Source organism: Melanerpes formicivorus, unplaced genomic scaffold (assembly GCF_026170545.1).
Source record: "Melanerpes formicivorus ecotype bairdi unplaced genomic scaffold, bMelFor1.0.p_v2 SCAF_19, whole genome shotgun sequence".
NCBI classification, from domain to species: Eukaryota; Metazoa; Chordata; class Aves; order Piciformes; family Picidae; genus Melanerpes; species Melanerpes formicivorus.
In genome coordinates, this window is record NW_027142371.1 from 7,737,431 (window position 1) to 7,809,519 (window position 72,089).

The following is a 72,089-nucleotide window of genomic DNA, read 5'->3' on the forward strand; positions in this document are numbered from 1 at the left end:
ACTCATGCTTCCTTGCCACTGCTAAAGCAAATCAGTATCTGATGGCCTGCTGGTTTGGTTTCAGTGGTTTTCTTTATTTGATGAGTGCTCCAGAAGACCTTTAGTCCTGGCAGTGACTAACTCAGAGCAGATGAGTAGTCTAGCAAAAAGAATGGAAACAAGTTATTTTGTATCAATTAAAGAAACCAGTAGTATTACTATGGGTGGTGATGGCACATTCTGAAATACAATCAAATATAATAACATATTGCTCATGCTTTGCACAGCCAATATGACTCTTGGCATCACTTAAACAGCATTTCTGGCATTAAGCAGTGCCAGGAGGTTATGGATGGTTAAATACCTTTCATGAGCAGAGCAATCTTCTATGATAATGACAATAACGAACTGATTTCAATGTAGAACACATTCAATAACACTGATTGAATACACTTTGCCAGACTGGTTTCTGGTCTACAACAGGACAATGCTTTAGCAGTGCCAAATGTGTTTGCTGTGGGGTTTTGGGGTTTGGTTTGGGTTTTGTTTTGTTTTTCCCTGCTAGAAAATGATATGAAATCTGCTACTAATTTTGTTAAGAAGGAAGGTGCTCCAAATAATTTTTAAAAAGTGTGGTTTTCCTCAGGATGTTTTTTTTCTGCCTTGTAACCCTAGGGAAGTATTTTCATGAAGTGGAAAATATATTGGTAGCTCATGGTCAAAAACTCTCCTGTTCTTTGCTTGGATGGTTTTGGTTTTGTCTTGGGGAGAAGAAACAATGAAAACTAAAACCAATACTTTGGTTTTATGAGTAAACTATGATGGTGAGATTTATAGTGTACACAAACCTATCACAGTATATGGGACTGTTCTGTTATAAAAGACAGATGTGAAGACAGAAAGACAGGGATGCAAGGAATTATATTCCAGTACATAATTACAAGGTTTAGCCCAGACAACCTGCCCAGGTTCTGCAGATCCTTCTGTTTGTGTGTTCAGGATTGTTTGACTTGGGTTTAATTTGGATCAAAAAATATTTTTCCTGCAATAGTTCTTAGTCTCCTCTTGGCTTCCCCTTTCCATCTTCATAGCACCCTTTAATCTCACATGAATAAATAAGATAATGCATGTATTAACTGAAATTACAGAATCAACAAGGTTGGAAGAGACCTCAAGGATCATCAAGTCCAACGTGCCACCCAAGACCTCATGACTAAACCATGGCCCAAGTGCCACATCCAATCCCCTCTTGAACACCTCCAGAGACAGTGACTTCACCACCTTCCTGGGAAGCACAATCCAATGGCTAACAACTCTGTGAAGAACTTTCTCCTCACCTTGAGCCTAAACTTCCCCTGGTGCAGCTTGAGACTGTGTCCTCTTGTTCTGGTGCTGGTTGCCTGGGAGAAGAGACCAACCCCCTCCTAGCTACAACTACCCTTCAGGTAGTTGTAGACAGCGATAAGGTCTCCCCTGAGCCTCCTCTTCTCCAGGCTAAACAATGCCAGCTCCCTCAGCCTCTCCTCACAGGGCTTGTGCTCGAGGCCTTTCCCCAGCCTCATTGCCCTTCTCTGGACACGTTCAAGTGTCTCAATGTCTTTCTTAAACTGAGGGTCCTAGAACTGGACACAGTACAATCATTGTACATCTATGAATTTGTCTTTATCAACATGATGCCATGCAATAAAGGATTATACTAAAGCCAAGTGCAGGTTCATAAGATTCAGGAGTTATATTTTCAGCAAACAGAATCAAAATTTTCAGCCAACCATTCCCTTACTACAAGACTAGGCTGAAGGACCTTGGGTGCACAGGCCTCAACTTGTATGCAAGCTTTGCTCATCTTGTGATTTGAATGAGAAATTTCATCTTCATTTAATGCCATTGGCATCAGTGAAATTTAATTAAATTTTTCTTCACTAGATTTTTATTAAGGAGAAGTTTTGCTCCTGAGTTTCAGTGAAAAACTAGACAATATCAGAAAGGTTTCAAAGACCATGATAAACAGACAGACTAAAGAGAAAACCAAATTTTGAAGAGTTCAATAAAATGATCAGATAGAGAATAACAGTCAGGAAGGCAATTAACAATGATTACAACATTATTTAATTATCAGGTTTTTTTATCATTAAATGCCATCATCCACCTCATATCTTTAATTAAAACTTAATTTTGCTTTTCTTTTTTACACTCTCACACAAGATTAACCAGCCTAAGAAAAACAGTATGATTTGTTTTATCTCATTAGGATGTTGCTTTAGTTTCTATTTGAATATTTAAGCAGTATCTTTTCAAGAGCTGGGACTTGTTAAATACTTATTTCCTCTCTTTCCCCTCTCACCATAGGCCGTTCTTTATAAGCAAGTTGCAGAAGTTTTGTAGAAGCAAACAATACCATGAGAAGTTAGCTGTGGGTGCATCTGTTATTTCACCCAAGTAAAGGCAAGTTTTTCTTGGTCTGTTTATTCTGTTCTACAGTTAATACACAAATTCCTCACCCTTTTCTCAAGGCTTTGATGAAAGAAAGGAGGGAACAGTGTCACAATGAAAACACTTTTGAAGTGAAACTGTAATTCATTGTTCCCGAAGTCTTCAGGGTGTTTATCATTTCAGAAAAGAGACATTTCAGAAGACTAGTGATTCCCGTGCTAAAATGACATTTCATTGTTAAAAGGAACAATAGAAAAGCTTGTTCTGGGAAGATCTTACAATCTCTTTGATATAATGGAGGAGTTTTCTTTTGCTACCGAAATATGCAACGAGAAACATCTTCAGAGTAATACAGTCACCAATATTCTTAGGAGATCATAGGATAGTGCTGTGTTGTGTTTTGTTTTGTTTACATTTTGGGTTGGTTTGTTTTCTAACAATGAGTCTGCATCTTCAGAAAAGTCTTGCTAAGATAGGTAAGGAAAAACTTCATATATGCTACTTCTTTTTTCTCCCTGTGAGAGGGAAGGAAGCCCAATTTCTTTGATTAATCCATGCAGTTGGTGTAACCACAGCTGTCAGATCAGATAACAGCCCATGGTTGGTTTTCATATGTTGTTGGTTGTTTAATTTGTCTTTGCAGAATCTGAATCCATACAACAAAGTCTGGCAAAATCTGGCCCAATACTTAACGCAGTCACCTCCCTGGGGTTTTGTCATCAGGAGGTGGCAGCACAGAGACATTACCAGGTGGTGATGTGATGGGGAAACCCATTTATCTTCTGGTGCAGATTATGGGTAGGGACGGCACAGACCGTCCTGTGCTCTTGATATGACACGATAAGCATCATGTATAAGCTTCTGTAGAACAGAAACCCTAATCAGTCACATGAGAAACATGAGACTGAGCGCAGCCTGCTCAGGAGCTCAGGGCAGGGCATGTACACTGAAAGCGGGTAGATCTTAATGTGGGGCATTGGTGAGAATGACTGGGAAGGAAAAATATAAAGCTAAAAATAAACTTCCCCACTTTGTCCAGAGATTGCAGTAAGTATTGTATGTGATGTTAAGCACTTCATCAAAGCTTAAATCTTTGTGCCAGGACTCACAGATCTAAGTGGTCTGAGGAAATAACACGATTTCCTCAAGTATGCGGAGGTGTTTGCACTCGGTGGAAGAAAACCAAGGCAATCATCTGTTAGTACTAAATTAATCTAGGGAAGAGAGGAAAGAAACTGGTGTTTTGAAAATGCTTTCCATCCATCCCTCTTTTCTTAATTTCAAAAACATTTTCTGAATTTATGCAGAAGTTAGACTCTGGTTTGCATACTTGTTTCCAAGGGATGTTCTCCCAATGTTAATGTCAGTTAGGCTTGCAGCAGCAAAATTAAAGCCAGTGAAACTATTCAGGCACTTAGATTTAGACAGCTGTCAAAGTATTTGCAGGACAGGATTTTAAGGTGTCTTAATGGGTTATGACCATGTAAACATATCCACTTTTTCTTTATTGCTAGCATAAAGCAGTATTGCATTGCCTTACACATTTTCTTCTGCCAGCACAAAAGAGCAATGTGTGAAACTAGGCTGTTATTTTAAAGAGGTTAAATAACAGAGAGCAAAATATAAGCCAAATAAAAATTTCAGTCAGGCAATAAAGAGACTGCTGTTCTTCCCCCCCTGTCCTTTTAAAAGTTGATATTTGAGGGTTTGGTAGCAAAACTAATGCTAGTTTTCAGGTTTTGTTATTTAGGTTTGGTTTTTCATGACTCTCCTTTACACCCTTGCCTGCCATGGGGAGGCAAAAGGGGGTAGGGGGGTGGGGTTATTCTTTACATATTTTTGTGATGTTCAGACAACTGTCAAAGGGGAAATTCAATGCACATGCAACTTGGGCAAGCACACAGGAATGCAAAGTCTGTGCATCACAACAAAGGTCGAAATGTCTTTGTTTGTGGGGCTGGGAAGAGAAGAAACACAAATAAGCTCCTGGTAGGAGGAAGGTGAGTGAAGATCACAAATGGACTAAAATATTCTTCTCTTTTTTCTTTCCTTCCCTCCCCCTCCCCCCCAATACTTTTTTTTTTTTTTTTTTTTTATTTCAGTGTAAACTTTGCACATGATGGAGTCCTGACTTATGAAATCTGCAGTAGCCTCATTTGGGAAGCAGATTTTAATGCCATGAGTATAAGGAATTGGCAACATATGTCAGGCTGAACTCTGACAGAAAGAGTATTCTTATTACAGTCTTGGGTTAGAAACTGTCTAAGAACTGTCCTCAAAATGAACTATGCTGCTTAGCTAGTGGGCTGTGTATATATGCATACATGTGTCTCCAGATATAACTGAAGAGCTGGTAGTCAGCTAAAGAACCCCTTCAGCTTTTTTACTGCTGCCTTCTAGTGATGGAAAGCAGTGAAACTGTGAGGGAAGTTGTCAGTTTCCTTGCAGCTCTGAGAGTTTCTGGGCACATTACCTTGGCCTCCCTTTCAGAAATCTGCCATGGAAACCTCAGCTGGTGCAGCAGCAGCAGAGAAAAGACTGTGGTACCTGTGGTGCCCACCTTGGAGGGAAGATGGTGCTGAATAAAGGAAACTCAGGACAGTAAAATCCCTTGCAGTTCCACCCTACTCCCAGCTGTACATGCTGCTACGAGAACAAATTGCACAGAGGAGGTAAGCTCTGGGAGCTTCTAGCCCCAGCCATAACTGATTGCAATCACTTAAATGGAGTAACAAGAGGAGATAACACAGTGCAGCTCTGTTATACTCTTAATTTATTTTTTTTTCCCCCATCTTGCATGCTCAGAGGTTACACAGATTAGTGTAGTGTCACTTACAAGACCCAGAGGACAGGCAGCTGATAGGAATGAAGCCCATCAGTTCGATTTACCTGTCTGGAAGCACCACACACTTGTGCTGCAATTGCCTCCCATGCAGCACCATTTACCCTCTTGCACTTGGCTGTTCAGATAGGCTCTGAAGATGGTGCTTTGAGGAGTCAAAGTGATGGATGTCTGTGCCTTATCAAATAATCCTGATTTGGTTATTTCTCTAATGAAAGATCATAGGGGGGAATAAAATCTAGGCTCTCAGATATAATGGCATAGTTGAATTACAAATCACTTCTGAGGATTAATAGTTTTGAATTAAAGGCAAGCAAGTAAACCTCAAAGTAAAGCTAAAGCTCTCCAGAGGCGATCTCACTGTGTTCAGCAACAAAGGTACACATCTGTACCCAGTAAATACTGTTGCTTTGTTGTTTGCACAGGGCTCATTTAGACTGTGGCATTTCGGTTGTTACAAGGACTGAAGAACAGACACTTGCTTAGAAAAGAGAGAGGGTATGTTTTCAGAGATAAAGATGAGGTAACTGCTTCTGTGATGTGCTTGCTGCTTAACTGAAACTTTGGGGTGGTTCTGTTTTCAGAGTAGGGGTTCAGCCTGGATCATCACAGACTTAGATGTGGATTGTCTGAACTGACAAACTGGCTGTTGCAAACTTTTCAGAAACTGTGTTCTGGCATGTCTGGCAGGTTGATTCAAAAGAGCTTTATATTTTGGATTATCACAGTCACAAGATTTAAGCCTGAATTTGGAAGGTTGTAGAGTTTGGGGTTTTGTTTTGTTTGTTTGTTTTCCTGGTGAATAGTCCATGTGAAATTTTATTCAGATGAAAGTTAAGTTACATAAATGAATAAGTACTACTGAGAAGAATGGGGGGATCTGAGATCTGTCTCGTACCCACTTCACCTTGGAATTCCTGGCCTTGGTTAATTCAATGGCAAAACATTCCCTGAATTCACTGAAATCAGGATTTTGCAGGCTTCCCCAGCACAGAAGGAAACTTTTCATCTGCTAATGCTTTGGGGGAAAATCTTAGCCCAAGGACCCACTGAAAATGATGTTAGAGAAGTTCCTGCAACAGCTCATGCGTGAAACAGCTACTAAAAAGAGCCCCTGCATTCATCCTAATTATTTCTGCTTTTTCACCACTTGTTCTGTATAAACATCTCTAATGAAGATGAAAGAAAACAAACAAATTCATGCAAGAGCTTCTGGATCCAACCAAGAGCTTTCTGTGGCAAAGCAGCCAGAAAACTGGCAGAATGAGTTCCATGAGGATTTCATGCAAATTCTGGCAATCTATGGCTGCTGAATTTCTCCCCTCTTGGAGGTGCTATTTAAAGCAGCTTGGGAGCAGAGGGCTACTTCCAGCCTTCTGGTTCTTTGCCAGACACAGTTCAGCTGGATTGCTGGTTCTGGCACACTGTTAAAATGATTGTAAGGAAATTAGCTGGAGTGTTTTAGTGGGAAGTGTTCACCTTCTTAGTAGAGGAAGGGAACCCAGCATTCTGTGGCATTGAGGGAGTTTCTCCTCCATGTTTCACTTCATCCCACACCCATGGCTTCAGTGCTGTTCTCTAAATTCCTCTCTATTAACATGCAGCCAAAAATGGAAAGGGAAGCCAAGAAGAAAATCAGAGCCAAAAGAACTTAGTTGAGTTATTGAAGGCATAAGGGTGTTCCTCAGAACTATTAAAAACACAGACAAATTATATTATTTTAACTTTCTCTGTGATAATGTGACATGTGCTTTCATCACCATCCTTTAAATATAATGTTATTAGCAGACTGAGGTACTATTTTAAATATATACAACAGAGAGACTGCCTGAATATGTTGCATTTGTGAATAAAGGGCTCTCTCTGACATGGATTAATGTTCATGTAAATATTGTATATTGGGTGGGTTCGTGAGTATTTCCTTGCCCATTCTACATGCTGGTTTTATGTAATTTTTAATGGAACCATCAAAAATGTTTACAAATCTGCTTCTGAAATGGCAATTTTTGAAGTCTTAATTTTCCCATGAAGTATGTCTGGCCTTCATTAGAATTCAGAATTTTAAGACTCTTGGATGTAATCCCTCTACGATTTACACGGAGCTTAAAGCTAATAAACAAAATCTTTACTATATGGTCTCTCTGACAACACTGAGTTTTGTCTTCCCCCCCCTCTTAAATCTGATTGCTGCTTCACAGTGCAGGAGATGTGCTGTGCTAGAACTGCATAATGAAAAGTCAATTTGATTATGTACTGCAGATGTGCAGAACAGTTTGAAAGAAGTTGTGGAAGAAACAATAAAGATTTCATAGACTGATAGAGCCTGGAGCTAAAAGGTTTACTTCCGTTCATGGAGGTGCTTTGCTTTCAGAATAGTGATCACTGAAAGGTTACCAAATAGAAGGGAGGGAGGCTTGCCCTTGTGGCTTAGCAGCTGAAGTGAGTCAAAACCTACAGGGGTTAGTACTTGCCACCTGAAGAGATAGGGTTTGATGTATAGGGATTAGTTATTTTTGGACAAGGCTTTCACAAAAATAAACAACTAAACCAAAAACCCCAACAAACTATCCAAGTACTACCGGTGCTGGCACCTGTGTCACCTTCATTCTCTTATAAAGGTGAATGGAAGTCTTCAGTCCTTGAGTCACCTTTACAACCATTCAGTCTAACAAAAGGAAAAAAAGCCTCCCTTCTGTGAATTACTCTGCTAAATAAAATTTTGGTTAGCAAAGTGTTAATGATATCAGTTATACAGGGACTTGGTTCAGAAAATTGTTAATAACTTTGGTGGAGCGCTGAGTACCTCAGGTTATAATTACTTCATTAGTAGTTTGGAGTGTCAGGCACTTTGAGAAGATTAAAGCCAAGCTGGGTTATCTCCTTGTTTTAAGCATGAAGCATGAAAAATACCTCACTTAAGCTCTTGGTGTACCCAGCCTTTCAAGCTACTAAGGATTTTTACCTAGATAACTTTCATTAATACGGGAACAGGAGGTTTTGTTATAAAGTGTCTGCTTGCTGAACTAGAGGTGTAACAAGCATGTTAGGGATCATGATCCTCCCCAAGGGACTATAAAGATAGGGTGACCCAGAAATTCAAAGACCACAATGGACTAGTGAACCATCCCTCTTTACCTTACCTTACCTCTAGTATCAGTTGACAAATTTGATAGAGTGCTATTTTAAAGCGAGATTGTAATTGCACATTTCATGTTCACAGAATCAGAGACCCACCAAGGTTGGAAGAGACCTCAAAGATCATCAAGTCCAACCTGTCACCATAGACCTCATGACTAAACCATGGCACCAAGTGCCACATCCAATCCCCTCTTGAACACCTCCAGGGATGGTGACTCCACCACCTCCCTGGGCAGCACATTCCAATGCCTAACAACTCGCTCAGTGAAGAACTTTCTTAGCTGTTTGGGTGGGTTGGATTGGTTGATGGGTTGGATGTGATGATCTTGAAGGTCTCTTCCAACCTGGTTTGGTTTATTCTAAATAAAGGTTTATTCTAAACTTCCCCTGGCACAGCTTGAGACTGTGTCTTCTTGTTCTGGTGCTGGTTGCCTGGGAGAAGAGACCAACTCCCTCCTGTCTACAACCGTCCTTCAGGTAGTTGTAGACAGCAATAAGGTCTCCCCTGAGCCTCCTCTTCTCCAGGCTAAACAACTCCACATCCCTCAGCCTCTCCTTGTAGGGCTTGTTCTCGAGGCCTCTCCCCAGCCTTGTTGCCCTTCTCTGGACAAGTTCAAGAGTCTCAATATCCTTCTTAAACTGAGGGGCCCAGAACTGGACACAGTACTCAAGGTGTGGCCTAACCAGTGCGGAGTCCAGGGTCACAATGACTTCCCTGCTCCTGCTGGCCACACTATTCTTGATGCATGCCAAGATGCCATTGGCTGCCTTGGCCACCTGGGCACACTGCTGGCTCATGTTCAGATGGCTGTCAATCAACACCCCCAGGTCCCTTTGTGTTTGGCATGTTCTTGGGCATGTGAGCAGGCCACACAATGTGGCTAACTAAAGGGTGATTGGGGGGGGGGGTCAATTGATTTTATGCTGACTTGATTATTTATTAATTGTTTTTTTACTTCTGAAAAAATAACACAGAAAAGGTTCCTGTTTCAGCTGAAAGGTTTGGGTTTTTTTCCCAAAGTGAAATGTTTGTTATTGTGTTACTTCTCTGAAAAGCTGATTAATTCAAAGAAAAACACCTGCACTTTTGAAATGAAAAGTAGAAACCTTTCAGTTGGAAGCAGTCAAAATGAAACATCCCTCTGAAGATTCATTTTCCTGTCAAAATGATTTGCTGCATTCAGATGACTGATTTTGATTGCTCTAAGCTTCTGTTTTCTAAATATTTATTATTACTCTTCATGTAATTTTCAGTGATTAGTCAGCCCATCATTTCCTCCAAAAAATACTTCAGAATTCAGAGTTGTCTCCAAGGATACTTTTAAAAAATGCCTCTCTGGGTTAAATTTGTCTTTGCTCTTCATAGAGCTACTTAAATCTTTGTCAGCAAAGCTATAAAAACTTCACTTTCAAATTTATTCCCATGAGTTCCCAGCAAGTGCAGGGTCCTGCATCTGGGTCGAGGCAATCCCAAGCACAAATACAGGCTGGGCAGTGACTGGCTGGAAAGTAGCCCTGAGGAGAGAGACTTGGGGGTGCTGGTGGACAAAAAGCTCAACATGAGCTCTCAGTGTGCACTTGCAGCCCGCAAAGCCAATCAGATCCTGGGCTGCATCAGGAGAAGTGTGGCTAGCAGGTCGAGGGAGGTGATCCTCCCCCTCTACTCAGCCCTGGTGAGACCCCACCTGGAGTACTGTGTCCAGTTCTGGAGCCCCTATTACAAGAGGGATGTGGAGGTGCTGGAACGTGTCCAGAGAAGGGCCACGAGGATGATCAGAGGGCTGGAGCACCTCTCCTATGAGGACAGACTGAAGGAGTTGGGGCTGTACAGTCTGCAGAAGAGAAGGCTCCGAGGTGACCTAATTGTCGCCTTCCAGTATCTGAAGGGGGCCTACAGGAAGGCTGGGGAAGGACTTCTCAGGATCTCAGGTAGTGATAGGACTAGGGGGAATGGAATGAAGCTGGAGGTGGGGAGATTCAGGCTGGATGTGAGGAGGAGGTTCTTCACCATGAGAGTGGTGAAACCCTGGAATGGGTTGTCCAGGGAGGTGGTCGAGGCCCCGTCCCTGGGGGTGTTTAAGAGCAGGCTGGATGAGGCTCTGTCCAGCCTGATCTAGTGTGGGATGTCCCTGCCCATGGCAGGGGGGTTGGAACTAGATGATCCTTGTGGTCCCTTCCAACCCTGAATGAAACTATGAAACTATGAGTTAGTGCATGTCAGTGATCATGTCATGCCTTGTCTTTTGCCTAAGTTCAGCTTCTTTCAGTCAATCTAACACTAGTAGAACAGAGCTTTGATTTGCTAAACCATGAAGGAGGTTTAGCTACTGTTCCGTTCTAACATCACAGTGCCTACTTGTGTGGGATTAATGAATGGGTCTGCTGGCAGAACAAGTAGTATCAATTCCCCCAAAGTTCTGATTTCTAGTATAAAGCCATGGCTACTTTTATGGCATTGCATCACTGTGGTTACAGTTCTCCTGTTGAAGTGGGACCAGGTGCTCTGCTGCTAACAGCCAGCTCCTGGAAGTATTGACTGATATTATTTTAGAGAGAAAGATTTAGAAATGTACCAAACTTAAAGAGATGTCAAATGAAATGCAAGATCTAACATCCATGAACTTCAGCTTTTACACTTTGTAGGCACCAGGAATGGAAAGTACTTTGACTCCAAGGAGCATGCAGTATCCCATCTCTTCTCTTGATTTTGTTTAAGTCAACAAAGCTTTCTCCAGAGTGCTTGTGTGTCTGAGTTCCTCTATTCTGAATGAAGGTGAGAGAAGGTTTAGTCTAGATCTCTTTCCAGCACACTCAACAACCTATGCAGTAAAGCCACATGATATTTCCTGGGGGCCTCCATCAAACTTCTGCAGAAGGTAAGCTTACTCTTATAAAGCACTGTCTTAGAGGAAGAAATGTCTGCTGTTATAACCTGACATTTTCCATAAGGGAATTGTTTCTTTCATCTGCTCTGTATAAATAAACATTGAAGGAAGAGTTTTGGGGGCAGGATTCTATTCCCACAGGAGCCTTGTGGCTGGGCTCTCTTTGAGAAGTGGGAGCTGTAAATGTAATATCAAAAACAAACAGTGATTGAACCTGCACCATTAATTGAGTGCCAGCTCTTCATAACAGAACAGCCAGGATACAGAGAGTGACTTAAGGTTCAGAGCACAGATTACAGTATCTTTTCCACTGGGAAGTTTAAATTTCTTGTCCTGATAATTTAGTACATGTATTAAGCAAATTGGTTAAGGAGACAAAACAGTTAGAAGGACATGCTTTATCTTAGCCTGTCTTAAAGACCTCTGTGATGTACTGCAAAGCGTGTTGATATGAGACAAGTTGAGATAGGATGAAACCAATGAGCATCAGGTGTTTTATGTCTTCACACAGATGCAACGTGAGCTGAAGCAGGGTGTGCAGCATCCCCCAAAGCTTTACCCATAACAGTAGGAAGGTAAGTACTGGGAGAGTTGCAGGTGTGTGCCCTGGTGTTGCCAGGGGTGGATCTGCCCTGTGGGCACAAGAAGCTTCCCTGACCCCCACTAAAAAAAGATGAAGAAGAAGTCCCAGACCAGTACCATAAGAAGTGAACAGCTGCAGGCAGTATTCTGATAGAGTTTTTCATATTGATGAGTACAAGACAAAAGTAGCCCTTTGGGTTTTCATGGGCCTGTGCAGAGAATAACATATTTCTTTTCCAACCTTATTGATTCTATGATTCTAAAATCAAGGCAAGGAAATACATTTAGTTTTCTTCTCTTTCCTCTGCCAGCACTAATTTTGGTGGAAGCTAAATGTTAATTATTTTATGTATCTTTTTATTGTTGTATTATACAGACAAGTAAGCAAAGAGATGAGATATTTCAGCAGGAAAAAGAACATTTTAAAATTAGGTTTTATACCTTGAGTATGAAAGATAACTTATAGCTGACCAGAGCTGTTTGGGGTGAAGGGAAAATGGGGATGGAAGTTAATGTATGAATTCCAGAAACCCTAGAGAAAATGCCAGTCCTCACAGATGCAGGGTATGTAGTCTGTCATATAAGGGAAATAATGTTCATCTTCCTTTATTTCTCTGATGGCTAATTGGTGACTCAAACACACAACAAAATGTCATGTTCAGATTGTTTGTATGACATGATGGTTTCAGTCGTTCATCTGACTTCTGCACTTGAAGGGAGTTGGAATCATTTTATCTGCTTAGTGACAAGACAGGGGATATGCTCTTCCTCTCTGACCTAAGAAACTAATGGCAGTGAGCTTATCACTCTGGGGTCATTTAAGAACATGCCTAACCAACACTCACTGTGGTTGTCAGTGGTGGCAGATACAAGATCTTATCAGACAAGCAAGTTATGCGCATATAGATGTGACAAAACCCTGCAAATTAGCTGGCACTTCTCACCACTCCTTGAAAAGAGATAATATTTTTTGGGGGAAAAGACAAAACCCAACAAAATAACCCCAAAGAAACTCATTCCACCCCAAACCAAAACATAAAAAAATAATCAAAGGATAGCATTAGGGAGATTTTCCTTGTTACTAAAGCTTTTTCACAATGGACCTCTTGTATTTCTCTCTGCTATTTCTTCCAGTTCTGCCAGGGGCCTGAAAAGCTGTCACCCTTGCAAGTCCCACATAGCACCCTGGAGGTGTTCAAGAGGGGATTGGACGTGGCACTTGGTGTCATGGTTTAGTCATGAGGTCTATGGTGACAGGTTGGACTTGATGATCTTTGAGGTCTCTTCCAACCTTGGTGATTCTGTGAAATTATTTTACATATTCTGGCTGCAAGTTCAGGACCATGTTTTTATCAGCTGTTTCCCCACAATACTATTCAGTTTTGCCTTAAAGTGGGTGAATAGCAGATGTGTCACATCATGTGCTACACAACATGCCTGAGCCTGAGTGTCTTGCCTATTTAGCTACTGGAGGCTTTTATTCTTTTATATACTGATTCCACTTTAAATTGCACACCAAAATGATTTTGTAGGGGGAGAAAGAGGAAGAAAATTACTTTTTTAGTGGTGAATTGGAAAGCTGACACTATGTGTAATTTATCTCTCTCTTTCAAATAAACTAAACATATTTCAAGATATAAAAGCTTTACTGATGGCTCTTGTTAAAAGCTGAAAATAATTTCAATTCATCACTCCTCATCTGCCTGAAGATGAGTTTTCAGTTGCATTAATGGTAGCCAAAAAGGGTTTTCTGACAGTGGGGGGGATGGAGGAGGGATATAATTCAGCTTGCCCTGCTCTGGCAGAATGTATGCTCAAGTTGACTAATAGAAAACATCATTTAGCAGCAGCAACTATAAAAGAATGTGCAATACACTTTTCAGCTTTTATGATGGGCTTAATGCTGGTAATGGGACTTTCACACTAATGCTGCCCTTCTTATTCAGGCTGGTCCAATTGCATCTATAGTTTGCTCTACAATAACAATACAACATAAGACCAAATTTTGTGCTTTTACTTTTGGTTCTACTTTTTAACAAATGATAGAAGAACAAAAGCAATAATCAATACTAGGGCAGACTTTGCTCCATCATTGGAGGTGTTTAGAAGGAGACTTGATGGGGTGCTTGTTGCCATGGTTTAGTTGATTTGATGGTGTTGGAGGATGGGTTGGACGAGATGATCTTGAAGGTCTCTTCCAATCTTGTATATTCCTATTCTATTCCTATTCCATTCCTATTCCTATTCTATCACAGTAGGTGTGTCTCATATATATATATAATCAAACTAGAATAACACTTTGCATTCATCTTCCTCCTGAAAGATAGATTTAAATTCATTTCCCACTATTCCTTTACTTCTTTATGAACTTTATTCAACTTCTTTTGAGCTCAGGTTGCAAGCTTTATTTTTCATTTGAAAAAGGAACCACAGCAAGGAAGGAGCCCATTTAGAAATGTGGGAACCTGAGGTTTTTCTGGTTTTGCAGAAATGTAAAGCTCCTGGGGCAGAAAATCTACTAAAAGCAAGCAAGACAAAACAAACAAACACAAAAAAGAAAATAAAAGATTGTGAACTGCTAGAAACTGAGTGGAAAAATCAATTAATTTCTTTTTTATGAGACTTGTTTTGGACATTTTTTCATTTGAACATAGACTCTGCAATTATTCCAGCCTGGAAACAGAGTTAGCACAAAATAGACTTAAATAAGGGATAGCTGTGCATATTTTATCTAAACTCTAGTGTATACTTTTATTTATTTATTTAAAGCAAACACAGAAAACTATCAGGAAGTCACTAATTGTTATTTTATTGGTGGTAATTTTATTATCATCAACGTGCCCTTCAACAAAATCCTTCCTTGCACATCTCAATGATCTCAGTAGGCTCCTGTACATGCCAGGAAAGCTGCCTGTCAAGATCATCTGTGCAGTTTTAAGAACATTTTGCCCTCAGGCTCTTAAGAGTGCATTGATTATACAGAAGCAGCTTTCCTTGGCAACCCTGTACATGCTTTGTTTCATGCTGTAATTAGGAAATACTTGCCTTTTACCAACCATGTAGAAACTGAGGTATCACCTCTCCTCTACCCACCCCAGGCTGCAAAGGAAAGCTGTAGCTCTCTGAGTGCTTGGAGTTAAGGAAGTTTAGTTTCCTGTGGGTTTGTGCTTCACAGTTCAACTCTCTGAGATGTAATGAGCTGAGCTCTGGTGGAAACCTTTCTGTGGTAGTACTGGGAGAAGAACTCATTTACCAATCTGCTCATTGGAACCAGTGTGGCCATAATAACTTTGAAGATGCATAGTGATAATTATAACTAATTAACTGAACAAATCAATGTGGTCAAATTTGATTGCAATTAGCCAGGAGATTATAATAGGAAGGGGAAAGAAAGATGTAGGCATGGAGTTCATACTTACTGGTTATGTGTAGGTGCCTGAGCTAAATGTAGAACATGAATCTTTCTCTGATTACATTAGCTTTGCACACTGCATTGTGGGGTTAATTAACTATATAGATTCAGCACAAAAAATCATAAGGCAAGAAAGGAGTCTGAGAACATGCTTAAAGTTAAATGGCTGCTTAAAATAATTCTCTGAACCAAGGATTTCACAGTATCACAGTATCACTTAGATTGGAAAGGACCTCGAGGATCATCGAGTCCAACCTATCAACACAGACCCCAGGACTAGAGCATGGCACCAAGTGCCACGTCCAATCTCCCCTTGAACGCCTCCAGGGTCGATGACTCAACCACCTCCCTGGGCAACCCGTTCCAATGACGAATGACTCGCTCAGTGAAGAACTTCCTCCTCACCTCAAGTCTAAACCTCCCCTGGCACAGCTTGAGACTGTGTCCTCTTGTTCTGGTGCTGGTTGCCTGGGAGAAGAGGCCAACCCCTTCCTGGCTACAACCACCTTTCAGGTAGTTGTAGAGGGCAATGAGGTCTGCCCTGAGCCTCCTCTTCTCCAGGCTAAACAATCCCAGTGATGATGAATGAGGAATCACTTAAAAGTTATGCATGAGCTGATTTTTTAGATTTGTTTCTATTATATTTTACACTAACTTTGTTTAGACTGAGATTTGTTTCTTGGGTTTTCTGGTCATTTTGAAGACCTAGAATTCCATTTTGAATAAAACAGTGGTTCTCTGAATAAACCCCTTTAGCAGCCATCGTTTTATGTATGTACAAATATATATAGAGGGGAAAAAATCATTCTAATAGGATTAATTTTTCATTCATGTTAAAGCTCTAATACTGTCATCATAAAGTCTACAGATCAGGTGTATTTCTTCTTTATTGAACAGTTTAAGGAGAAATGCATTAATATTATTCAGAAAGCAATCATAAGCTTTATAGCTCTTTTATACTAGCATCAAATGAATTCCTTGACAAGTGAAACATGGTAGCCTTTAATCATGGGAAACTGCCATGCACTTCAGCTGCATAAATTAGGAACAATTAACTAAACCCCAAAATGAGTTACACACATGCAGCTCATTATTTTTAATTTGAAATTTTATTTCTGCCGGAGTCAGTTTGCTATCTGATACACCAGATGCCAGTTGGGAAAAACAAAACAAAACAAAAAAAAATGGCTCTGAAGTCAGGGTAGTGTTCTGCAGACAAGCAGGATTGGAGTAGGTGTCTCTTTTGATACTGACATCAAAGCTGAGAAATGCCATTTTTCCTTAAGTGCTTTGTCCCCAGCATCTTGATGAAGCATGCAGTCACAAGCCAACGTGTGATGCTTTTGGTATGCACGAAAAGTGTCATAAACCCAGTTTCTCTTCCACATCTCCTCTCACATTGTGATCATCTGTTCTGATGGCTCCTCCATACCCTCAAGTATTTCTGGCTAGAAACTCTCTGGAGTCATCTTTCACTCAGGCAAGGAAACCATAAGGATACTTCTAGTTTACCAAGTCTGACTATCATTTGCTCTGAAATATTGCTCGGCTTGAGTGTGGTGGCTTAAAGGAAAATTAAGAATGGCTTAAACCTGTTTAGATTGTTTTTCTTTGTACAATCTACAATTACCTGAAGGGTGGCTGTAGTCAGGAGGGGTTGGTCTCTTCTCCCAGGCAACCAGCACCAGAACGGGAGGACACAGTCTCAAGCTGTGCCAGGGGAAGTTTAGGCTCAAGGTGAGGAGAAAGTTCTTCACAGAGAGAGTTATTAGCCATTGGAATGGGCTGCCCAGGGAGGTGGTGGAGTCGCCATCCCTGGAGGTGTTCAAGAGGGGATTGGATGTGGCATTTGGTGCCATGGTTTAGTAGTCATGAGGTCTGTGGTGACAGGTTGGACTTGATGATCTTTGAGGTCTTTTCCAAGCTTATTGATTCTATGATTCTATTTAGAATTGACTCATTTGCATCTGAAAAAAACCACCATAATTCTATCTCTCCTTTCAACTCTCATCCAGATAATTTATTAAAGTAACCACACCCTTCCTCTCTGAAGGGCTTTACTGAGGACAGCAATTTGCAAGAACAAGAGGATTTTATCCCACAAGTATTATTTATTTAATTTTATCAGTTCCTGTATATTCTTGGAAGTGTCTTTTTGTGTTAACATTTGCAGCAATTATATGTAGCACTGTAGAGAATTGTTTTGTTATTACCTAAGAATTTTCTCAGGAAAAGAACAAGAAACATCAGTCAGGGGAGGAGAGAGGGGAGGGGGAAAAATCAAGACTATCTGTGCAAAGTTCAGAATGAATTCAGTGCATTGTATTTTAGTTTTTCCCCTTTTTAAACCTACTTTTACAAATACTTTGAAATCTATTTGACTAGAATCATATTAGTTTCAGTTTGACAATATTGAAAGGTGGAAGATTTGTCAAAACTGTCATAGTTTTATGAAGAGTTTCAATTTTCACACACTGTCATGTTTGCTAAAAATAGTTAATTGAAAAATTTTCAGCTGTCTGTAATTTTGATGTTGTTTTCATCAGCTCCAAAACTGGATAGAGAAATCATGGCTCAGACAGGCTGTCCCAGCCCCCTTGTGAAGTGCAAGGTTACCATCTCCTGGCTTTCAACCTAGAGACTCCCAAATATGCAGTAAATCAGTTTGGGGTTTAAAATGTTTTTCAATATGCGTTACAAATCCACTGTTGGCTGAACTCTTTTCAGGGAATGTTTCCTGACCACACGTCAGGAATGAGTTCAGATGCTGCCTATGAGGAAAACTTCAATAAAATTAAAGGCACTTATTTCCCCAAAATACCTTTCTATTCCCTATCTTGAAGATCAAGAAATCCTCCAGCAGATTTGTCTTTCCTATGTGTTGCAGGATGCAAAACTGAAAGTGAGCTGTCATGAATTATTCAGAGCGCCAGAAGCAGCAGCTGTTATTTGTCTCTGATTTTAAAGGGTGGAGTATTGGAGGACTTCATTGACAACAGAGGGGAAGAGGAGGAGACAGTGGGAATCAATTGCTGCCTGACATCTCAGATGTTCAACATCTGCAAGGCGCTGTTTAATTTGGTAATCTAGACTATGGTCCTTTCTGTTAGCAACAAGGGCAACAAATTATTTGTGTGAAAGTTTGCTTCTTCTGACAAGTAGAGAAATAGCCTATTTCAAATGACAGAACAAATTCTGGCTTAAAAAATGATCAAAGCCAGGCAGAGAGAATATCTTTATATCCATGAAACAGCTCTGGGACAGAGATAGAATTTAGAGATGTATGCAGAGAGCAAATACTGTATTATGAAAAAATACTCAGTTTCTTCTTTTCTTTTGTAATTTATCCTGATGTGAAAATGTCTTGTGGTGGGATGAATGGACAACTGTGTTATTTTTATGTATATTCTGTTCATAAAGAGTCTGGATTCTGCACATCTGCCTTTTTTCCATCTATGAATGTCAAGTAACTCAATTAAAATCAATGTGTAAGAGAGATGTTAGAGAGGCAATAGGAGTTTCCATGGTTTTATTTCCTTCAGAAAAGAAACAAAACTAATGAAAGATGACTGCAGGTGTCCATGGGTATATAGTAGGTAGATTGTGATATGTTGTGGGCCAAGTTCTCCAGTAGGGTATTGGATTGCTGCTCCAGTACAGCACAATGGAGCAGGAAAACTCCTTTATCACTGTTGCAGGGATAACTGTATGCTTGGTAAAAACTCTGCTTGTGTATTTCCTCTAGAGAATTATTTAAGCAACTATTCACTCTATGCAGAGCAGAAAAATTTCTTTGGGCACAAAGAAATCAATATCAGTAAACAAAATGTTAAAGAGTTCAGCACTTACTCTGAAGCTTAAGCAGTATTTTCTCTCCTGGGATAAACCCATGGTCCTTCGTGCGGGCAAGCTCTCTTTGATACCAATGGTGTTTGCTTGAATGAAGAGATAATGAAGCTCAAGATCTGGGTTATGAGATTCAGGATTACACAAGCACAGAATTCACACAAAGACACCATTTTGCTAAAATCAGTTGAAGATAGAGAAATCACTTGTTTATGTGTTTTTACCCTGGAGGGCAAGAATATGGAAAAAATGCCAACTTAAGATAAATTAACTTTACATAAATTCCAGACTATAATTTGATGTGCAGCCGGGCAAACATCAATAGAAGACAGATATAGCTTTGTATGAGAAGAGAGATCTTTTAAGATGCTGTTTGTTTGCACTGTAATACCAGGCACCTGCATGGGATGTGAAAGCAAATAACCACAGAGGTGTTGGCTCTTTTGGAGAAAGAGTGATTGGTCAACCCCAAATCCAGGATGGAAGATTCTGTAATGTTATAAAAAAGAAGAGAGAATAAACAAAAAACTAATTATCTGTGTCTATTCTACTGTTTGGAAGGTGGAAATGAGCTGAGTTTTGAAGGTTTAGCTGATTTTGGCACAGAAAGAAAGGAGCCATCCTTCGTTTTGTGGCAGTGTGAACAGGAAACCACTGAAATGCAGCTACACAGGTGGGTCGTTGTTGTCATTTGGGGTTTGTAGCATGAATTAGTTTAATGTAACTCATCACCCATCCTACTTTAAAGGTCTGTGAGGAAGCTTCTCCAACACTGCAAGACCCCAGGGCTCCTGCTGTTGCTGGAGCTGAGGCACTGCCCTGACTTTGCAGGAGCAGAGCAGATCTTTCGCATTCCCACAAGAAATTTGCTGTCCCTCACTGCAAACTGATTTCCATTAAATATAGTCTGGAGATCTTCCACAAAGACTCACATATTAAGGTCTAGTTTCCCTTGTCTTGCTTCCCTGGTTTTTAAGCCACCTCCAATTTGCAGTGAAATACTGGAGAATCCTTGCACCATTATATAAATGATATTGACTTTCTCCCCTGGTTTTTTTCTTGGAGAAAGTATTTTTTTGATCCATATTATACCATGATGTCCCAGTGCATCTCTAAGTCCTTGCCCACCTTATCATCCAGATCACAAAGCTGTAAAGAAAATTGAGATCTTTACCTGTAGGATGAAGAAGGGATCAGATGACTGAAGGGGAAGCCGTCAGAGAGCATACATGCAGGAGTTTGTCCTATCAGTGTCTAACACCAACCAAAGTGAGCAAAGGAAATGGAAGTGAGCTATGAAGACAAATGATAAAATGTTTCTCAGCTTATTTTAAACAGCCTGTTTCCAGGCTAGGTTAGATTCATTGTTCAGTGTCCCTCAGTCAATATTCTATTTATCATTCAGCAACCAGAGTGGCTATAATCCTTCATCCTTGATAAAAGAGCAGAAACTATTGATTTAATTGGGTTCAGGAATAAGAACATGGTTCACTACCTTCCTGTTAACTCTGTTGCTTACTGTAAATTACTTGAGAAAAGTCCATTTGCTGTATTGCTTGTACCCATTTAGCTCTGCTTTCAATGCTGCTCAAAACTGCTTTCTCCTCAAAAGACACAGAGCATCATCATGGAATTCACAGATTAGATCTCCTTCAGCTGAAATCAGTCTATGCAATTCTGGTTATTTTTTTCAGAACAGATTTGTGTATATGTCTGGGTAGTTTGAGAAGTACATTGTTGGTTACTAAAGCAATCAAGCCCAGACAGTGATTTTGTGATTCACTTCAGTGCCATGATATAAATACCGTATCCGAGCTTTTCAGTTTCATTTATAACTCTGAACACCCACTCAGCTGCCTTGCTGAGATTTCTTCCATTGCCTCCCATTATATGTTTATCAGCTCTTTAAAATGAAGGAAAGGAGAAAAAAAAAAATAAATAAATACCCCAACCAACAGAAACAAAAAACAAACAACAACAACAAACAAATCCCAGGAAAAACTTGGGTATTTTTGGAGGAAGAGAGAGATGGATCTCTTTGTGCAGAAATGCCTTACTTTCCCCTCAGCTGATTTTATAAATTACTGCCCACACTGAACCAACCTCTTTATCACTCTCACCCTCAGCCACGCTTTCTCTACCTGTCCATAGCTATACTTTGCCTTCCCAATCTGTTTAGCCCACGATTTAAGATGGACAAAGACTGCCACTCCTATAAATCCTGACTTCATTAGTGATGAAGTATCTGGCAAAAACTCCCTGCAGCAGACACTGATCTCTGTCTCCTGCCCAGTCTAACTAGGTCTCCAATGGTAAAATGAGCGTAGGATGTCTGGGGTCCACAGAAGCATGATAATAAGACTTATGAAGAAAGTGGTCCCTGCGAGACCTCATTACAGGCATTTCCAGGGCTAAGTTACTGCTTCAGAGAGTGGAAATGGCTTCTTTGCAACAACTTACCTAAAACAAAGTGGATGATTTCTATCTGGATCTGTCTTTCATGTCCCTCATAATAGTAGCAGAGTAAGACTTGCTAATTGGTACATAATGCAGTTTGTCATGTATTTTTGTTCTGCTGTCATTATTTTTACCATCAGTATGAACCCATCTTAACACTGAGGCATAGCTGTCTCCAATTAACTGATGAAAAATGACATCTGTATAAATGTGCAGTGTGAAATTGTCCTCATCTATCAGAATATAGTGGGGGGGGTTTCTTGGTAGCCCTTCTTCAGAAGCTAACTAAAATTGTGAGATGAAATATATTTAGTTAAAAAAGAGAGGAAAAAATACCCCAAGCAAGCAAACAAATAAACCAACCCACCAAAAAATAAAAACCCAACCCAAAACACCAACACCTGTGGTTTCACCGAGCAGAGGTGGTTTTATTAACTTATATTACAGTGGGAGTGAGAAAGAGAGATGCTACCTATCCTATTACCTGAAAAATAGTACAACTCTATTTTAGAAAAAGCTCTAATGGGGTTAAAAAAAGTCTAAAAGTAAATCAGGACTTAGTCCTGGTGCTACCTGAGGTTATTTTTTTTTCCTATATAAATATTATTAATAACTTTGACAGTGGTATCTGGCAATTTAAATTTCTCTACACTTACCTAAACAGGGAGGTGTGTATCCATCCATTATATAAACTTTATTTATGTTTATTTTTTATGTATTTCAATAAGTAAAAAAAGGTGGGCAAGTGTTGATTGTCAGAGGCTCTAATTAGACCAGTTTGATGTTTCCCTAAAGTCTGAATAGAACTTGGATTTAGGGGCTGAGTCCTTTTAAATGGGTTTCAATCAAAGTCTGTATGAAGTGTCGAGAGAAAATGTGAAGGCTCAAAAGGAGATGGAGAAATTTAACTTCCTTTTTCCAACTCTTCTTGCCAGGAGGGCTAAAAAGTCCCCCCATGGTCCACGTTGTAAAAGGAATAGAATAGAATAGAATAGAATAGAATAGAATAGAATAGAATAGAATAGAATAGAATAGACCAGACCAGACCAGACCAGACCAGGTTGGAAGAGACCTTCAAGATCATCGTGTCCAACCTATCATCCAACACCACCTAATCAACTAACCCATGTAACCAAGCACCCTGTCAAGTCTCCTCCTGAACACCTCCAGTGACGGCGACTCCACCACCTCCCCGGGCAGTCCATTCCAATGGGCAATCACTCTCTCTGTGAATAGTGATGAGCATCAGACTTTGTGCAGATTCAACTCAGCTGTAGACGTGAAACATGACAAGGTGTCATTGTAGAACCTAGGAGGATGCAGCAGCTACTGGCAGTGGCATAAGCAACCTTGCCAGAGCCATGAGAGAGTCAATGTTTGAGATTTGAAAGGGGAGTCAACACATCTGCAGCCATATGTAGCAGTACAGTGGGGCTTTTAAAGACTGCAGTGCAGTGTGTGATCCCCTGTGAGTGTGTAAAAGCAGATACCAGTAGGCATTTAAGCATAAACTTTTCTTCTGTCCACGTTTGCCTTGTCCAAGCTCGAGATGACATAGACTCTGCAGAAAACTTTTCTCCTGCCTCCTTTTGTATTTACAGACAAAATGGCTCGAAGAGAAGCCACATTTATTTGCAACTAGAATGCCATCTGCTTATGTGTGAAAAAAAAAATGTCTAGTCATATGGATTCCGGGTTAACATGATAAATTTAATTATCGGAAAGTAAAAGAGCAATTCACATTTGGAAACAGCACATTTCAGCAGAGCTCAATATTTAATTTTATGCCATTTCCTGAAAGTTCAATAGACACTGTGAGCTCCTTCAAAACTGAACACATCATCTGGTGCAAAACTGTTGCGCTGCTGCATTTATGAAGCACAACAAAATGTGGCTTATCGCACACCTCATTGTGGCTGCTAGCACACATTGGAAAGCTTCCTGTAATTTCATCATTTATACTTTTATGCCCTTTGTAGGTGGCTGCCTACAGAGCCATAGAACTTAGTTTAGGTTACCCAAGCTCATTTTATTACATCAAATTAGGGATTTGGTTTGGTGAGGGGGGTGTTCTATTTCATTAAGTAGATGTGTGCTAGGTAGGGTCCAATGTGGCTCATCTGAATGGTTCGTCTGAATTGATTAGGGTTATTTTTCCAGTTGTTATATCACACTAAAAAATATCACTTATATTTTTCCTATCATCATTTCTTACAGACAGACACAATGCTGGGACGACAAATAATTTCTTCCTGAGAAGACCAAAAAACCCAAAAGCTGCATCTGTACAGAACAGATGTTCTTCTCTTTTCTGATTAGCATCCACATCACTGTGAAGTTGAGCATTTCCTTTTATATCTCTGCGTGAAACTTTCTTTATAGCTGTAATGATTTTTCAGCCATCACTTCTTTGGGTTCCTCAGACTTTACTCTCAGACATCCAGCCTCGGTACAGCCGTGCCCAGCAGAGTGCTCGCTGTTACATAACATAAAGCAGCTCTGACTCTTCTGTTCCCTGAATGTATGGTCAAGCTGTTCAGCAATGCATATCTTTACTGTGCTGCATGCTGAGATATGCTCTAGTTTAAGGATTTTTTTTTATTAACTACAGAAAATGTATTCTTTTGTCAAGCAGCAGAACTTCTAGGCACTTTCTCCACCAACTTAGTATTCACTGAAGTCCTCTAAGATTTCTCTATGCCTTCCATTCACGATGACATAGGTGAGATATTAGTGCTTCTTCAGAGGCACTGAAAAGCATTGGTTTGTTTTTCTCAGAGAAAGACCTGCATATGTGTGTGGTGGGCTGCTCAAGCTCTGCCTGAAGGCTTGAGAGACATGACTGCTCCCAGACAGAGGAGATTCTGAACTAGTTCTATCATTCATAGCCTGAAGGGAGGTTGTAGCCAGATAGGGGTTGGTCTCTTCTCCCAGGCAACCAGCACCAGAACAAGAGGACACAGTCCCAAGCTGCACCAGGGGAGGTTTAGGCTGGATGTTAGGAAGAAGTTCTTCTCAGAAAGAGATTTGCCATTGGAATGGGCTGCCCAGGGAGGTGGTAGAGTCACCATCACTGGAGGTGTTTAAGAAGAGACTGGATGAGGCACTTGGTGTCATGGTTTAGTTGATTAGATAATGTTGGGTAATGGGTTGGACTTGATGATCTCAAAGGTCTTTTCCAACCTGGTCTGGTCTGGTCCGGTCCTGTTCTGTTCTATTCTATATTCTATTCTATTCTGTTCTGTTCTGTTCTGTTCTAAAGGGGACACAGAGAGAATCTTCTCAATGTTTACCAATATTGAAGGGGCAAGAGGCAAGAAGACAAGGACAGACTCTTGCAAGTGGTGTCCAGTGGCAGGATGAAGGGCAATGGGCACAGACTGGAACCCAGGAGGTTCCATTTGTACATGAGGAGAAGCTTCTTTGATATGTGGGTGCTGGAGTCCTGGAGCAGGCTCCCCAGGGAGGTTCTGGAGGCTCCTTGTCTGGAGATCATTTATTTTGATCAGCAAAAAGACTTTGTTTTTATACAACCTTCTATATGTTTTACTTTCTTTATGTCACTTATATTCAATTTTCAAGCACTGTCCCTCAAGTTTCAGTAATGGAGATCGAGACCAGTCTACTTTGCCCAGCTTAAAAGAAAAATTTACAAAATATCAATATTTGAGAATAAGTTCATGTCAGGGAAAGCAAAGGGAAAAAAAGGAGAAAACCCTGTGACTATCTTTCCTTTCTGCTGGCACCATTCCTTGTGGATTCAAAAAGCTACATTATTTAAGTCTCTGTAGCATCTTCCACATTTCTGGAGCATTTCAGCTCTCATAGGTTTTCTTCCCTTTCTTTTTTTTGCTGGAGTGTTCTCATCTTTCTCTATAGATTGGTATCTACCTTGCTAATCACTCAGTCTGACACATCCTTTGTTCTGTATTTCAGCTCTAACTGCTCAGCATAATCACACACTTCCAACTGCTTCCTGTGGTCCTTTGTAAACAAGCTGCAGGATTTTCTCCAGAAGATGGATTATGCTCTTTGTCTTTAGTAAGAGTTCTAATTTATCTCCAAGAAATGGTGAGTCCACGATCTCTTCCTCTATCACACCAGTTTAATTTAAGATCAATACTTACATTCCTAACATTTCATACATGCTTATAACTTTGCTTGGATTTAGTCCCTGAAAAACATTTTTAATGTTTAATTTTTGGGGTTTCCTTCTAGGATGGTGCAGTTCACTGTTTAACTCTTCTTGAAGAAAAATCATTCTTTTCCTAAATTTTGGTGGGGTTTTTTTGCAATAATGTAGAGTCCCTTTAAACATGAAGACTCTTTAGCTGTATGAAAAGCTGTTAAAATTCCCCTTGTGACTGAAGGCAGAATAGATGAGTGGTTTACTTTGAGGACCAAGTGGTCAGACCAATGTACATCTTTGCTACTTTTTAAACTAGATGAATAATAGGGTGGTAACTGAGTGGTTTCTTGCTTTGTTTTGTTTCCCTTTCTTTTTTTCTTAGCTTTATAAAATATCACTAATGGGTTTGTTATAGGGGAAAAAAAATATTAGTCACTCCCTTGGCCAGGTTTTTCAAATGACTGTGACCAGTGGATATAATTCCAGATATAGGGAACCAGAAGGCAGCGTGCCTAATAAAATTAGCTGCAGCTCAGATCTCTTGCACAAGAGGGTTCAGTCTGAGGCAATTCCTGAAGAAGTCAGCAGGAGTCTCAGCTTTTGTGCCTGAACTTCTCCTTTTGGAATGTAAATGCAAAATGTCACAGGTAATATAGCACTATCTCTTGTATCTATCTATGCATGCTGAGAATAAGGATTACTTTAGATCCACACACTCTGCATTGCTTAGAAGAGTTGAAGCAGACAAGTATGTCAAATTTTGTTTTGCCATTAGAGGGCTTTGATTGATTACTAAACAGGTTAAAAAGGAAAAAAAAATAAAGTCTTTTTTCCTCATCTAGGATGCTTGGGCATCTATACCAAGTAAAGTTGAAATTTGGTCTAAACATCAATGTAAATTGCCTGTTCTCCCCTTTTGAAAGGACTATTCAATCTTTGGGAGAGGTTTAATAATAAAGGAGCTCACATTAAACGGAGCTAAAAATTCTCTGCAGGTAAGAACTGCATCTTCCAAAAAAATAAACTTTGCACTGAATTTGCAGGATACACTAATTTCATTCAGGGTCAATCCTATATTTTGCTGGGTTTGCACAAGAATAAAATCATGCAAATTTTATACTTCAGAGCCCTAAAGAAACTCCCCAGCTAGCTGCTTTTCCTATCACCTTACCCAGCTTTCCAATGCCTCTCTAAACTTGCACTCTATTTTGCACAGGATTGAATGGTTTCAGAAGTCTTTTACACTCTGACTGTATATTTAGGCAAAATTTCCCATCAGAGTCGCAGCATCAATGATCAAACTATAATTGGTTGTGATCTTATGCTCCCAGTAATTGTGTCTTCTCTAGCTTGAAGGTGGATAAAACTTCTATTACACTTTGAAAGACTCAGACTTCAACTCAGTCTTTCTAACTGAAAATTATGAGAAAGTGGAGTAAGCAGAATGTGCTCAGCAGGAGCAATATTGCCTTTGAGCTGAAATGTTTAATACTTTCAGTTTACATTAAGGCCTCAGTCTTTGTTGCCAGTGTAAGACACAGGCATAGGCTTTAGATGCAGTGGAAGGATTTCTTTTCCCAGATGGCAGAACACGATTAGAAATTTTCTGTGATCTATTCTGCTACACCCATTCTTTCCAAGAAGGATTCATGGATTCATGTAACAGAGAGAAACATGTTTTGTTCTCAGCCCTTTCCCAACCTCTCTCCCAGTGCCTCAAATTTGCTGAGCAACATGCACTTTCAGAAGTGTCCTCCTTCAGAAACACCTTTACAACTTCATCTCATGTTCACCCTGTGATTCTTTTTTGTCTAAGACCCTATACTCCTCAGAAAATAACAATTCCTTGCTCTTCACTGCATGTATTTTTTTTTTTATTCCTGATGTAGGTTTGACACTTTGCACTTTTTTTTCCCCCATTAAAGCACTCGAGGCTACTAAAATGTCTATAGAGAGTCCAAGGAAATGCAAAAAGATGAACATCAAAATAATCTTTAAAATGTAGTTTAATTTCCATTAAATGAAAAAAGTATAAAATACCCCTCAGTAATTTCTGCACCAAGCCAGCAATCCTGTGCTCACCTGCAGTGAGCAAGCATCTATACCAATATCCTCTGCTTGCATATCAAAAGCATTTAGTGTAATTAATTTACTGCTGCTTACCTAACATCACACATTTCCAGGCTTAGATGTTTCACAGTAGGACTGAGCTCCTGTCTCCTGCTGCAGGAATGTTCTGTTTGAAGAGCAGAACAGGACTTAACAGACTCATTAACTGTTTATTACAGCTGCTGGTGCGCTGATCAATACATAAGCAGTCCTCCAGTAATCATAAATGCAGGTGCCTTCGGTGTAATGTAAAATGGTATGGAGCTCACGCATGGAAGCATTCTCAGGATTAAGTCTGTGGGTAGCATCCTTCATTGGTGCCATGGTATAGTTGATTAGATAGTATTGGATGATAGGTTGGATTCGATCATGCAAAAGGTCTTTTCCAACCTGGTTAATTCTATTCTATTCTTCTATTCTATTATTCTATTCTATTCTGGTTCCACTGTTCAACAACTTTTGTTGTTAATGTTATTTTGTTTAAAATTCAAAACATATGAATAGCCTACTGCTCACTTTTCTTTGCTTTCAGTACTGCAAACTGCATAGAACTGTTTTAGTTCAAGTCTCTGATTTCCTTGTCTTTGCTGTGTCCTTTAGTGCTGTCAGCTTTTCTGGCCCCTGCCAGTAACACAGACTAAGTTAGCTTTTCCCACTGAGCATGGCCACCAATTCTTGTTGGGAAAGGTGACATTAATCTTTCTGTTGAAGTGAAGGAATTTTTGTTTTCCTTTAGCACAGATGGGTTTTGATTAGTTTAAGATCTGAATGACTTACTGATGTCAGATGGTTCCCTGGTGATTCTTGTGTGCAAGGCAAATTAAAATTACATACATGAAGATATAGCAACACACAAGAAGTGTGAAGGAGTAGAAATTAAAAGATAGAGCAGCAGTTCTTTTGGTGCTGCTACTGAAATTTTACATTTCATATTACTTTTCCACCTCTTGACTGAAATTAAAACCAAGGACTTGCCCCTCTATATAGTTCTCAGGAAGGAAGTAGGTTGCATATAAAAGCAGAAGAGAAAAAAAGAAAGATTTAAATCAAAGATATCTGAATGTGATATTGTTCTGGACCCCTCAGTTTAGGAAAGATTTTGACAGCTGGAGTGTGTACAGAGAAGGGCAACTAAGCTGGGGAGGGTTTTGGAGCACAAGCCCTATGAGGAAAGGCTGAGGGAGCTGGAGTTGCTTAGCCTGGAGAAGAGGAGGCTCAGGGCAGACCTCATTGCTGTCTACAACTACCTGAAGGGAGGTTGTAGACAGGTGGGGGTTGGTCTCTTCTCCCAGGCAACCAGCATCAGAACAAGTGGACACAGTCCCAAGCTGCACCAGGGAAGGTTTAGGCTGGATGTTAGGAAGTTGTTCCTCACAGAAAGAGAGATCAGCCATGGGAATGGGCTGCCCAGGGAGGTGGTGGAATTACCATCACTGGAAGTGTTTAAGAAGAGACTAGACGGGGCTCTTGGTGCCATGGTTTAGTTGATTAGATGGTGTCGGGTGATAGGTTGGACTCAATGATCTCAAAGGTCTTTTCCAACCTGGTTAATTCTATTCTAATATAAACCTGATCCACAATGCTGCAATGAAAAAAAAAAGGCTTGTCCTCTCCCTCCCAAAGCACAGTGTCTTTGCTTAGAAAAAGAAGAGGAGAAAGGGTACAGCAGCCCTGCAATGAAGCAGGTACTCAACCCATCCAGGTTGATTTTCTGTGCTCACATGTTTAAAGAATCTGTGCAAAGTAATTAGAGGCATAAAAACGAGGAAAAAAATAAATTAGAAATATAATAATTTTAATGAGATTTGAAAGTCATTTGTTAACTCACATGCCTACCAAAACCCCCAAAGAATATTTCAAGAAAGGACATATCTACAAGTGGCTGGTTCCAACTTTTCCATTAACTGAAAGTAGATCAGTGCTTTCTTGTTTCATGGTCGGAGTTCAGTAACTTTGGCCCCACTATATTTCTAAAGTGTTCAGATCAAGCTAAATGGCTCCACATTGTTCAACATCTTTCCAATTTTCTGCTGCAGAGGAACAGACAGGTATGTGCTTTGTCAAGTGCAAGAAATGGTAAGATCAAGTGTTGGGTTTCAATCTCAGCTTTCAATCTGTTTCACATCTTCTGATACACAGTATCATTGTATCTGTTGAAATAGGTGGTTAAACAGCCTTTATTCTAAGACCTCACACTGACAATAATGCTAACAGTCCAAAATAATATCATTCTCTGAAAAAGAAGCTTGAAGCTATCTCTGAAATGAGACACAAGAGAGACTCCTTGTCCTGGTACTCAGTGAAGCAAGGAGGTAGAAAAGAAATGTATGCATTAAATGCCGCTTTTAAGGCACTAGAGGACATCCTGTCTTTGTGTATTTTGATTGTTTTTTCATGCTATTAGGAGAATATAACAAAAAGAGACACTTTGGCTGTTCTTCTTCTTCTTGTAACCACTAATCAGATGCAGATTATCGTGTGAAGGGTAGCTCTGTGAGATGTGATACTTGGATTTGCAGAGAATCTCTTGGTTTATTTTTTCCTGTCAATCCATTCTTTAATAAGAAAAGATTGTCGTGAGGGTCCTGGCACATCACCTACTTCTTCCGTTAAATGGATGTCCAAAACCAAACATCTGATTCTTTATCTAATCAATAACCCAAATCACCAGCTTTTAAGTTTGGTTCTTTCACAGACCAGGAGTAAAGGATTTAAATAAACTCTTCCACCTCCTGTTGCCCCAGGCACCCTTCCAGGGCCCTCCAGGGGCATGTCACTGCCATGCTATCTGAGTCTGATGGCAATTCTCTGGCCACACTGACAGTGACTGGAGGATTTTTGCAGCTCTTCCCTTATCTTTATGGAAGTTGCCTCCACTGGACATTTTTTTCTACACTGCCCTACTTAAACCACATGCAGACCCCCAAAAAGCCTGTACTGTAGAGCCAGAGGTGAATTGGAAGAAGAATGGCTCCTTACTGAATTGAAAATGGCTTCAAGAGATGCTTCTCAGAACCATGCCATATCTTAGACTGGCTACTTCTTCGTGTTTTAACGATTTGAATGCCCTGTCAAAGACTCACTTCACCCTGGGTAGTTAAAAATTTCAATGCTAATTAGAAGATTATCAAGGCTTAATATATATAGTAGGAAAACAGAACATACACTTTTTGCCCTCATGAAGAGGGAGCTGCTTGAATTTCAAAGATGCTGCTTCTTCTCAGGCAAGTGTGTGAGTCTAAGGGGATGTTTTATTTTGTCCTATTATTTCAATTAATTTAATTCTCTTCTGTAAGAGAATTTAGTAAGCCTTTAATTTAGACACAACATTTGGCAAATGACTCAAGGTTTTGACCCTCTGGAGTATCTCTGATTCCAAATATCGTCACACAGAGTGTGCAGTGTCACACAGAGTAAGGCAGTGTCTCTGATCCTTCAAAGAGAAAGGAGATGGTTGGTATCACAAAAGACAGGAAGTTACCTGCAGGAATTATCAAGGAAATTAATCAAAAGGAAAACTAGGATGTTGCTAAAGGGAGTTGTTTGGTTTTGCTTTAAGAAAAAAGCAAAACTATGGACTGGAAAATCTAGATCACAATGATACATAAAAAGGGGGAATCTAATGCAGACACAAGATGAGACAAGATGGGAGTGAATTTTACTAAAAGCAGTTGCTATAGAAAGGACATTTAGCTGATCTCAGGAAACTATTTAAGGTTTTAAAATGAGTTCAATAGGAAGAAAATTATCAAAGTCCTTGTAGCAGCATGCAGATATTGATGAGTAATGACAAGCTCTTGCAAGGACTGTGAGCCATCTTCTTTTATGTAAGTTAACAGAAGTTTAGTAATGGTTTCAAGTTCTAGTAAAGGTTTTAGCAGTGAGATGAATATATTGGCTCTTTTACCTTCAAGAAAAAAGGCAGATTATCCTGCTAGTTACTCTGTGTGAAATGGTAAAATCTTCCTATAGGCATCCTAAATTACTGGCATTCATACTTCATTAAATTGCTTTGCAAGTACTTGCACATTTTCTTTTAAGATTTTGTAAAACATTGTGACTCTGGATAACACAGACAGGTATGTGCTGGCCAGCACTACAAGGTGTATGGAGAGGGAGCACAGAAGGTACACAAGCAGGGCAGGAGACTCCCTCAAGGAAAAAATTCTCCTTGGAAGAGTGCACAACCAGAGGCACAGATCTGTACCTTGCTGAGTTCAGAATTTCAGCAGTTCTGTGTTACTTGGCCAACTTTCAGTTGCCATGAATGTGTGAATATGTACAACCTGTATTCATATGCAGATGGAAAGTCCTAGTTTTATATGTTGTGTGTTGCCAGCAGGAGCAGGGAAGACATTGTGCCCCTGGACTCCGCACTGGTTAGGCTACACCTTGAGTCTTGTGTCCAGTTCTGGGCCCCTCAATTTCAGAAGGACATTGAGACACTTGAATATGTCCAGAGAAGGGCAATGAGGCTGGAGAGAGGCCTCAAGAACAAGCCCTACAAGGAGAGGCTGAGGGAGCTGGGATTGTTTAGCCTGGAGAAGAGGAGGCTCAGGGGAGACCTTACTGCTGTCTACAACTACCTGAAGGATGGTTGTAGCCAGGAGGGGGTTGGTCCCTTTTCCCAGGCAACCAGCACCAGAACGGGAGGACACAGTCTCAAGCTGCACCAGGCAAAGTTTAGGCCTGAGGTGAGGAGAAAGCTCTTCACTGAGAGAGTTGTTAGCCATTGGAATGTGCTGCCCAGGGAGGCGGTGGAGTCGCCGTCCCTGGAGGTGTTCAAGAGGGGATTGGATGTGGCACTCGGTGCCATGGTCTACTAGTCATGTGGCCTTGGGTGACAGGTTGGACTTGGTGATCTTTGAGGCCTTTTCCAACCTTGTTGATTCTATGATTTTTCTTGAAGGAATTCACTGACAAGAACATTGGTCCTAAGTTCAGGTGACTCCATGAGAAAGACAAGAATATGTTTGAAGCAATTTGTCCTGCTGATATTCAGTATCCAGGCTATTCATTGACATGTGGCCTCCTCACATTGCTGTGGTAGCCCACGTTCAACTTTCATTGCACAATTAAAATGAAAAACAGCAGAGCACCCATCTCTACTGCTTTTTGTTAACAATCTCTCACTGATAAAGTACAACATTGTTCTTTTTTTTTTCATGAGCAGGTAGTATTTCTTTCATGGCAAATAGCATTTCATCTATGTACGATTGCAATTAAACTCTATTACAGTGAATAAGCCATTCTCTTCCAGATGTATCTCACATCAAAACAGCTTTAAAATTTCAAGTTCTGAAATATTCCTAGAAAGGAAAACTGGCTGCTTTTATTGCCAAGCAAATGGGTGGAAGTAGATCACATCAATCTTTGATTTTCTTTAATAATTCATGAAATTTTGTGAATCTGCAGGTAATTGATTCTTACAGATAAGCCTCTGAGCATTATTTTTTTTTTTTTTTTGAGTATTCCAGAGTTCCATGAATTTATGTCTCTGCATATAACATTGGAGCCTTTAAACAGGGGCATAAAAATTTTCCGCTTACATACAAATGACCTTTTAAACAGCACCCGTGATTGATTTGCAGTAGGTAAAATAACATCCCCATACTTCCTGGTATTTCACTTACCTGGCAGAACCATCTCTCACAGAGTTTCTGAAGGGATTTTGAGCAAGCTGTTCCCAGGATTATTGTGTATCAAATTAGCATCATTTCTAATGGTGCACGAGAACAAGGGGACACAGTCTCAAGCTGCGCCAGGGGAGGTTTAGACTCGAGGTGAGGAGGAAGTTCTTCACCGAGCGAGTCATTCGTCATTGGAACAGGTTGCCCAGGGAGGTGGTTCAGTCATTGACCCTGGAGGCGTTCAAGAGGAGATTGGACATGGCACTTGGTTCCATGGTCTAGTCATGGGGTCTGTGTTGATAGGTTGGACTCGATGATCATCAAGGTCCTTTCCAACCTAAGTGATACTGTGATACTGTGAAATAATAAATTAGAGGTGCTGAGTGGATAACTGTTAATTTGGATATTCAGATATTGCTGGCTGACTTGAAAACTTGTCAGTCATTCTCATGCCTGTGTTTTGGGCTGAAGGTGTGAGGTGGTGAGGTGAGCAGAGAGAAACTAAATTAGATTTTGGGTTGGTTTTTTTAATGTAGTGATTTAGAAGACCAAATTACATTACAAATTAATGGGTTCAGGTGCTTCTGAAAACTACAGATAGGTGTGCGGAGACATAAATCTCACTGGAAGTTTGTCACAATTAAGATCCTAATCATGTTTTGAAAATGTTGTCAAGTTGTTAAATCATTTAGTAATTTCCTCCCCCTGATCTTTCTTTATTTTGGTCTGCTCACAGTTTGTACTGGAAACAGGCAGTCTGCCTCCAGGGCAGATGTGCTGGACAGAGCACTCTCTGGGAAGGACTGTGCCTCCTGCTCCCTAACTCCTTTCCTTTCAATCCTAAAACATCTGTATCTTCAGATGAGTCATGGTCTCCCACATCTTAAACCCCTTGTGGATTAGACAGCTCAGGGTGAGATTGTTCACCTATCCACTTGCTCCTCTATTCTAGTGACCAGTCATTGCCCTTCCCACAGAGACAAGATGCCCAAATTTGCAGGGCAATGCAGGAGCCACTGCAGTGCTCTGAGCCCTGCTTTCCTCTGAATGCTCCATTCTCCTCAACAGGTCTGCGTCTCTTAAAAATATGCAGCCCACAGCGAACAGTACCTCACTGCTGCCTCTATTAACATTTCACTACTTACTCTGACAAAAATCCAATGAACTTACTAGTTTAGGATACTTCTGTCAAACCAGGGGCGAGCTTTCAGAAGTTATATGTTTTTACCTTACAATGATTAAAAAACCCCAAACAAAACCACAACCTCTTGTGTCTTTTAAAAGAAAAATAACCTTAAAAACTTTTTCTTCATTTTGGTCACAAAGTTGAACAAGCTAATATGTATCCTAAAATAACCATAATTAAGAAGCCAAAGAAGCCTAATAGAACAATTTAAGGTGTTTAGGTTTACCAGGCATTTACTAATAAGCCAGATAAAGAGCCAGATTCCCCAGCTTAGTTTTGATGATCTACCTTCTTCTTCTTTATTGTTCTTCCTTTTCAAACCCAAAGTGGTGGTAGCAGTTACAGAAAACAGCAATGAAATACTGGAGAGAAATCCTCAGCATAGCATTAAGACCAAGGGGTATACAGTATCCTGGAGAAAGCTTGCAGTGACTGTAATTAAAATGGCCTTTTTCCCCTTGAAAAATTATATTCCAGTGAAGCACAGCTTATTGCAGTAGTTCTATTAAAGTCTTCATGATAAATCCTGTCTTACAGGTTCATTGATTTAATCAAAAAGACCATTTTAATGCAAATGCTAATTCTTCATTCAGGTAAAGCAAGGCAGAAAGGCCTTGAGTAAAACTCCCAAGCTGACAGGCACCATGACCCCTGAGCTCTTCATCAGACCATGCTCCTGCTGCCAAGGTCTGTATGCCATGATAGCAAATATCCTGTCCATCTCCTGTGCACTTTACTAGCAGTGGTGTAGCTGGTCTAACAGAACTGAGGATGGAGATGTGCTTCATTGGAACTAATCTTGCACAAAGGCTGGGGGTGGAAAGACTGCTTGTATTTCATACCTAATATCCTTCATGGCCTTGGCTGTAGAATGTACATATTCACAAGAGTGTCAAACAGTAAGAAACCCGAGGTCTGCTGTTAGAAAGGTTCATATCACAGAGGGCATGACCGTGTAACTGACCATACATTTTCAGTTTTGCATATTGCAGGGCTGAAATTCACTGTGAGGAGAACTTGTACTTACAAAATGTATCCCCAGAAAATGAACCACAAATCAAAGCACCTGTGCTAGTGGCTACATGAATAGTAACCTTCAAGGAGAGAACTTTTCCTCTTGCATATATGACCCCAGCTCTAATTCCTAATCAGCATCAACCTCAGAAATGGTGTTTAGGGCACATGCCTGCTTTTCTTGATGAGACACTGGCAAGTGATTTATTCATTTGCAAAGCAGCTATTAGATTATCTCTTCCTGTCTCTATATGTCTTTTCCTCAGGAAAAAAAAAAAAATATATGGGTAAATATATGCACCTTTGAGGAGGTTTATGTGACATGAATTAATATGGCTGCAGCTCATTCATGGAAGTGATGATACGTGGCTGTGGGATTGTGGAAGAGAAGTAATCTCTGTGGAGATTATAGTAGTATCATAGTATCAGTCAGGGTTGGAAGGGACCACAAGGATCATCTAGTTCCATCCCCCCTGCCATGGGCAGGGACACCCCACACTAGATCAGGCTGGCCAGAGCCTCATCCAGCCTGGCCTTAAACACCTCCAGGGACGGCGCCCCAACCACCTCCCTGGACAACCCATTCCAGGGCTTCACCACTCTCATGGTGAAGAACTTCTTCCTCGCATCCAGCCTGAATCTCCCCACCTCCAGCTTCATTCCATTCCCCCTAGTCCTGTCACTACCTGAGATCCTGAGAAGTCCCACCCCAGCCTTCTTGTAGGCCCCCTTCAGATACTGGAAGGCCACAATTAGGTCACATTACTCCAGACCTAAACCAAGAACCTGTAAATTTGCAAGCTCATTCTGAAACCTCCAGCATAACATGAACATCCAAATTAACATCCGGATCCAGATGTTTAAAGACTTTTTTTCAGCAGAACTTAGCTGGCTTGGTCCCTATGTTGATAAGGAATCTCTTTTTTATAGGACTCTAGAGTATTATATCCAGGCTGCTATACTGCATCAAGTATCCAGTTCCGCAAACACAGAAGCCTATGACTTCGACTTCAGTGAACTTACCCACACAAGTGAAATTGCTCTCTGACTGTACTGCTAGTAGGATCAGATTCCTAATTAATGAATGTACTCTTGGTGGTTAGTAAATTAAGATAGAACAGAAGATTGTTGTTGATACTATTATGTCAGGGAGTTTAACAATTAGTGCTCAAATTTCCATTTTAGTGCCTCATTCAGCTCCTCCTTCCCATGTTAATGATTTAAGTTCCCCAGCTACCAAACATCCATTACATTGTGCATGTTGTCTGCAGCTTTGATATACAGTCCCATCAGCTACATTATAAGCTCTTATTTCACCTTCACTTACTAATACAGTCTTCACTATTGAATACTCATGCAGGCAAAGTAGAAAGCCAGTCTTCATCAACTTTTCACACGTGGTGTAAACAAAACTGATGAAAACTGACTCATCTGTGCCCACTTAAAAGATTAGTGTTCTACAACCATTCTTAATTACCTTTTAATCTTATATTTGAATTCCTTCCCAGCCTGACTGTATTGAATGTCTTCCATCATGTAATACAATCCTTTGCTTTTCTGCTGAGCAATCAGACACTTACTTCATCAGCAATGAACTTGTCAAGTGAAAGTGAGATGACAAATCTGGCTTAGCTGTATACAATAGAAGTCAAAGGGCTTCTCATGGCACAGAGCTACTACACAGTCCTTATAAATTATGTTTCTTGCATCCCCACATTCTTTATCCCCCTGCCAGCAGGACCTTGGTGTGGTGTCTTCACTAAGCAAAATGTGGTTGGAAGCCCTGAAGATATTTGCTAAACTCTCTTGTCTTATAAGTTCACGATCCTTAACACTTGTCCCACGTGCGTCCTCTCTTAATTAGTTCTTCTGCAGAGATAAACTCCCTTCACCTCTATGTAACAAAATTATCTTAGATCCAGGACTGTTTTCTTGCTAAAACCTGTGAGGAAATGCAGAGGAAAAATATTCTGCATTTTGAGACACATCGTCTCTTTGTGACTGACATAAAACTCGGACCCTGGTTTCCATGATCTTTAGCTGAGCATGCTGACAGTAGACTGTCCTGTACTGGGCTTTATCTTCTTCTTGTGTTAACAGAGAGGCTTACAAGGGACTTGGTTTTATTCTAAGATAAAAGAAGACTTTTAATTTTTTTTTTCTTCCCATACAAAGTGGAAATGGTTTTCATTGTAGAGCTGAAAATAGATGTCATGTGAAGAGGGATGTCAGTGGGATGAGACGAGTATCTTTCCATCGTGTGGCTGAGGACATGAGCCACAAAGAGCAGTGCTAATAGGATGGGGAAGACCTGGCTCCTCTCAAATCTTGCCCTTCACTCCTTATGCTGCATTTCCAAACATCACAAGATGTTGCCACATTATTAAGATGTCAAGATAAAAACTAATAGTAGAAAGCACAAAACTGCTCGATCCTATCAACAGACCTTTCAGAGTATAAAGGATTTCACCAAGTGATAAGGTGCTAGTGTGATGGAAATAGTAAATGATAGGCCTACAGTATCATGTCTGCATTTAACTGAAGTGTATCAGAACTGCAAAAGATACCATTTGAAATACACTTAGCAATGCAGAGCATAGCTACTATTAATAGCATTAAAGGAATACAAATGTATTTTCCCAAACGCCACAAATCTGACGAGACATGTATAGACTATGCTGGGTTTGCACAAGGATTGAAATTAATAGGCATGACCTTTTTCTGACTTGCCTTTCATCCTCATGAATTCAGCATGTTTGCAAAGGAGCCTCAATGGGATTTGTTTGTGGTTTGTTGGTTTTGGTGTTCGTTTTTTTCTACTTTCCCCCCCACCACTAGTCTCTTAAATAAAAAATATTGTAACAAGCTTTATCCCCTCTGAGTTGTGGCACTATTAGCAGGTTAGCTTCTAGATTTATTTACAAGCAAGCATCCATCCCTGGATTAGTTTTTCCAGCAGATAGTCTCAATCTCATTCGTAGGCAACAGTGATGCTTAGACCCATCATAGGGGAGGCTTAGTCAGAATGAATAGATGGTATTAATTACACTGCATTCAGAATGCACACAGCAAGAGCTTTCTGTTCAGTGGTTGATTTTCAGCTTCCAGTATCCCTTAGTCAAATATACACACAGGTATGATGATGAGACATCCTGCATCCCACTAGGAACTCCCTTAATTTAAGATTTTCTGTTCAGTAGAGCCCAATGATAATATTTCACAGGGAGATGCAACAGCTCCTCTAAGGAAAATTATCTGTTCCTTTGGAGAGTATTTTCCTTTCCCTTGGCAACCAGCTACTAACTAGTGTTCTCAAGCTCTGTGATTTGCATCTTTTGTATTCTTTTCATACTTGAGTTCAGGTTATCCATTTGCACATCTACTCCCTTCAGGACCAGCAGTAATCTCTGAGCCTGCATGCTGAGGGTATTGTACTGTGAGCAATATGGATTGTGGAGCATGTGTTCTGCTCCACATGTGTTTAAGCCTTTCCCTACTGCTAAACTATGATTGTGATACGATATCTACAGGGGCAAGGAGGCTGCTCTTCCCTGAATTTCTAAATAGTTTGTATAGCCTTTCAAGTGTTGGAAGTTCTTCAAGCATTTGCTGTCCTTAACTTGGGGAGGGAGTGGAGGGGGGAGGGAAATATACAAGACTTCTTCCACAGAAATACACCTGAAACCATGTTTTCCTGGGCATCTTTTTCTAGGCTCTGATTTTCTGGCAAGCAACCAGTGTCCAAAATGAAATTAATTTAATCCATACAAATTATATTAAGTACAAAACTGCAGATTTCTTAAGAGCTTGTGATGTGGTAGGCCAAGTAAAGCCATCGGGAAAATCCTTCCAAGAGGACAGCAGCAGCTTGGAGATTTGTGATGTGATGTTCTTTTATCTTCTCCCATTCTGGGTAGCAGCCGGAGCGAGACAGGAACATATGGATGAGACTGGCATCACTTGACCCTTGAGGGAGTAATTGAAGGAGATACCAGTCTTAAAATCCACTAGAAGATCATTGCTTCAGACTTAATCTTCTGATAAGAAGTTCTGACCTTTTCAAATATCCTGAATTAAGTTTGGGTCTCACAGGTCCCTGCTATAGGCAATGGCATAAACTACTGTCCAAGGATTCTGTATAGTATTTGCAGACTCAGAAGTGTAACTTGGAGGCCCATGAAATACCCCAGAGGAGAAAATTTCCTTAAAGAACATTTTCTAGTCATACAAAGCCAAACCACATGTATTTAAGAATGTCCAAGGCATGCAGCTTCATTAAAGCATAGATGTCCTTTTTTAAAGTATAGCTTTGGCAGATTGCAGAGTTAAAGCATGGAGCCCATACACAGATGGGGGAAGGCAGAATGAATTATACCAGTAAGCAGAGATAAGCATATATTGGAGCTTTGAACACAGAAATAGAGGTGAAAAACTTCCACTGACTTCAACAGTAAACAAATCAGAACTTTGACAAGGCATCAGAAGCCACAGGACCATCGTCCTGATGTTATCTATAATGAGTTTAAGAAAGACTAAACGTTAATATGTTTACCAGTCAAAATATGAACTTGTAGATTGATTAAAAACTTCCCAAAAGGAATTTTATTAATTGCCTGATTTTCAAGTCAACTTGTTGCTTGATTTGGGTATTTTTGTTGTTTTGTTTTGTGTTAATTACTGTGAGCAGTAGCCTTTAGTTGCTTAACTACCTCATTTTGAATACTTCTTGCAACCGCTTTGTCCCCTGAGACCTCTATGAGCAGGCAGAGGCCATGAAAATAGGTTAATAAGAGGTCACAAGAACCTTTCAGCATTTCTTGAAAGCCTGGCAAAGCTTCTGGTTCATGGAGAGCTTGCTATTGAGATAGTGATGCTAAACTGTGATAAGAGACAGAAGGTTTTAGAAGTTTTCTAACGTTTTTAAAGCAAATCCAAAAGGTAGTGATGGATTATATAGGTGTCATTCACATGTGCTGGGTTTTTTATTTTCCCCCTGGAATACTGATTTTCCTAAACCTGTGGCATTGCTACAAAACTGCATCTTACATTAGAATAACATTATGAAGCATATCAAAAATAGATTTGCTAAAGTTAGGAAATGTCAGCATAAAAAAAGGGCCAATGCTATCTCACTTCAGTCTTTCTCCCTCTTGCAGAAAAATGCCACAATTTATTACAAGACTGTGTGTGACATTTTTCACAGGGTGTTTTGTCTTTTTCAGTATCTGGATTAAAATGGGTGTTCAAGCCTATAGATGTGCAGCAAATAAATCCATTTTCTACTGGAACTGTTGTTACACTTGCACTGAAGTTCTCACGTGCAATATAAAGTGAGAAAAGGATGGTAGAAGGAAAAGAAAAAGGTTTCAGGTTTTCCTAGCTCACCTGCAGTGCTGCGTATGGACATGGCTGTGCTTCTGCCAGAGTCCCTGCTGTAGACAGCTCATCACTAATTGTGTTCTTTAATTTCTCAGTTCCTAACCCCATGTTCTGGGCTCTGACTTGCAGAAGTGCTTCTGTCGCACTCCTGCTATGGAAATCAAAGTGATCATTGAGCTAAAGACAATACCATGCCTCATGGGCACAAACAGCTTAACTTTACCCCACTAGGCTTTGCTATGTAGATGCTGTTCTGCAACACTTAGAGCTTGTATGTGTATTGCATACTCTGAAAATTGATGCACTAGGATTAAAATTCTTTCAGTCTTCTTTCTAAGCTGCTCTTTTTTCCCCTGAGAAAAGTTTTTTATATCTTTTTTAAGGTAAATACTGATGGTTTGAGGCATGTTTTCCCATATAAGAGCAACATTTTCCCTAGCAAAAGAGCTTCACGACGTTAAGAATTCATTGTCCCTCAGCTGTTTGCTACAGCCTTACCTGATGAAAAGCAGCACCAGATGGGTAAAGCATCACTGAATTGTTGCAACATAAAGGAATATAGATTTGCTCAAACTCCCTGCTGCAGAAATCTGGCTTAACCTCTTATTTAAAGCCTTTTTCACCTGAAAGCTTTAACCCGGGGAGAATAATTGCTGACCTAGCTCTTACAAACCCATGTTCTAAGGCTAGGTGCCACACACTGCTTGAGCTGTGGCTCAGAGCAGTTATGTGCCAAGCAGCTGTTGCCCAAGCTGTAAGTGATTCTCTATCTCTGTACATTTGCTATGAGAAATCAAGAAACAGCAGATTTTTCTTTAGTCTTTCCTGACAGAAGTACCTAATCTTAATTCCATACTTGGAATTCCATACTTCCATTCTTCCCATTCAGCAGCTTTCTGAAACTGCACCGCTTGAACCAGGTACACATAATCCACCACACTTAATGAAAAGACAGTTAGCCAGATGCTTTGAATTGCTCTTGGAAGGCACTGCCATGGTGGAAAACAATTGTTTTGTCACAGAGAACATCAAATTCTGATCACTCAGAATGTTCTGAAGTCGACTTGATTTGTTTTCTGTGAATAGAGGCTTTAGAATAAACACTTCTATCAGTGAGATAAAACTGATCATAAACCTATTCAGGAGAAATGGAGAGTAGAGACTGTAAGAGCAATTCATTCTAAAGAGATCATACCTAAGGATTCAGTGGGTTTCTAATTCCTCTCCTCTTAGCAATAAAAGCTACATAACACAGTTGAAAACCTTAAGGAACTGACTTGCAGTCCTTCTGTCATGCATTTCTCATTACATATATGGTGTGAGAACTGACAACAGAAACTGTGAAGCATGTAGATGAGTGCAGATATTCATGCATATGCTGATAAATACATGGCATTAGATGACTATCTGCTATTAAGAGTAAATCAAGTGCTAGATTTTAGTTAATGGGGCTAGACTGCATCTTGGCTATTTCAAGAAAAATGAATACAGCAGCTGCAAGGTAGTTCTTGCTCTGGAAATTGCATAGTGGAATGGATTTAGTTTTATTTGATGCAGCTCACAGATTGAGGCACAGGAAAGAAAGTTTCTACAACGCCGTATCTCCTTTCCTCTTTTCTTCTTTTTTCTGGCTGTAAGCAGTGCCAGCTACTTCTTTCATATTTAAGTATTACTTCTGAATTGTGTGTTTGTTTATCAAGCTGGGGAAATTTAAACAAGTCTTGCAGCACATTATCAGAAGACTTCGCCAGCATTGCCTAGAGGAAATATTAAAAACAGAAAGTCAAACTCAATTCCAATTTACTTCTAAAGTAGCTGGAGTTCTTGCATGAGTTTTATTGCTCTGTAGTTGTAGTACAGTGGAGAGTTTTCTAGGAATCTGCTATATTTTCTTTTGTGTGCATTGCTTATAATTTTTTTTTGCATATATAGGGGAAGATCTACTCAATCTTACATCCACATAGAGACATTTCCTCCATATTAACACTTAAATATGCAACAGGATAATGAACAAATGCATAATAATGACAACCAGTAATAGAATAGAATAGAATAGAATAGAATAGACCAGACCAGACCAGACCAGGTTGGAAAAGAGCTTTGAGATCATCAAGACCAACATATCATCCAACACTGTCTAATCAACTAAACCATGGCACCAAGCGCCCCATCCAGTCTCTTCCTAAACACCTCCAGTGATGGTGACTCCACCACCTGCTTGGGCAGCACATTGCAATGGCAAATCACTCTTTCTTTGAAGAAAGTCTTAACTTGCAGCCTACACCTCCCCTGGTGCAGCTTGGGACTGTGTCTGCTTGTTGTGGTGCTGGCCACCTAGGAGAAGAGACCAATCCCCACCCAGCTACAACCTCCCTTCAGGTAGTTGTAGAAGATTGGAGTTCTTTTGCTATTACTCATTTAATACTCATTTTATATTACTATTACTACTATTAATTTTAATTTTACCAGGTTTCATTTTATCCTGCTTGAAAAGTTTTATTTCCCCTGTGACAATACATGCAATACATGTCACAACAGTTTTCTTTCATAATGGAATTGGATAATTGTCATTGGTGGTTGAATAGATCACGTCAGCAATTCCCAGTGGTCTGCTGTATGAGTTTGCATCAGTCGTATGCAATAAGACAGGATAGAAAAAGAAATGCTACAGCATGAAATTTACTGCATTGCTGGAAACTCCTGCAATGGTTTGGTTTTGTATCTAAAGCTGCACTTTCATTTCTAACATTGTGATAAACTGTCTCCAAGCATCATGGTATGTGCAGGAAATTGTCAGACTAGCTTGTCCTATAAGTCTTCATCTCATTTTTCCAGTACCACACAGTTTATTAGGATCATAGCCAACTGTTACATGTGATGGTAGAGAAGTGACATTTTTTGATCATTTGCATCACATCAGATCACCTGATGATTTCTCAAAGCAGAATGAGAAATAATCCTTAAGTGGGTCAGATCAGAAAGCAGTTAGAAGATTTGCTTTGTTACGTTCATTGTGGAAGCCAAGTGAGAGTAGCAGTAACACTTTAGCTCAGATAAGTGGTAAAAAAAAATGGAGAGAAATATATTTGCCATCATCTGAGTATGATAATAGAGCTGAGTGACAAAAACCACATTTGATTATGTATATTATTAGCAAATAAGCTTCCTGGTAGATCCTAAGTTTTCTCTGCTTTATAGGTCACTTCATGCTGGTCCATGTTTCAGAACAGCATGGCTGAAATTGCTGGAGTTTATCCCTGCATCCAGCTGAGTTTCCTCCTCAAATTTCTTCTTTAACTTTGTCTCCCTTTTGGAGGAGTTTGTAAATGTTAAGATGTTTCTTCCCACATCCTAGGTACTTATTAAATGCATCTAATGAAATGCTTTGGTGACCTGTTCCTCTTTCCTGGGGGAGACTGATCCCATATGGACTCTACCTACATATGTATCTTGAGATGTGAGTATCCCATCAAGTGTATTGCAGCCACACAAATGCCTGAATTTGTCCACATAAGTGCTATGCTGGCTCAGTGCCAGGAAAAGCTATTCATGCACTAGCAAGCAGAGGGAAAAAAAAATGTTGTTGCTGTTCTCTGGAAATCCAGTTTTGTGGAGACCTAGTTTAAGAAGGGTCATCTCATGTTTCATGCTGTTTCTCTGGCTGACTAAGTTGTATTTGGAGTTCCCTGATGACAAAACAGCAGCACTGAATGGGCCTCCTCAGTGCTGTAAAAATCATGGTGCCAAGGACAGGAATATTTATTCACCATGACCTTGTGTGTGTGTGTGTGCATGCCTCTGGCATTTCTACTTTGATGTGATGAAATTGTGTTAATGGATTTCTGTTAAACAGATGGTTAAAATCCTTACTGATAGTTTGGGGGGGGGGGAAGAGTTGAAGCTATTTAATGCAACTGCCAGTTAATTTTCAAAGTTAAAAGTCAGTCAGGTCCCTGGAGCTGAAATTGAAATTCACATTTTCCTACAGACCATCCACAGAAACCCAAAGTGAGTTTAAAAGCCCCCAGTTAGCAGTGCTTCTGTGATATGCTTGCACACCCAACTACTGTAATAATGTAGTCTGCACATTGTGTGCAGAAAGTGACTGATGGGGGCTAGGGAGGAGATATTAATGAATGTGCTCACTGGCACAAAACAGGAGTTTGATGGAGCCCAGAGTAGATTCCACCATTCCTTCTTTCTGGTGCCCTGCCAGGCTCATCAGATCTAACCTCAGTTAGGATTTTGCTCCCTCAAAAAGTGCGTGCTTGTTGCTTGCTGACTAGAGCCTTCAGGTTACCTAGGGAAAACTAGACAGAAGATTCACAGCTGGTAGAGTTGGAGGGAGCTTGCCAGGGACTGCAGTAGTTCAGTGCATTTCAGCCCAGCTCGAGGGCTCTTCCAGAGGCAGCTAGAGGTTTCTTCCAAGTTCTGCCTTTGCAAAGTGGCCGTAGACAAAAGCCAAAAGCTACTTTCAATTTGTACTTGACGTGTTGCAACACGTTTTGGAGGCAGTGGTGTTAATCACACAGCGAACTCTGGAATGAGGCAACCACTACCTTATGTCTCCTCAGAAAAAAAGTAGGAAAGAAAAAATTTAGTTAATTGCCCAGAACACATCGTCACATTTCATCAAATTACAGTTCTAACACGTTGTTCTCGGTGGGACTTGCCATTTCTAAATTAAAAGCCAAACCATTTACTAAAAAGCTGTCATCATGGTTGTTTAGTTGCCTAATTGCCTCTTCTTTAATATGTACTCACACTGTTACAAACCACTTTTGCCAAACTAAATTAGAAAGTATATATTACAAAGAGTCAGTGATTTTAAGAGCAGGGTTCTAATTGCGCTCTCTCATTTCCCCGGTATCAAACACCGTAATTGTTATGGGCTTAGGTTTCCTGCAGAGCAGCCTAGGGGCAAACATTGTGCACTCCTATTTGAGCATAACCTTCCCTCTGCCCAGTCTCATTATTATGCAAAAAGGTGCTGAGAATAACAAACCTTGCATTTTGCCTCCCTGAAACATCATCCATCAGGCTGTGTCCTTGGAGACCAGGGTATAGTTGCAAACCCACTAACCAATAAAAGGAACAATTGTGTCATGTTCTGTCTTTATCAACTTTATATTAAAAGCTTTGGGGGTGCAAAATATTTAAGCACCTGTACATATTTTAAGGGCTGACTCACAGAGGTAAATGAATTTAATGTTATTTTCATTCTCGAAACTCATACCAGGCATATCAGGACCTTTGGGTAAATATTCTTCCTTGTTATGACACAAATATATTTAAATTAATTAATTTAGGGCAAATCCCTGTGTGCCACTCAAAGATCATTCTCCTGTTCACAGACAAACTTGTTTTCTTTGTTGAAGTTTGGATGCTAAGACATTTGCACTGTGAGTGTGAGCCTTATGATGATGGATTCCTAGTCAGAGTACAGATGAAGTGATCAAAGGTGCCTGATAAATGAACGCTCTCATTTATCACAGGGCTCTCCAATTTATCACATGGGTAAACAACAAGCTGTGAGTGATGACAAAGATTTTATTAAGAATAATCTCTGGTAAATAAACATTTTGGGGCTGTTCTATCATTGGAAAATGCCTACATCAAATGTGAATAGCAAAACTTCAGTTTTGGTGAAGTCTCCTCCTCTGGGCAATCTCTGCTACCTGACACCAAGATCTCACAGATCTGTTTTCCCTTTAATGCTGAACATGAAGGGTAAGGCAAGCCAAAGGCTCATTCAGCTACAACAGCATTCAATGCAAACACCCACTTGAAGTGTACTGGCAGGGTGGGTGTGCACTAATACTGACATTGTTTCCTTCACCACAGGATCATTCTGGAGATGCTGAGGGGCCAGATACGTGCTTTGTGCAGGTAAAAGCTACATTTAAACTTGCTTCATGCTATGCTTGTAATAGTCTCAAAGAGAAGCTGAGCTGATGCTGGAGCTTATGGCTTTGAGCAGTACCTCACCTAATCCCTGCTTTTGATACTGCTCATGTGAATCATGGTGGAAATGGCCAGAACAATCGGGGGGAACGGGGCGGGGGGGAGGGGGAACCAACCAAACTCTGATGTGATTTTGGAAGTGGTTTTACACTTCTGTAGCAGTACCAAATGGCTTGGCTAAAGGCTGAAATCTAGTCTCTAGCATGCTGCTAATCTGGAACCTATGATTTTGATCCCTGTTCCTGGCAAGGAGGGCTCCATGTCCTCCCTTCCAAAATTCATTATTTTTGTTTTGATTTTAATGGACTAACTCCTTATACATGTCAATTCTTTTAACATCAGTAAAGCAAATCTAGTTTTACCTAAGCAGTTGAGGGTCTGACAGATCTGGTGACCTTTTCTTACAATGTCATTTACAACTAAGACTAAATTATTCACCATGCCTGAACTGATACTGAGATTAGATATATTATTCTCATGAGTCACTACAAAATATACTACTTTACCTTTTGCTGCTCACTCTCTGTCCAGCATTTTTGAAAGCACATCTTATATTTCATTGTTCGCTAAGGTGACCCTGGCCTGGGTAATTTATTCCAAGCCAGTTAAGAACGCTAATTTCTCTACAAAATGCAGATGCTCAAGCTCTATGCTGAGGATTTAGGGTGTGATTTTACAATCCCTCTGCATTTGACTTCCTGCTGAGTTTGTTTAGCTGTGTGAAGGAACTGTGTGATGTTGCTAATGTAAGAATCCAGAGAGATCAGGCAGGCAAAGGAGGTGGGCTGCAGATTTGCAAGAAGCAGACTCACGATGGATTTGAGGAGTCGTGATCACTCTTGAACTTATTATACAGCTGTGTTTGAATTATAGTTGCAGTGTTGCTCTGATTGTAGACCTGTGTCTAAAAATAAAATGAATTTCCTTCTTCCACTCAGTTTAGAGCATAAATGAGAATAGAGTAGAAGAATGGAATGGAATGGAATGGAATGGAATGGAATGGAATGGAATGGAATGGAATGGAATGGAATGGAATGGAATGGAATGGAATGGAACGGAAACCAACCGAACCAGGTTGGAAGAGACCTTCAAGATCATAGCATCCAACCTGTCATCCAACACGACCTAATCAATTAAACCATGCAACCAAGCACCCTATCAAGTCTCCTCCTGAACACCTCCAATGACAGTGACTCCACCACCTCCTCGGGCAGCCCATTCCAATGGGCAATCACTCTTTCTGTGTAAAACTTCCTCCTAGCCTCCAGCCTAAACCTCCCCTGGTGCAGCCTGAGACTGTGTCCTCTTGTTCTGGTACTGGTAGCCTGGGAGAAGAGACCAACCTCTGCCTGTCTACAACCCCCCTTAAGGTAGCTGTAGAGAGCATAAGGTCACCCCTGAGTCTCCTTTTCTCCAGGCTAAGCAACCCCAGCTCCCTCAGTCTCCTCATAGGGCATAATTTGGGTGGGGTTCCTGCATGATGCTAGAATATGTCCAAATACCTTTGGTATTTTGATCTAGTTGCTCAGATCCCAGCCTAAACCTGATGTAACGTTGTTATACCATTTTGTATAGTGCTGCCAATTGGCAAGAACACTCACATCAGCATTAACTGCCCCTAGTGTGCCTTTTTTTGTAGATCCCTAACTTGGTGAGCCTTGATTTGAGGTGTTAATTTTTGTTCATGTATGCTCCCAAAATAGAGTCATCTCATGCACTGGTAGCTTCTGCACATGCTATATTTCTAAATGCCTCCATGAAAAATCACAGTCACAACTTGCTGTAGCTCCAGAGGTATCAAAGCTAAGTAGTTTCTTCCTTACTGAGCTATTTCCTCTTTATATTCTTACATGAACAAACTACTCTATCCTCTACTTACATGTATTAATTTAAGAAATAAAAATGACAGAGGAGATAGCATAGACCCTTCATTCTGTGCTGATTATTGGTTTTGGCTGCAAAAAGACTTCAACATTTTTAAGTACCTGAATGAAATTGCTGAGCACTGTGAAGGAACTAATTTGGGCTTTTCATTGCTGTTGAAAAAAAGAAAGGCTTCTAGTCCTTCACTGCTTGTTTAACAACAAAAGAAGCTACATGTTGTTTGCAGTATCTTCTGGATGTTGTGATAGAAGACTCAGTTAGGATTCTTATAAAGGTATGTCCTGGCAAACATCTAATGCACAGTAGTTCCCCACTTGCAGAGCCAGTAGTATGGGCAGACTGGGGTACCAGACTGCAAAGAGTATAGTTTTACACAGAGTGCAGGGGAGGCTGAGACAGACATCTAAGCTCCTTAAACAAAATATCATCCCTTTTCATGTTTGCTTTGGAAATAACATGATAGTGTCCTTTGATCTCCAGCTGGACATTACATCTTCAAAATGTTTCCAGAGTTTTCCTTCAAACCTTCTGTCTCCTTGCTGGTTACTAAGAAGGCATAATTTTGTTCTGACTTCTAATGGCGTTTTGTGCATTGAAACACATAATATGCAGGCATTGTGGCTTTCATGAGCTCAACTGTTATTTATTCCTTTAATCTTCCTCAAAGATAAATGTTATTTTGTTGTTATTTTGGGCATTTCTTCTCCTAGGCCCTATTTCTTCCCAAGCCAATTTTTACAGCACGTCTTTCAGACAAGCTGTGAAATCATGGAAACTCAAGGATATCGCTTAAAGTAAAATCCTTCATCTTTTGATTGTTACTGTTGTCACAAAAGTGGAGATGAAAGATGGAAACTTCATTGCCAGAAAATATTTCTTCAGGGTGCCATTCAGCAGTGCAGTGCCCCAGAAGGGATTATTGAGAAACAATTATTTTCAAACATGTCACTCAATGTGAGTAAAATTACTATAGCCAATTCTACCCTAAGACTTCCAGGCTTAAGAAAAATGTCTAATTTCTAGAGAAAGAAAGAAAGAAAATAAGAGTGTTATTAAATCTACAAGATGTCTTTAAGAATTTAAAACTACCAATTACAAGAAGCATTTTGTTTATTTGTTTTGCATTAGCTTTAGAGCCCTAACCAAGGATTCTTCCAGCCTCTAATTAAAGGGTCACCTTCATGAGATTTGGACAGGTTTAGCATAAAATGTTGCTGTTGTGCATCAGAATAGAAGAAGTTTGGTATTGGCCTGGTTTATTTAGAAACCAATAATCTGAGGAGAATTCTGCCAATATAAAACAAGCATAAAAGAGATGAGGAAACCAGACTCCCCAGTGCTCTGAGGTGCATTCTGGGGAGAGAAGAAATTGTTTAACAAAGACATCTGAAATCTCTGCAGAGAATTCAAAGCAACAGCTAGTTAGAGATTAATGTCAGTTCTGTGTACAGGCCAGCAAGATCAGTTTTCTTCTCTTTAGTGGAAAACGCCTGGCTGAGCAACCTACAAATAGTTTCCGAGGCTGGCCTTTCCTTGGCATGAATCATCTGAAACAAGAGGATGGAGAAAAATCAAAAGTGAGCAGTGGATTTTTCCTTTTGTTTGGCAGAGAATAGTGCAAAAGGTTCACCTTGGTGGTTTCCTAAGGTAGTCTTCATTTATATTGTGTTCTTTCTAACGTAAGGTAAGGTGTTTATTGGCTGGGTCTCTTTAGTTGGAGGAGATTAGATCTCCTGCAAGAACTAGATCAGTTCTTTTGCCTGATTCAGAGGCAGAAAAAAATAAGGTAAGGTGTTTGCCCCTTTTTTTTTTTTTGTTTTGTTTTTTAAATTTCAGCAGGCTTTTATTTCTCTCTCAATGCACTATTCTAGAACCCAGACTGCTGGACATCCAAATATAAGAATATGCAGTTGATTAATCATCTTTCCCTGATGTTAAAGGATTCAGCACTATTAGACTTCTTCACAGCTGTGTTTTTTAATTTAGTTGCACCAATTAATTTTTATTGTATTTGCCTCCTGTAGAAGACTCTGCTTTCCACCCTGCAGGAGAAACTACCTTCTGAATATCAAGGGCCTGTTTCTGCTCTCCCTGAAATCAATTGGTGTAATGCGCTGGAAACTCTAAGCAGCAGGGTAATAAATCTGAAATCAAGGCTCCCTGTGGGAAGAAGCCCTTTCTGATTTATATTTCAGCTTGTGCTGGTACATCTGGAATGCCTAGGTGACAATATATTTCACATGCCCCACTCTGTCCAGACACCTAGCTGCAGATGAAATTGGCTTGGTTTCATGTAACAGAAAGTGATGCTATGAAAAGATAAGACCATTTCTTGGATAAATTGGGCCTGGATACATGTAGGAATTTGTGACTCACCTACTAGGAACACAGACTTGTATCTTACATTCAAAACATCAGAGCAGTGTTCCCTAAGTACTGAAGGAACAATTTTTAGTCTTATGCCAGAACCATTTTATTAGTAGTGTCTCTGTATGGTTCAATTGAAAGCACACAAAGACCAGAGATATGGAGCTCCCTAATAATGCAACTCTAATTTCTTCACAGAAAGGAGTCTGAGAATGGTTGTGTTGGGTCCCTGCCTTTGGGGCCAGCTCAGTCTACATGGCAGCAGTGGTGGAGAACAAAATCTGGCCTGTAACTCTTATTTGCATTAAAAGTGTAGTTTTGTTAATTTTATCACAGTAAATCACAGTATCACCAAGGTTGGAAGAGACCTCGAGGATCATCGAGTCCCACCTGTCACCACAGACCCATGACTAGACCATGGCACCAAGTGCCACGTCCTATGCAATATTGCATTAGCCCCACAAATGTGATATAGTGGGGAGGTCTGGACTATCCCAATTTTTCAGTGTGCTAGTGAAGCCATTCAATATAAAGTTATTCAGTGCCAGCCAGAAGTAGCAAGTATCAAGCAAGTATCCCTGCCTTGGAGCTGAGATCTTCAGGGTTGAGCTGTAATCCTCATTTACTCTACGTGCTCAGGTCACTGACCCTATCTGACTGAAATTACCCCTTCTACACAATCTTACTTTGAGTCTAGGCTGGGCTGCCTTAACACTAACACAAGTTACAGACAGGGAATGTAATTTAACTTCAGGGTGACATGGCCCATGAGTAGTAGCTGCATCCACTCCTAACAATGCAGTATTCAATACTGTGTATTCAGTGACAAAACTCACTGAAAAAGCAGCATTAGATTACTTTTACAATAACAATGAACTGGGTTGGTTTGGGGTTTTTTGTGTGGGTGTGTTTTTGTTTGGTTGGGGGTTTTCTGTTGATTGTTTGTTTGTTTTACAAAGGAGAATCATGTTTTGAAGTTCCTTTTCCCAGATTCTTTTGTATCTGAGAAGGTCATGATGATGGAGCTCCTTGGGCTTGTCCAAAGGCTTTCAGCAGCCCCTGCTCATGTGTCTCACATCTGCCACCACATCACAGGAGGAGTTGACTCAGCTGTACTTACATTGTTTTGTAAGTCCTGCTTCCTTTGTCCCTATCTAAGTTTGTGTGGATGCATCTTTTTATTCCCTGGGGTAACCTACTTTCCTTGAGATCTCGCAGAATTTGTGAATTCATCCATTTTTCTGCCTTTAAGAGACTCTTTAAGAGACTCTGAACATGTTGCAGAGAAACTCAGGCATCCTAATGGGCTGCTGCTCCTCCTTTCTGGGTGAAGGACTGGGAGCTTCTACAGTTCTTGGGGAAGTCAATTGGTATTATAGCTGCAGACCCCTCTTTTGGGATCTAGGTCACAGGAACATGAGCAGTTGGCCAAATGCGTGTTGCTACCGCCCCAGCTACTCACAAGCTACATCAGGTGCCTGCTGGGGGCTGGTTAGGCCATCTGTGCAGGCTTTTTTGGGGCTGTGTTGGAAAGGGCCACACGGGTTTGAGTGAGAGTGTCTACAGGCATGTATACCCTGGATGGATAAATAGTAAATGCATATGGACAGAGAAGGGGATTGAAATCCACAAGGCTTCTTGCAAAATAAAATAAAATAAAATAAAAACAGAGCAGAAAATTCATTTTGTGCTCTTTCTGCACATTTCAAGACTGATAATTATAATGAGGTCATAAGCAAAATGTGTAGGTTATGGTCATTTCTGATTATTCATTTCTAGGCTTAGCCGTGCTTGTCATACTGATTTAAACACTTTTGCCTTTAGGCCCTTGGAGAGCCAACCCCTAGGTCTACCTTGGCTAGCATGAACAGACATTGAGTGCAGGTACTAATCTGCCTTCTGAATATGCTTGCAGATCTTTCAGCGTGGTGTATCTCAAATGAATAACAATACTCCTTCCACACCGAGCTGAGAAAACAGCCTGAGGGCTCAAAAGCTCCAACCACAAGTTAAGACTAATGTAAATCTTATCATGAAATATGTAATATAAGATAAGTCTAGTCTAGACTTGGCTTATTTATGACTGCCTTCCTTCAAATTTATAAATCATGATCAGCAGAAGTGGGAGCTGACTCCCCTCTCAAACCAATCTCTCTCTATATTGTGGCACCTGGTGGGGACTTCTTAAGCATCACTTTTATCAGTGTATGAATGAAATATAATCTTTTTTCTTTCAACTTATGCTGTCCTAGTCCTGAGAAGAATTTCTGAAATCTTTCAGATACTCCAAAAATCAAATAAGATTTACAGGCAAAGAAAGGAGCAATCCTAGTTAGTCCAGATTCTTTCTTAGTTACTTACTTTGTTGTTTATATTGCCAGATGTGAGCTTGTAGCTCCTTATGTCTATTCCCTGCCTCCCTTTATCCTAGTCAGGGTGGCAGTGAATTTCTAGGTAGATTGATCAATCTCAGCTACTACATTTTAAGAAGCATCTGCACCAGTGTCTTCCCTCCCATCTTTATCTTTTTTCATCTGCTCTCATTGCTCTCATCTTGACTTCTTTCCAAGTAGAAAGGCACATGTTTTTCCCCATTACTTTTCCCAGCTTAGCTTCTTCAGGCCCTTTAGCAGGCTGCATTATCCATTCCTCGTTCTCGTGCACTCTTGAAAGCGTGGTGACCATTTGATCATTGCTGGTTGCAGCTTTCTGGGAGAGGGCTGCTCAGCACTGAGTGCAGAGGTGCTACCTACTCTCATTTGTATTCTTCAAGCAGTTCACTGTATCTGAGAATCTTGTTTGCTTTCCTTCACTGAGCCTCTACAATGAGCAGACAGCTTTAGGGATTTTTTTTCTGTAATCACTTAAAAATCTCTTCCCTGGTCAGTATTCTGCTGAACCTTTCCACTGAAAAGACACTTCCAGCATCTATTACTGCTGTATTGTTGGATTTTAACTCAGTATTTTACAGTGATGATCTGCTACAGATCTTTTGGCATTACAGCTGCTGAAAGGCAAAGGATTCATTGTCTCCTTTTTTTTTTCCCAATGCAACTGCTTTCCAAGTCTACTCATAATGAATAAGATGGGAGAAACTTGCCAATAAAATCAATCTATTATTAGAAGTGCTACTGGTTTGGGGAGGAGAAAGATATTTCTTCTTACGGAACAGGTTCATTTATTCTTTAAACCCTGCTAATTCTTTTGAGCAATTTTTTCAAGGGTCTTCCAAAGGTATTTTTGTGTCTGACTTCTTTGGCTCCTCACTAGGAAATTGTCAGGAAATTGTTCCAGAAGCAGTTATCCCTCTTGGGGAATGTCTCCCTCTTGAACTGAAGTACTCTTCTTCTGGCGCCTCCTATGCATGACGGCAACCACCAAAAAAAATGGGTCCCAAAAGTTGTACCTTGTGCATAGGAGCAAAACTTCAAATCCATAATTCATTTACACCTTTTTAAAATTCATTTAGTGTAAGCAAATGAACAGACTCTGGAGTCAATTTTTTTGCATTCTGGAACAGCAGGAGTGCCATCTGAAACTCTCTTAAATCGATACACTTCCAATGCCTTTATTTTGTATAAAGAAGTTAAAGAAAAATAAAGCACCTGTGTATACAGAAGCAAACTGCCTGGGTCAAGAACACCTGTAGTTGCAAACTACCTTTGACAGACAGCTTTGTTGTGATTTCTCAGAAAGTTCAGCAAATCAATCACTCTCTTTATCTGACAGCCGACAGACTGGATTATAAATTCATTGTTGACTGGATTATAAGTTCATTGTTGATATCTTCCCACATGAAAGAAGGCCTTTAAAACCAAAAAGGGGAATTGCCAAAGCAGTAGTGAGGGTAACGAACCACAAGAAGCAGAACAGAACATGACTTGGGGAAGTAAATTCCGTTTCCTCTTCACAAGGGGCTGTGGTATGAACTCTGTCAAGGGCAGAAGAAACCACCAGATGAGAAAAGTAGTCCAGAATTCCCTTATCACAACAAGCACCTGAGAAGGATGAATATCCCCACATCCTGATCAAACATCATCCAAGCAGACTGCTCAGCCATGGAAGAAGTGAACTTTTGGTCCCCACTGAAAACAATGTTTCAGCCCCAAGGGATTTCCAAGTACACATACTTTAAGAGATAAAGAACACATTTTTAGGTTTCTGATTTTCTTTTTTGATGCCTGCAAAGCTTTTTCATGTTATTTCAAAAGGTATTTTTTATTTCATAGGTTAAATAATTGTCATTTTTCAGTGGTGAGACTTTTGATGCACATTTTGGTCAGTTCTGTGTGCAATTCATTTGCAGCTCGCTCCACTGAGGGATGAGCACTTAATAGAGTGACCCATCAGGTGAAGTACAGAACAGCATAAGAAAAGTGCCCTTTTCACTCAGCTGTAATGCAAGATGATCCTTCATTTGTTTTTAACTTCAAGGCACTAAGATCAAACCCAGCTTATTTCCATGTCTGTATCACTGGAGAGTGGAAAGCATTGCATTTGTTTCCCCACTATAGGACTGCTTATAACTGATGAGCTGTATAGAGTTCAGGACCTTTTTCAAACAACATTTCTGGGTGATTTAGGTGCATGAGCTTCTTCTCAAACCTTCTGTCTGACACTACGGGGAAAAAAATGAGCCTGTGGTACAGCTCAGAGTGCTGGTCTGCCATATTCAAGGGTTCTTCCTGGGGTCTGATTGTTTCTGGGGTTATTTTTCAGTAAAGAAGGACTATTGTGTAAAATGAGTTATGAATAGTAATTTTTTTTGACTGGCTCTTGGGTCATTTGTAAACAGGATTTGTATTAAGGCTGAGACTGCAGAACCCAGTGTCCCTGACCAGCCAGCTCCACTCCAACTAGAGAGCCAAGGATGCACTTTTGGCAGTCTGAAGTGCCATTTGCTGCCTCCTCCAAGAAAGGTATAGAACTAAGCAGTCCCATTCCTTTAGCTTGTGTCTCTGCTCACAGCAGCTGGTGTCACAGCTGCTCAGGCACACAGTGTCACAGCTGCAAGGCTTCAGAGCCCTGATGCCCCAGTCACATCAGGGCACTCTTTGGTCCTGGGTGTTTTAATGCTGCTCAGGCCCATTGTCTATAAAAAGGAAGGTGCAGAAACAAGGACATTTTCGGATGTGTTACAGTATTTGTCTGATGGACTCTTGATTATAAGTGATCTCATTAAGTGTAGTAATAACGAGGTTGCAAGTAAGCAACCTGTAGTCCAGGGAAGGTGATTTGTGAATTGAGAAGTGCTCATGAAAAAAGAAAACTAAAAGAAGAAAATCAGGGAAATGTTTGTCAAATCAGACCTTGCTGCTCCTGAAAATTCAGCATTCTGGGGTTTAATTTCTATTTTATTCTTTGTCAGCACAGCATAGGATGCAAGGGAAAAGTCTGGTAGAGAATGCCAAGGAAAGGGCACAGCAAGCTACAGCACTGCTCATGTCACCCACAAGAAAAAAAACCCCTCTTCAGATTCTTTCCTTGACTCTTTCTCTTTGTTTTGTGTGGTGATAAACTTAAGAATTATATAATATCTTTTTTTTTTGTAGGTAAGTAAAAGATTACATTAAATTAAAGAAATAAATAAATTAAGAAAATGTCACCACCATGGGAAGACAGAAACACAACATTTCCAGAGAAAACAGAGCAGCAACAGCTGCTGAAAATACCAGCTTGGTTTGTGTTTGTGTTTCCTTTCAAGAGTTTCTGGGGTGACAGCCAGACATGGCAGAGCACTCTGAAACTGCTTAAGCAGTGGCAAAGCTAATATTTATTGGTTTACAGCAACATCACTGCTAGTTTGGGTGGGCTGTCTGGTTTTAAGACCTGTGTTGTTTAGCTTTTGGTTGGCTTGTGAATCACACCTTTATTGCTGCTCTGGGTATTCTTAGGGAGGCTATCAAAATGCTTGGGATAGTTGCAAGTCCTGGGTAGTCCCAGGCAGCCTCACAGCATTCTGTTGTGGGCTGGCTGTTGGCATTGCTTCGCTTGGCGTCAAGAAAGCTTCTGTGCAGAGAATGGGAACTCCTCAGTGCAGGAAAGAAAAGGGATGTACAGGTAGTTTCATAGGCTTCATATATATGCATTATAAATCTGTTCTGCTGTTGGCAGAGGCAGCAAAGTGTGTGTTTGCAGTTTTCTGGGTAGAAGCCATGTTGGCCACTACCAGTTGCACTGTGTTCTTGGCTTTAATGTGCTGATGAAACTACGATTTAACAGCTTGCTTGAAACAGTGCAGAAGGAGTCACTGCCAAAAGGCACACTGCAACATTTGCCTTGTTTTCAATTTTTTTCAAGCATAAGAGAATGTCTCATTTACACTCTTCCCCTTCTTATTAGGTGTGATAAGATCACAGAACCATAGAATCATAGAATTGTTAGGATTGGAAGGGACCTCAAGGATCATCTAGTTCAAACCCCCCTGCCATGGTCAGGGACACCTCACACTAGATCAGGTTACCCAGAGACACATCCAGCCTGGCCTTAAAAACCTCTAGAGATAGAAAAAGGTTTCTCTAAAACCCCTTCTTGTTGAAGCAAAATGTGATATTTAATTGGGAAGGGAAGAAGAGGGAGGGTGGTTCTGTTATGAAAAGCTGCCTTTGAATCATCATTGCATGAGTGTGTGTATGTGTGTTTGTGTTTTCAGGCCATGTAACTACTCGGATTGCTGTGAAATATAATGAAGCCATAGGAGAAACCCTCAACCAACTTGTGAATGTGTGATGGGAACAAATCTGCTCTGTTACAGCTCCTCAGATCCAGGATAGTTGAGCAGCACCATAGATGATAATAGATCAATTGTCACTTGTCACTGCCATGTATTTTCCAACAAATAGTTTTAAATGAGGCTCTAACCTCCAAAGTTCTGGTTAGGAGTAGGATCTCAACTTTATGAGTAATGTCATCCAAAATTTCTTATGAACAGTGACTTAAATTATTAAGGAAGCTATACATCTGCACCAGGATGGATTACGTTCAGTACCTTTGTATGCATAAGGGAAGGTCAAGTGCAGCTCGGGTCACTAGAAGAGCTAATTTGCAGGTAGCCAAGTAGAAACTGTACAAAAGAGAAGGCAAGACTGAATATCTTTTCCAGTTTCAAATATCAATTGCATGGACAGACTAGTGCCAAGTAACCATGACAGCACAGAGGCTGAGCAGAAATGAGTATAAATAAACAGTAGGACTTACTTGCAAATGCAGTTAGCTGTGTTGAACATGCACAGTGGGAATTAAAGGTGAAAATGGGGCACCAAATTGTCAGTCAAGTCATATTTGTTACTGTATGCCTCAAGTGTCTAAAGACCTTCTCCTGCTAAGTCTATTTTGAAGACTTTTTCTGATTTTTATAAGGCACTTTCTGCTAAGCAGATCAGTTCTGGAGCTGTTTGCCAGTGAATGCTCACTGAAAATTCTGCTTTTATGAACTTGAGCAGATCTGTCTGGACAGATAAGTGGATAACATGGATAACAAAATGAAATGGGTTAACTTATACATATACATCAGGTTAGATTCACTGTATCTGTCCAAATCAGAGCATTTTTACTATCATTTATGCCTAGAGAGACCACAAAAACTCTAATAACAAGAACAAAATGCTTAGATTACTTCTTTTACTTCTAGAGCTGCTGAATATATTAGCAGAGTGTGAATTATTATTCCTTTTGAACAAAGCCAGTGTTTTATTTGGATCACCAACCTGTCAGATTTTAACAGCATCATCAATGTAGCGAAAAAGTCCCAAACTGTTGAAATAACATCTTTTACCTGCTTTCATGTTCTAATTCCTATGTGTATTTTTATATTAAGCACATTTCAGTAGGTTTCCACCACAAGTTTATGTGCAAGGCATTTCAGAGTCATGACTGCTCACTTTGAAAGGACTTAGGAGACATCACAAAATATGTCATTTTACTGTAGATTGTCCTTTTTCTTGGCTCTGCGGTTCATCAGGTATTCTCTCAGGCTCAAGCATATCCATGATACAATGCAAAGTGTCAGCATATTAAGCCTCTTTTCCTATTGCTTTTCAGTGGGTCCAGAGACACTCAAGAAAGCTGAAATTACTCCAGTCTGACAGTTGGGAAAGGTCACCAAGTTAAATTAATTCACATTATTTCCAGTGCATCATAATATATGGGAAAGAAATTAGCAGACCTCTCAAACTCTGTGAGAATGAACCACTCCAGACCCCAGGATTTGTGAACAAAGTGACTATGGTGAGGTCAGCGTTGTCACTGCCGCTCAGGGGAACAGGAGGCTGGATGTTAACTGGCCAGAGAATGTGGTATTTATTGTGACAAACCTTCAGGGTCTTTGTAGCCCTGTGAAATTAGCTTACATCTGATCCATTAAAACCTGAGCTTTTTTGAGAAAAGTTTCTTTAACTGGGAGCTTATCATAACTCAGCGGGGAGGGGAGGCACATCAAACATCTTCAGGTATCTCTGAGTTGTAAAGGATTAGGTGCCTCCAGCTGCTGAGGGTACTTACCTACTTGAAAACACTTTTATGCTGTTGGTTGATCTGGTCAGGTTCACCAGCATGGATGTGATACTGGATTTGATTCTTAAAATGGGTAATGGTGGGATTTTAGCAGGGTTTAAAAGCCAAAGCATTTATGAAAGCTTAAGTTAGATACTAAGCAAGATTCACATTTTCTGTTCTGATCATTGCTGTATTTATACCAACAATTAGTTTAGTTTTAAATGCATGGCAAGGGAAAAGATAAATACATTTTCTACTGTTGATGAAAAGGCTTGACAAATTCTAGACTTTGTATTTTTCATCTTTCTCACAAATTTAAATAGTCTGTTTGTGCCTGATACATTCTCCATGTTCATCTATGGATCACTCTCCAGATAGTGTTGAAGATTCCTAACTGTCCACCAAAGCTGATGTTCAGTTAGTTTGAACACATTTGTCTTTGGCTTTATTTGGTCCCATTTTCAATTGCCTTAATAGCACTTCTCCTTCCTTTATGTTTGCTCCATGAAAAAATGATAGAGACTATTTTTTTATAGCCTCTAGGCCTTCTTGTTGCTTGGCTGGGTGTATTGAGCCTCTTCTAGCTACCTCTTGTGAGATGGTCTCCATCCATGTGATCTCTGTCACAACTCAGTTCTGCACATGCCAAACTTGCTGCTCCTTGTATTGCTCCTTTCAGGCATCTAGGGTGAGCTTTCTTGTCTGAAGTGTGGGGAACACTTTGGGGCTTGCTGCCACCTGGGCTATGGTAAGGAACTGCATTACTGCTGTCCTCAACACCCATTCTGCTATTGTCCCTGTGCTAGAATCTGTCATCACTATTTTTGGGGTAATATCTTTGCTCCTGACCTCATTCTCACTGCATAGCAGGCCACTTCTATTCCTGTTCTCCTTTTATTTATATTGTTAAAAAGCTTTTTACTCCTTAATGTCCTTTGGCAAAGCCTAACTCAGCTTGACTTTGGAGCAGTTTTCTGCATACTTTCAACATGCTTTTATCAATCCTTTAGATTTTAACTCTTCCCTCATATTCCCCCAGGGCTGTGGATTCAGGGTGATTTTGTACCTTTGGTTTAAAGCAGTTAATCCTGTGCTACAGTTACATTCCCTGAGATTGTCATTCCAACCTCATTACACTAATGTGTTCCCACTCTTCTCAGATTGAGCTCTTTTAGACTAAAAAGTCTTACATCTTCATCTCTTTTTCTCTCTCTGTTGAAATGACACTGGTGTTTTGAACAGTCTGAGTCTGTTTTCCTGTTACCATCTCTTCAACAGCAATGAAAAGCCACTTTAAAATATCCTTGCCTCCTCTTATTATACATGACAGTCACTGATGACTCTAAATACCAATTCAATTTCTGACCAGAGATTTTTTTTTCTGTCAAAATAATTGTCTGAATCACCATGCATATCCAATTTTAATGTAGGAGACTTCTGATTGTTCCTAATTCTGTCAAAACAGGGTCTTCCTCACTATCATACCCTATGCTGGTTTTTTCCTGTGGTTTCCCTCACCTATCAAATTATTATTATATATTTTTGTGATACATATCTTACTTTATCCCAATTTATGCACAACTGATGGTCCATCACCAGTTTTCTCTATCACTGGAATGAACCTGAGGAATTGTTCTGGTTTCTAGGGAAGTGAAAGAGGCCAGAGAGAGGAGATGGAAGTGTCATCAACTATTCCACAAATTTCTACATTCAGATCTACTAGAAACCTAGCAGATGGCAGATTATACGGCATGAGATTTAACACATCCAAGTGCTGGGTTCTGCACATTGGCCACACCAACCCCATGCAGCGCTACAGGCTGGGGTCAGAGTGGCTGGAGAGTGGCCAGGCAGAGAGGGACCTGGGGGTACTGGTTGATAGTAGGCTGAACATGAGCCTGCAGTGTGCCCAGGCAGCCAAGAAGGCCAATAGCATCCTGGCCTGTATCAGGAATTGTGCGGCCAGCAGGAGCAGGGAGGTCATTCTACCCCTGTACTCAGCACTGGTTAGGCCACACCTTGAGTCCTTTGTCCAGTTCTGGGCCCCTCAGTTTAGGAAAGATGTTGAGTTGTTGGAATGAGTCCAGAGAAGGGCAACAAAGCTGGTGAGGAGTTTGGGGCACAATCCCTATAAGAAGAGGCTGAGTGAGCTGGGGTTGCTTAGCCTGGAGAAGAGGAGGCTGAGAGGAGACCTTATTGCTCTCTACAACTACCTGAAGGGAGGTTGTAGCCAGGTGGGGGTTGGTCTCTTCTCCTGGGTGGCCAGCACCAAAACAAGAGGACACAGTCTCACGCTGCACTAGGGGAGGTTTAGGCTGGATGTTAGGAAGAAGTTCTTCATAGAAAGAGTGATTGACCATTGGAATGTGCTGCCCAGGGAGGTGGTAGAGTCACCATCACTGGAGGTGTTTAGGAAGAGACTGGATGAGGCGCTTGGTGTCGTGGTTTAGTTGATTAGATGGTGTTGTATGATAGTTTGGACTTTATGATCTCAAAGCTCTTTTCCAACCTGGTTAATTCTATTCTATTCTATTCTATTCTATTCTATGGATACTGGATCTACTGGAGTTTGTCCCTTCCACTAGAACAATGGAGGACAAACGTGTGGCTCTGAGATTCTGCGATCCTTCTTGAGGTTAGTAGAAGGTCAATTCACTTTTTGAGGCAAAAGAACAAAATGAAAGTGTACCAGAGTTCACAGTTCCACTTAAGGAAGCAAACTCACAACAAAGTCTTTTCACTCTTATCATAACCCTGATTCTATCCAAAGTACATTTAATTTCTTAAAGTAAACATCCAAAGGTCACAAAGCATTCTGGCTGGTGCTTGTGCATGTGTTTGTGGATGCTTTCTTTTCAAATTAGGCTGACATCTTGATGGGTAGCAGATGTCTGATATCATTATGGTACATATGGGATCATTCATGTGCCAGACCAAATCATCAGATGTTCTAAGTGATATAGGAAAGAGACAAGGAACAACACAAGGAGGGGGAGTACCCTCAGTAATTTCCTACCTTTGGTAAGCCTTAAGGATTACCAAAGAGCATTATCCCAAGCAGAGGTTCAATGAAACTTACAGTTCAGGGAAAAATTCAGTGTTCAAGCTCACTAACTTCTGTCAGGACTTGATTCTGCCATTTTTTAAGATTTTTTTTGGGGTGGAGGGGTCAGATAATCACAAGGACTAAAATTATATATAAATATAAAAGCCAATAAGAAGTTGACTCCAAACCAGGCTACACAGGAAGCCAAAGACATGTCCCTTAGATCAGACATTCATATGTTTCTGCAGGGTATTCTGTTGAAAATCCTGGGAAAATGGCACAGAGAAGCCCTGCTTTGTGCTATGGACTTTGAACTCTTCACTGACTTCAGGAATCAAAAAGGAGCTTAAGAAAAAAGGAGACCAGGCACAAAAACTCTGCAAAAAACATGGAACAAAGGTGAATTCTTTACAGATAAGCAAACTAAAATCCACCTGGAAATCTGGCATTTTGTGCACAGTCATCTCTCTGCCTTGGCTCAGAAAAAAAAGCGCTGCAGAGCTGATGAGCAAAAAAATTAACGGGCCGGTGTAGTATGTGTGAAGGTTACGCTAAACTGCCCCGGAGGGCCCAGCCATCACTCATGCACTATCATATATACCTTACCTCTAGTTATTGCCAGCATGCGAAGAAAATCACTCACTAAAAGAGACAGCTAATGAAATGGTCTTTAGAAAAGGCTGGAGGGAATTCCTTGAAGCAGTTCTGTGGCTGATAGGGATATTTTTATTGCTAGTACAATTGACATTCCTAACGCTATTGAAACCTTCGTCTACTCTATGTGCTGATGAATAATCTGTTTGCCTATCATAATCAGAAACTGGCTGCATATGCACTGAAGAAAGAAAAGCTCAGCTCTACTTGAGCATACAGTATAAATTAGTATCTGTGCCTTATATTACATTTTAAACCCATCAGCTGGGTTTTACTGCAGCGTTACAGCCATTGTGAAAGCATAACCAAGCGCAAAGAGACAGTGATCAGAAGTAAATGCCTTCTTCACAATCCTTTATGCTTTTTTACGAGTGTAGGAAAACAAGAGCCATGCTTCACAAAGTCCTGTAGGTTATTACCATGTGTTAAATTGTGGTCTGCAAACACAAGCTGTTCTTAAACAAGAACTAAAAAAGAAAAAGCAGATGGTTCCTTTTAACGTCGTGTGAAACTTTTCTTGAACACAAGCGTATGCCTTCTCCCATCCAGCTGGCAATTCCCACATGGAAATGATCTGATTTTATCATTTCAGGATTATATTATTAAATTCTATTATAAAAAGGCACATTACCCTTAAAGAGAGAGGCACAAAGAATGCCAAGTGCTTTACAATAAAGCTGCTGAAAATATTTTTCCCTCCGTTGTCTAGTTGAAAATGTGTCCAGAGCCAATGGAAAAAGCAAACAGAGAGGATGAGAGGATGTGAGGAAAACAATAAATACCTGTGACTTCAGATGCACCACTGACAGAACTTCTGTGACTAAGATGCTTCTTTAAAACCCCATCTCACTGCCATTGACGGACTGGCAACAGCCTGCCTGCACTCAGTGAGGCTGCCCAAGGGATGAGGAGTGCAGGTGCAGAGCAGCAATCTGCTGCTTTAGTGAAACAGAGCATCGCTTCCCTACAGTTCTCACACCTCACGCCTGAACCTGCAGGATCAGAGCCAGCAGAAGTATTTGTTTTCTGCAGGAAAATTTATGTGTCTGTGTTAGGAGGATCCCCAGCTGAATGCAGGCTGGGGAGGTAATTATTCTTGATGTATCCCCGGAGAACAGAGAGGTTTTTGTTGTGTTGATTCGTGAGATCCCACCACTGTACCCCTCCCCACGCCCCAGCATTCTTTAGATCTGAGCTGTGTATAATATTTTGCTGTATGGAAAGAATGTTTCTAAAGGAAAAAGAAGAATGCATACGCAACCAGGCAATGGGTTGGAGGATTTAATGTTAGGAACTTTATTGATGCTAGGCAGAAATGGAAAGACTGAGGTGCGCCACTGCATTTGTGGACAGCAATACCTGCACTTTTGTGTTCTCTGTGTTACCTCTTATTTGGACAGCAGGTGTGAAACTAAATAGAGTTTCATAGAAAAACATGTGCTTGGTCTGTGCTGACTCTAAATTAGATGCGTTTTCATAGCTGCAGTGAAAGAGTGTTTCCAATAAGGCCAGTAGTAACAAGGCAGAACTGCAAGACAGAATAATCACAGCATAACTGTTGCAGGGGTATAATCATTAGCCAGGACCAACAGAAGTGGTTTTAATTCTCTCACGTTTCAACTACTTGCACACACACATATTTATTTCTCACTTTGCTTTTGTCTTTCATTTTTTCCTCAGGTGTAATATCTTTGATTCAGTTGAAACACTTCCTGATGTTCCTCAGTGAGAAGAGTGCAGAGATGTGATGTTAATTGTGGAGTATGAGGTACTTCAATGCCTGTTCCAAACAGAGTGTGGTGTCTCTTTGTATCCTAAATACCAGCTCCTCCCCTCCTTCTGCCTGCAGTGTTTTACTGAAACACTGAATTGGAGATAAATCATAAATTACCGCTTCAACAGAGAATCAAGAAGCACAGAATTGCTGCAAAGTGACCACAGAGGTCCCAGAGCAATGGAGACCTTATGCTATGCTGGGAGCCACAGGTGATGCCTCCAGGGCAGGAGTTTAACTGAGCATCTCCATCTATTGCAATCCAGCAAGACTGTTCATCATGTTTCCTTAAAGGTCTTTCTATAAACTGATGTTTGCCAAACAAATAGGCTCTGAAGTAGACCATGGGAGGAAATGAGTTGTCTGGACCAAAATTTCCAGGGAATTAAGGGATTTTCATAATCCTATTCATTTACCTCTGTTGATGGATTTCTTTTCTGAGGAAGTTGAGGTGTGCAGAAGAAAGCACTTAAATGGGTGGTGTTTCTTCAGAAAATATGAGATTAAAACCTAATCCAGAAAGCTAGTAAGCCAGTAGTTAAACTCTAAAGTCCTTCATTCAGTTCCCTATTCTGCCTTGTGCTAAAACAAACATAATAATACAAATAAATAAATATGTAATGGCCTGCCCGTTGGCTTTCCCAGCAAACCCTGTCTGTGTTTGTTTCTGGGTCTGTCCCACATTGCATTTTTAATTTCCCACCCTGTTTTGTTTCTGCATATCCTAATCATTCTTCTTTATATACCAAAACTGTACTCCTAACAGACAGCCCTCTAATTAATTTTGAACCTTTCTTTGAGAGCTGTTAAAATCCACGATATGGACTAATTTAGGAGCCAATAAGGTATCCCTCTCTGCAGGCCATTCTAGGGAGTTTCAACTATTGCTTGCACTTTATCCTCTAGATGTTTAATCTATACCTTTTTACAGCCAATATTTTTAAAAAGAAGTGGCACTAGCATAATAACACCACTTAGGAATCAAATATTAATGCTTTTCTAAATGTTTATTATGCTGTTAAATGAAAATATTTTCATGCATGGGCAGAACAGATTACTTCTGTTCTGCGATGGAATTGGCATTAAATCAAGTATTGGCCATTTAGCAACAGTTTCATTGTTCTCTCTTCTCTCTTAATTTCCTAAAACTGGAAAGAAAACCACAGGGGGAAAAAATAAATAAGAGGATTAGAGAAAATGGACTCACAGTGACAAGGGGTGATATATGTTCCAGTTATGGAACTATCAAAGTTCTGAACACACTAGTTGTGTCTTGTGTTTGCTTTACTAACCTGCTGTTTAGAAGTTGCTTTACTTATCTCCAGAGGCTGGATGTTAGGAAGAAGTTCTTCATAGGAAGAGTAATTGGCCATTGGAATTAGCTGCCCAGGGAGTTGGTGGAGTCACCATCACTGGAGGTGTTTAAGAAGAGACTGGATGGGGCACTTGGTGCCATGGTTTAGTTGATAAGGTAGTGTTGGATGATAGGTTGGACTCAATGATCTCAAAGGTCTTTTCCAACCTGGTCCATTCCATTCCATTCCATATTGCACTGGAACTGATGTTATTAATAGAGGAACCAACAGTAAGACAACTGTGATAGCTTCTATTCTATTCATGTGTGTCAATTTTTGTGCTGGAAGATGACTGTTTACTCTGACCACTAAAATTCCAAAATCTTTTGTCCTGCCTGCACCCTCATTTCAGTCAGACTAAAGAACCTGCTCTCCAGAACCTGACAAATCCCTGAGTCTGGCACCTCACCATGGGGTTTACTGCCTCATTTCCAATTCTAGCCTTTTTTGTGCTTTGCACACCTCAGGGGGTTGAATACATAATTTCATGTGAATGGATTTGTTTTGCAGAATTTCTGGTATTCTTGATTGCTCAAAGTTCCACTTGGTGGTTAAGTGTTAAAGTCAGAGCTCCACAGAGCAGCAAGAGAGGGTGACTCAGAATTGTTCTCTCTACTGTCCTCCTAATACACACTAAATTAGCTCTAAATCAATGACAGAAAAGAGTTTGGGGAGGGTGTAGGGGTGTGGAATTTTATTCTCTTTAAATATTAGTCTTTCTGTGGAGAGTGCCTAAGATCTATGCCTTTTTTAAAGAAGAAATTATTTGGAAACCTTTTGATGAAATGATTTGCAGAGGGAAATAAGGACTCAGTGTGGTCCCACTCATCAAGGAAGGAATGCTCAGCTGAGGGATCAGGTTATTAGCTGGAAGGATCAACTGACACCTTCTCAGACATCAGGAAAAAACCTTGGGAAAAATTAGAGTAGAGTAGACCAGACCAGACCAGGTTGGAAGAGACCTTCGTAGTCATTGTGTCCAACCCATCATCCAACACCATCTAACCAGCAAAACCATGGCACCAAGTGCCCCATCAAGTCTCCTCCTAAACACCTCCAGTGATGGTGACTCCACCACCTCCCCAGGCAGCCCATTCCAATGGGCAAGTACTCTCTCTATGGAGAATTTCTTCCTGACATCCAGCCTAAACCATCCCTGGTGCAGCTTGAGACTGTGCCCTCTTGTTCTGGTGCTGGGTGCCTGGGAAAAGAGACCAGCCCCTGCCTGTCTACAACCTCCCTTCAGGTAGTTCCTTTTAAACACTCAGTCACCTGGAAAGCTTTAGTCAGAAGTTTGAATCTGCACAGATGCCAAAGCCAACTTTCTGCAAGGTCTGTTTTCACAGGTCACTGGGCTGTGCTAACTGCTCTATTCAAGCATCTTCATCATTTCACCAAAAAACCCCAAACCAACAACCCAAAAAACAAACACTTAGGGAAGTGTAACAATTTAAGCACTTTCAGCTGGAAAAGCTTTGTGGTGTTGACCACACCCTTCTCAGCAAATGGAGAAGCCTTCTCCTTCCTATAACAACCAGGAGCTGGAGCATGGAGGCTATGCTGCAGAGCTCAGACAAAAGCCAACCCTCCTTCCCTAGCCGTGCTCCAAGCCTGGCAGGACTTGCCTATTCTGGTAGGTGGCTTCTTTCCCTTGCTCAAATGGATTAGGTGTTTTGAGAAAGAAAGGACTCCTCAGCATTTCTTGGAAAAAAAGTTTTATTCTGTCGTCTGCCCTGGAGCTGGTCTGAAGAGAACTGCTGGGTTATCCTGGTTTGCAATTGATTTTTTTGCTGAGGAATTTCCTATTTGTTTTAAATCTGCCTAGCTGGCTGACAGCTTTTTTTCCTCGATATCGTGAGCCAGGACACTGTGATTCACCCTATGCTCCCTAGCTGAATGTCTAAAGCCTGGATGGTGTTTCCTTGTATTTTTGGCTTTGCATTGAAAGGAAATTGAGTGAGTGTTGAGGAAGGTGGCCAGAATTGCTCTGTATTTTCTCCCCCAGCACAGGCACAGCCAATGTGGAGCTTGGGAGCTGTCCCTGTTGAGTAGGGCAGAAGGAAAGTCCTACAGAATAGGAATGGCTCAGGATATCAGGTAGTGATAGGACTAGGGGGAATGGAATGAAGCTGGAGGTGGGGAGATTCAGGCTAGATGTGAGGAGGAGGTTCTTCACCATGAGAGTGGTGAAACCCTGGAATGTGTTGTCCAGGGAGGTGGTCGAGGCCCCGTCCCTGGGGGTGTTTAAGAGCAGGCTGGATGAGGCTCTGTCCAGCCTGATCTAGTGTGGGGTGTCCCTGCCCATGGCAGGGGGGTTGGAACTAGATGATCCTTGTGGTCCCTTCCAACCCTGAATGAAACTATGAAACTATAACACGAGATAACCTATGCTCTTGTTGGGAGAGTGTTCTTGGAAAGAGGGATGAAATGTGATTTATGCAGGTCAAGGAATTATTTACACATACATCTCCCAGCCTCCATCTGTGAAACAAGCCAAGCTGGGCAGGATGATCTTACCCTGACAGAATTGAGTGGTTTGGAGTTTGGTATATGACATTCTGGAAAAAAGATGCTCTTTTGTTTCAGAAAGTAGGAAACTCATTATCTTTCATAAACTGTATTTCATTAAGTTATAAAATGTGATAGTTTAAAGGTCAGTTATCAGTTAAAATGGGTTAAAGGCAATAAAATGTTTCAGGTGGCAGCATCGGGAAGCATAATTCTCTTCTTCTGTATTTGTTCTCCACCAACAGCCAAGCACTATGTTTTCTAGGTATTTTTCTTTACATGTTTTAATTTATTCCCCTCAAATCATTCTGAAACTCAATATAGTCTCTGCATCTGTAAGCTATTTAGCAAAAAGTGGAGTGGCATTGAAAGGTGGCTGGGTCTTCTTTTACATTTGGTGTGGTGGGGTTTTTGGGGGGGTAATTGTTTGATATTTTGTTTTTGTTGTTATTTTTTTTGTTCAGAGATTTTTCCAGATAGTTGTTGCAGAGAAGGATTTCTTTTGAGCACAAACTAAACATGTCTCCCTGCCTTCTCTGTGAGGATTAAAAAATTCATGAGAGTGGTTTGCAGCATGAGGTCTTCTCCACAGCCCTGTTCAGCAGGAGAGGGAGGTAGCAGGCACATCACACACTTGTACCCAGGCACATCACACACTTGTACCCAGGCACATCCATCTTTCCAGCTGCTGAGGCAGCTTTTTGGGAGGGCACAGAAAGTGTTACCACCTCCAAAGCTCCTTAAAATTCACTGGTGTCTCTTTGTAGCCTTGTGACCTTCAACAGACAGTTCTCTTCTGTTAAATGCCTCCAGGCTTGGACTGGGTTTGTGCTACTCTGCATATCCAGCTGCTAAGTACTAGTCTTTTTAGTCCAGAGACTCCAGATGTCTCCTGTCTTACATCCCAGGCAATTCACTCTGGTTTTCATTTGTTCTCCATGGCAGATTACTTGGTGTTCCCTCCTATACCCCTCCCTGCTTTCAAGACCTAAAGACCCTTTTCTACACTACTCTCCTGTTGGTCTAATATGTGTCTTATGCTTCAGGTCACTTTCTGGGCTGAAATGCAAGGACTATTATATCCAAGTTAATGAATGACAACAAATAAATCACATTTTAGAAAAACCCCACAACTCTTGTTGCTGCCCTATGTTAGGGCTGGTTTGTAGTGTGTTTTTATTTGGGTGGGTGGGTTGGTTTGGTTTGGTTTTGGGGGGCTTTTTTGTTTGGTTTGGTTGGGATTTTTTGTGTTTTGTTTTTTTAAGAAACAAAACCACCAAAACCCAAAGGTAGCTTCGTTTTAAATTCTTATTTTCACACATCACACAGCCTGCAATTTACCACCAAATGCGGGAGGGTAGGGCACTAAAACTCCCTAAAATACTAATCTATTGCAAAACATTTTGAGATCCACAAACTGCATTCATTTGAAACCACTGCACTACAGAGAAGCAGGGCTATCATCTCATGGATTTCACAGGTGCAGTGCTAAGAAAAGAAAGAGACACCACTGATCAGGAAAACCTCTCTGGCTGAATATTTCAAGCAAACTCTCTACAGCTGTAATTTGGTAGTCATCACAGTACATCTCAATAAATCACATCACTAGTTATGTGTAAGGCTATCATCTCTGAATACTCCCCTCCTTTAGACAAAAAGCTTTGTAAACAATATCAGCTGCTTGGTGTTGCCTCTTAAAATGTGTAATTAAAATCATGATCTCTCAGTGGCTACTTTGCCAGGTGATGCTGGCTGTTATTTTTGTCAGCACTTACTCTAAGACTCTGTGCCAAGAGTTGTTTGTAACAGGTCTTCATTAAGAGAACCTCAAAAAAGTTTGAGCACCAATCACAATGTAGATTAGCAGCAGTCCTTGGTGAAATGGAGAGCTTGGTACTGAGGACACATTTCTAGAAGTCCTTCTTCATATAAACCAACTTGGAAAATAATAAGCAGGGACAGATAGGGGAGATAAAGAAGAACAGAAGCCAGGAGATGAGTAAGACAGAGACGGAAAAACAACTTGGCTGTACTTCAATCCCTCATTACTCATATTTTCTTCCATTGTGGAGACTGATTGCTCTGAGAATTCAATCCTGTTACCAGCTTCTTTATCAAAATTGTCTTCAGAACTACAGTCCATTGGAAGAGCTGTTAAAATAAAGTTGTTTGAAAGTTATTCTCCTTCCCTTCCAGTGCAAAGTGCTGCCCGTAGCAATGACAATGATCCAGGAGAATCATGGTTTTAAATGGAAAGCAGTAAACTGTCAGTGTAAGATTTAAGTCCTGGTGAGTGAGCCCTGTAGGTTTTGCACTGCTGTAGCTGGCTGCTGACAAGTGGCACTGAGAACTTCCCAAACTCTGCAGAGGCAAAGTCATATGTAGAGCTCATAAGGAAATCCTTCTTTGGAGAACTATTAACAAAACCCACCTCCTTTTGGAGGCAACACTGTCTGTACTGTAGTGGAGAAGGTCACCTATTAAGTGGGGTTCCCTTTACATACCTGTTTCATGAGCTGGTTTTGAGACTAGAAGGAGTGGGTTTTGCTGGCTTGCTGCATACTTGTACCCTTTATGGATGGTGCAGAACACCCTTGCTAAGAGCAGTGCCTCTGAAAATCAAGTAAATTTAAATCTTTTACATTTTCTTTCCCCTCAAAGTACTGTGTGTGTCTCTTCAAAGAAGGCCTGGTATTGGTCTGCCAGAGCATTTCCAGCTTTGAACATGAAACATTCAAGTTACTGAGAGAGGATCTGTGGCTACTCGTAAGCTCTCCAGATGAATATGGATTAGACTGAGTTTCTGCCTTTCAGCTCACCATAACCAGATACTAAACTGTTTCACTATTGTAGGGGTGCATATGGCTGAGGAAGACATAATTTTCTTCTTCAATGTAAGGTCAGTGTTTAGGGCACTTTCTTGAATATACTCTACAGAAAAAAAAATGCCTCTGATCCCTGTTATACACATGCTTGGAGACAGAAATGCAAGCAACACTGAGTAAATGGCTTGAGAATTTGGAATC

The 72,089-nt window shown here is 40.5% G+C and overlaps 2 long non-coding RNA genes across 2 annotated transcripts in view; both read left to right on the forward strand.

Moving 5' to 3' along the window:
- Positions 1-19,681: 19,681 nt before the first annotated feature.
- LOC137447122 (uncharacterized) lies at positions 19,682-48,920 on the forward strand. Its single transcript, XR_010988792.1, has 5 exons — positions 19,682-19,787; positions 25,508-25,642; positions 44,374-44,475; positions 46,863-46,907; positions 47,921-48,920. It is a non-coding gene; the product is annotated as an uncharacterized lncRNA (long non-coding RNA).
- Positions 48,921-63,029: 14,109 nt separating this feature from the next.
- The window catches only part of LOC137447123 (uncharacterized), a 26,133-nt gene continuing 17,073 nt past the window's right edge, over positions 63,030-72,089 (forward strand). The window contains exons 1-2 of the long non-coding RNA XR_010988793.1: positions 63,030-63,171; positions 65,107-65,194. This is a non-coding gene — a long non-coding RNA (uncharacterized lncRNA). The remainder of the gene's footprint in view (positions 63,172-65,106; positions 65,195-72,089) is intronic.